This window comes from Pelecanus crispus, chromosome 7 (assembly GCF_030463565.1).
Source record: "Pelecanus crispus isolate bPelCri1 chromosome 7, bPelCri1.pri, whole genome shotgun sequence".
Taxonomy (NCBI): Eukaryota; Metazoa; Chordata; class Aves; order Pelecaniformes; family Pelecanidae; genus Pelecanus; species Pelecanus crispus.
Window position 1 is genome coordinate 28,363,792 of NC_134649.1, and position 60,948 is coordinate 28,424,739.

Here is a 60,948-nt window from a genome sequence, read left to right on the forward strand (position 1 = left end):
AGGAGGCCCCAAAATTCCCATTTCAAAAATGCTTTCAAAGTACGTCACACATACACCCAACGGATTCGGGTTTGGGTGCAGGGACAATCCACACCAAAGTCTCCGAGTGACAAGCCAGGGTAACAGTGCATCGATGTGTTCAGCAAACAGCGACACGGCGCTCAAAAAAGTGGGTGGGGGGGGAATGTCAGCTGGGGCTATAAACCATTGGTCTCTTGCGTAAGCGCGCAGGAAAGCTGAGTTTTGAAAGGAGTTTATTTTCAGGATGGGGGGGCCGCTGCAGCGAGGCGCGCTGGCGGCGCCGGGGAGCTGGGCGGTGTGGGCAGCGGGTGCACACCTGCTGTGCCCACCCGTGCCGAGCACGCTGCCCCCACCACCGGCCCCGCGGAGGGCCCACTGCTCGGCCACCGACCTGCTGCCGCCCGGAGCTCCTTACAGCAGGCTTCTCACACCAGGGAGCTGTTTTTTTATAAAGCTGCGCTGAAGCCGAATAAAGCCGTAGTGCACATGGATGTTCCCAAAGCTGGTGCGCAGCTGCTAACGCCAGCGGCATCCCGCTTGGGTACTTTGTCCTGGCAACTCCAGTGAAAACGTCTCGCCAGAGCATCCGCACCGCTCAGCGCTGACTCTTCACGTGCTCCAAGCAGCGTAGGCTTTCCTTGCCAATGCGCTTACACCTCCCTTTTCAGAGACTCTGGTTGCCTAAACTATAACCAACACTCATGCACAACTTACATAGCAACTTCCCTTTTCCTTAGACAGCAGCAAAACCATTACAGGATTAGTTCAACAATTATAAACCAAATGATAAATATTTTGTCTTCTTGCACAAACCACACATCATATGAACAGCTCAGTACTTAAGCCCACTTTAGTCCATTTAGTTTGCCAATATCTCACACAAGAGGGATGAAAAAGGGTGGGGTGATTCATTTTGCAGATTTCAATTCTCTTTGTTTTCCTGCACTACTGTGTCTCACAACCCATCATGAGGAACTCAGGCTGACATCTCAGTCATCTGCGAAAAAGCAGCTGAATGGAAATTAAAAAGCCAGTGGAATAAAACATGATTGTCATGAAACACTTTCCTGATGGATAAAAACTTCAACATTCCAGGGAGTATTCTGTGAGAGAAAAAATACACAGATTCCTGTACACCATTCCTGTATCTGCCACTGCCTTCATGCATGGGGTTTGGTAAATCTCTTTCAGACAAACCCAGTGACAGCACCTGAATTTTTCATATGAATCTGAAAAGCACATAAAGCCCAGAAGGATCCAAATCTTAAAATGATTCAACAGTTTGGTTCTCCTTTCACACTTGCACTAGATCAAGACCCAAATCCTAGATGCCAGTCTTCTACTTCAGCCCACAGCTCGAAAGTGCTGTAGATATATCTGCTGGGTACCTACCAGACTGGGCTACATCTAACCTGCAACACTTCCTTTTTAAATACAGCTGTGAGGAAATAAAAGGCTGTGGACAGTGTGTCATACCTTCCTCGGGACTGCCAGTTCCACAGCCTGCACGCTTACTCTGCAGGCAGGAGACCCATGTCAACTTCTTCCTTTCCCTGAGGCCTTGCTGCACCTGCGTCTTATGACCACCAAGACTGAGACCTAGCTAATCATCAGGGCTGTTCGTTAGGCAAAGCACAGGGATGTTTTCTGCTATTTCTGCTGAAGCTGTACCACTGTGAAAGACTTGCTGAGCTCAGTCAGAAAACATCTACAGTAGTTTATTTGAGAGTGTGTTCTTCACACAAGCAGAAAACAGGACACTTGCTGGCAGAGCCCCAACCATCAGGCCAGAAACTCAGAGTCACAACCCCTCTCAGGCAAAGGCTCAGGGCTGTGGATCCTCAGCAAAGCGCATAAAACCTCAGAATAACAAGGAACAGGGAACATTCACATTCTTTGTATCGTCTAACTCTATGCAGCGCTCTGGCCAGCATGCTATTTTGGGGGACTGTACACTAGATGTCCAACTTACCCACAAGGAAACTGATTCTGATGTTCCAGGGATTCCAGGTTCTAGATGACATGGGAATGGCCAGACGGACACATAATGGGTCTCAACACCAAGGCTGAAGCTTCCATCGCCCTCCTTGCATCTGCTCCTTACAGTCACCGTACCTCCATTCCCTCACCTGTACACACAGACTTTAGGGATATCCAGGAGAAAAGGGGCTCTGAAAAGTCTAAATCTAAATAATACATGTTTATCCTGAGAATCTACAGTCTAATTTACAGCAGAAATTAAGACGGCATCAATGTTTTTGAAAGAAAATACCTTTCTGGAGTAATTTAGATACACACTTTTAACAGGAGTCAAAATGTGGTAGCAGAGGTTCAGATCACGTCTGCTTCCTACAGCCTACACAGGAACTGCTGGCAAACTTACCAGCTAGAGAAACAGAAAGCCAGGAGTAATACTGACTGAAGTACTACAAGCCAAATTCTGGTCTCACTTACGCTATTGTGAATTTCCAATTTTCCCCCTCCATTTACTCCAAAATTTGGTCATAAAAAAGAAATATCTACCCTATGAGCACCACTAAATAAAAGTTGAAAGCACTAGGTTTCTCTTTTCTAATTACTGTAGAAGATCCTTAAAACTGTTCCAGATGCTGAATAGCTATGAGATGTCAAATACAACACCTGGTTATTTAGAGAGCTGCAGATGTTTCCTCTGCAGACTACGTAACACATCGTTTCTTCCCTTTAAATAGTTTACACCAAGAGAAAGACCACAATGTAATTAGTAATATCGCTCAGGATAAAAACCAAATTGCAGTTAGGTAAGGTCTTTTGTTAACCCCAGTGGTTTCCCATTAGCTCCACAGCAAGAGAGGCTCCAGATACCAGTTCTTGTCCATTTTTAACATAAACATTTTCCTTACGTTCAGAAGCTTACTGAGGTGCTCTATGTTAGTTACTGAAACTCTTTCCTGTATCCACCCAATATGCTCTCCATGCTGTTAAACATACAGAACATCTTTACAGCCTTTTGCACAGTTTATCAGAATTACCTACACACTTCCTGGATGCGTACATCTAAAATCTTGTCTGTGTAAGTATTAAATGAAAACATGCTGCAGGCAGGAGCAGAACTACATGACAGATAGGGATGTTCAGTTACATTTTTCCTTCTTTGTCTTACTGTATACACAGAGCCATCCCAATACACTGGACCTAACAAACAAAAAGACAACAGCCAACATTTCTGGAGTTGCAAGTAACCTCAAGAACATGCCAAGAACAACACTGCACCACAAATATTATTTTAACTCATCTCTGAAGTTCCTTATGAAAGCAACTACTTTAGAAACAAAAATTTTGAAAGTATCAGTAACATCACAGTATGACTTTGCTGGAAAGGGTTTGGAAAACAAATTTTAGGTACTTAGCACTACATTTTCACTTTTCTCCTTGGTAGTAGAAAGTCTGGGAGGAATAAAATACTTTTTTTTACTGTAATGAAGTGATCATTCGGCAAGATGAGCATCTTCCACAGCCCTGCAGTTCTGGCTGGCTCTCTGCACTGAACGACAACCCGCCACACAAATGAGACCAGATTACCGACATCCCAGAACGCCAGACAAATGCAAACTGTGCCGATCCTCAGTCCTGCAACACATACAAACTGTGAAATAAAACTATAGTTAACTTAAGCTCAAACCATTTTTTTCTATAAGCCTAGTTTACATGTGTTAACTAATCATGCTGCTACCCAATACAATTTAAATCAGTATTCCATCACTGATGCTGGCAAACAAGCTTAAGCCTGATCGTGGCACCTTTTGACCTCTTAAAATAAAAAAATCCAGTTAAGTAATTTCAAAAGCAGTATTTTAATACACTTCTGATTTCCAACTATTACCACCACACTGCAGAAACAGCCATTCCATTCAGATCCTGCTTTCCGATTAGCTCTTTCTTACAGTTGGGACTCTTTCAAGATACTTCCATGCTGGAGTACACTACCAGAACTGGGAACAACTTAGTAAAGAAAAAGTCCTTGAATACTTAATAAAACATTGACATCTCTCTAAGCAGGTTTAGAGAGTAAGTCAAGGAATAGGCAAATGTCGTCTGGGTCAGGAGTAAAATTTTAGTCTTGCTATAGTCAGGAATAAATACAAGAGTCACTGTAGTTACACTGTGACAGGCTTTTCTGTACCTCTGGTATCAGAAACACTGCACTGGAAAAAAGGTTAAGTGTGGAGCATTGCATGGTTTAAAGAAAAGCAGGCTGCAAAAGGAAAGTTTACTTCTACCAAATTCAACCCCCTTGTCACAGGGAGGCTACAGTGACATTTAAGATTTCACTGGTCTGACTGTTTTCACAGTTGTCTAGTGTTGAAAAGTCTTGGGTCGGGTGGTTATTTTTTAAGAAAACAGGATCCAAAACCCAACTGCCCAGCAGCTGGAGCTTTTCCTGAAAAAATCGAACAAAATTCAATGGGCAAAGGTTTGGGGTATTTTGCTGGTGTCAAGTATCTGCTTTCTTTCAGAGAAAAAACTTTGGTGAACATGAATTGACATCATTCTGACATTCTCATTTCCTTGTTACAGTGATAACACAGAAAGCCAAAGATTTATCATGCCATTTATGTCCTTCACTCTTTCAAACCAGAAGCCCAGCAGATGGGCAATGAGGAAGTCAACAGAGGCCTAGATGCTCCCCAGCGCTGTTAACGGTGCCTCTCTTCTACCCAGAGACAGCACTGAGAAACCCAGCTGGAAACTGTAGGTGCTGAAGTACAATTTACCCTGACAGGTTTATAGCCTGGTAAAGATTCTGTCAGCCTTTAAATCAATTATTTCCACTTGATAAATATTTTTACAATTGAAACTAGCTAGACAAAAACAAGTTTAGACTGTTGCATTTTCTAACTCCAGGGCCTTGATGCTTTAGTTGATGTTTGGGGTCAGTCGGTTTGATGTGTGTGGATAACAGATGTGGATTTACTTATATCTGCTAAAAACATTCTAGGTTTATGTTTTTGTCTTCCCTGTCTCTCTCTGGTGCTGCATTACAGGGACATTTTGACCCTAAGTCTAGTTCTTGCATTAATAACGTTATCAGACTAATAAAAACTAAAGTTTTATAAGTATACAGGGCTATGAGAATGAATAAGGAATATATATATGCATGTTACCCATGGAAAAAAGACTCCTCAAGTCAATAAAAAATGTTACATGTTATGTATCACTTCAAACAAGAGGCAAATGGGAGAAACGCTCTTTAAAGGTACAAGAATACTCCCCCAAACAAACAAAAACCAACAAAACCACACCCAAACCAAACATAAGTAGATCCATGAGCTGGACAGGAGATTCCTAGTGACTGCAAAATTACAAAACATGCTACTATTTTGGATAAAAAATAAACAGAAGATCACTGGTGGATAAAACTCAGCCCTTGAGAATAGGAAGGCTGATCCTGTGGAGCATTGAGTACCCTGCAGGAACCTGGATCTTTTAACATAAAAGCCAAAAGGAGATCTTCAGCAAACTAGCCTTGTATGTTGCCAGCCTACCATAGAAATAATCCGAAATCTGATTTTTAGTGAAGAGGAAGGTCAAAAGCCTTCCAAAAGATGCTTTTTCTTGATGATGCACAGCCCACAGAAGTCAGTCAACATTCCCATTCAACTGTGGGAAGTAAAAGCAGCATCCGCACCCTGAGCATACCAGCAGACCTTACCTGCCCTGCACAAGCTCACGTGGGACCCCCACCCACACCCCCGCCCAGGAGTGCCATCTGCACCCAGCACTGAGCCCCCTATCCTTCCCTGAGCGATGCTGTAGGCGTACCTACCTGGTCCTTGCCCAGTCTACTGGATGTACCTTGGACCTGCACTGTAGCCTTTCCACCAGCCCTGTCTCTGGCCTTATCTGCTGCTGCTCCTGACCGGACCCCTTGGATGGGCCCCAGACCTGGTTCACCACCTTGCCTCGTCTGGGGCTGTTAATGGAGCCTGTTATCACCATCCCAACTTTGCCACCCTATTCAGACCTTGGGCACAGCGGGTGCCACGATCGCCTCTGGCTCATGGCGTGTCCCTGCCAGAGGAACAGCCCTGCTCTTGCTGCTCCCTGACCGTAGCTGCGCTGGTCAGGTGCTGCACGCAGCCTCCCTCTGAAATGAGTGGGCTGCTAATGCAGGAGAGGTAGCCCGTGTTCACAGGAAAGGATTTTAAGCACTTGAGAACTGGTTAAGGCTGGGTACTCCTTTTGAATCACGCCTAATTTTCAAAGAGGTCCTACTCCATAGCCAAAAAGTGACAAAAATCACTGCTTTTGGAAAGCTCAGTCATTTGAACCAGTTTAACATTCACTCACGTCTCTACCACAGACAACAACTTGAGAAATACATACCGATACCACAGAGACACCGCATCGACAGAGGTGAAAAAGCCTGAGCCAACAGGAAGGTGATCAATGTGTAAGCACGGTAGTTTCATTAATTTGGCGTGACTGCTCACTCGTTCACAAGCGTTTACTTGTCAAACTGGATTCTACCACGCTGTCGTTTTGCTCACGTTAAAAAGGAACCAGAAAGTAGTTAGGAAGTTAGAAACCAACTTGGAGCTCGGGCTTGGCGCTCACCCTTTCCTGCTGAACACAGGGAGCGGGGTGGCACCCGCCTGCTTCGCCCGGCGAACCCCGCAGGGCCGGGGGCCCGCAGGCAGCGGAGGCCGCTTGGCCGCCGCCAGAAGCGGCCCCCCTTGAAGGGGAAGCTTCACACTGCGCGGCGGGCCGGTGGGGAAAGAGACCCCGCCACCCTCTCCGCCCCCGGACACCGCCCCGCCCCGCCCCGCCCGCGGGCGCCGAGGCCGAGCGGGGCGGGCTGCGAGGCGGGGCGGGGGCGCAGCCGGCGCGGCGGCCGCCCCGGGGGCAGGATGGTCGGGGAGCGCGGCCGGCGCGGCGGGGCAGGCGGGCGCGATGGAGCCGCCTGAGGGCTGGGACCCGTACGGGCGGCCGGCCCGGCGGACGCAGTGGCTGGTGAGCGCCCTGGCCTACCACTACGGGCTGGACCGCGGCGTGGAGAACGAGATCGTCGTCCTGGCCACCGGCCTGGACCAGTACCTGCAGGAGATCTTCCACCACCTGGACTGCGCCGGGGCGGGCAGGATCCCTGGCGAGGACTTCCGGACGCTCTGCCAGGTGCTGGGGCTGGAGGAGGCGGCGGAGGCGGCGGCCGACCCCGAGGAGTGCGCGGGGCTGTGGGAGGGCCTCTCCGCCGAGCTCACCTTCCGCCAGTTCCACGCCCGCCTCTGCGGCTACTTCAGCACCAAGGCGGGCAGCGCGCCGCGCCGCGCCGTGCCGCGCCTGCCGCTGGGCCGGGAGAGCGAGCACATCGAGACGCAGATCCGCCTGCGCAGCCCCCGCCGCCGCCGCAGGGAGCCGGCCGGGGCCGGGGCCGGGGCCGGCGCGGCGGGGCGGCCCGGCGGCGGCGCGGGGGAGGCGGCGGCGGGGCGGCGGCGGCCGGCGGGGCCCTGCTCGCGGGAGTGCTACGAGGAGATCGTGGCGCTGGAGCAGGCCGAGGACCGCATCGCCAAGCTGGAGGAGGAGAACGGCAGCCTGCGGGAGCTGGTGGAGGACATGCGGGCCGCCCTGCAGAGCAGCGACGCCCGCTGCCTGGCCCTGCAGGTGGGTGCGCTGCCCGGCGCGGCTGGCTCGCCCGGCGAGCGGCCGGCATCGCCCCTCGGCTTCTGCACGGGCCTTCAAAGCCCCCCTCCGGCTCGTGGCTGCGGCTTCCGTCGCCCCTGATGGAAGTGTAGTTTAGGAAAGATGCTGCTCTCGGGAAATCCAGTGTTAATAGCCTCTCCGGCCCCAGACTGATTTGGAAAAGGCGTACGGCACTGCTAAAATTGTAGCGTCAGTTTAACAGGCCTAAATGTGTAACGCTGCTTTTTCTACTGCACATGCAGGCAGTGGTAGGCCAGTTAGGCACCGTTGCGGGTTTTTTTCCAAAAAAAAAAGAACTTTTGGCTTCTTACCTGCACAAGCACATGCAAGTACTCAGTCATAAATGTGGAAACATTCTAACGTCAGAAACATTAGAAGTGTGTTTTCTTCAGAGGGTGCTCATGAGAGTTCAGAGTTAGAGCCAGTTCTGCAAACGGGCTGATGAATAGGCTCTGGCTCCTCCACAGAGCCCCATTAATTCTGCGGCTGTTTTCCGTTTCTGCTGTATTGGTCAAGCAAAACACAAACGTACGTAACAGCAGTTAAATTGCTCTGGCATGAAATAGCATAGAGCAGGCAAAGCACTGAAGGGCTGAGTTCACCGGCTGTTCTGGTGGGCCTGGTCAGGTTGGATTTAATACTAACACAGCGCTCAAAGAACTCTGCTCCATGCGTGACACTTCCATTTGGCATTAGCTGGCTGTCCCTCTTCGCCACATCCAGCCTGGCAGGTGAGAGCCACTTTTACCATTTTCATTTGAAAAGCGAAAGGAAGTCGGAAGGAAACACAAAGTCACCAACCAGTCAGAGGCCCCAGAAAGAATCAGGAGGAGGACAAAGTTTAGAAGTCCAGAACACCACCAGCTGCCCTCTGTTCACTTCTACTGAACATGACTTAAAAAACAACTGGAAATATTTTTTTCAGAATACTACTTGCCTTTTGAGGACAGACTAATGACATTAAAGCTACACAGAAACCTGTGAAAGAACCTAATTTTCCACTTTAATGAGTAGTTTTAAAATTAAACTTAGATACATATTTAAAAACTACTTTTCAGAGATGGTTTCCTTGTCTCTGTATTTCACAAAGGTAGGTAGCTTTTTAGTTGCTGATCAACTATATGCCATGAAAAAAAACCCAACAAAAAGCAATCCAGCTGTTTTCAGTCTTGATTAAAGTGTCAGTTGCTTTAAAAACGCATTAATTTATCCCTGCTTTCTGCGCCTGTTCATTATAGGTAGGACTGCGGAAAAGCCATGCTAACCGTAAGGAAGATGGGTCCTGTTTTGTAGGGAGTAAGAGACAGTTAACACAGAACCACTCCCAGACCAAGTGCCTTCAAAGTGTCCTGAAGGAAGTGGAAATCATCCGGAGCTCCAGGGATGGGCAAATTGAAGAAGCAATTAGGTTCAATCAAGAGTTGGAAAAAGAGCTGAAGAGCTCTCAGGAAGCTCTGGTCAATCTGGAAGACTGCAACCGTAATCTGAAGAGAGAACAAGCGGAAATGAGGAAGAAGGTTGAAGAGGCAAGACACGCCGTCCTTAACAGTCTTGGCAAAGTGAAGGAGCTAGAAGTGAAAGCTAACGAAGTGCCACATCTGCAAATGTACATTCAGCAGCTAGAATCGGAACTGCAGCACTATAGGTAAGTTTGAGTCTGTCAAAAATGCCTATAAAATCACAGTGTTTTGTGGTTGTAGCTTATTAAATGTCTCCAAATACATCTTCTAAAGTGTAGCCAGAGGGAAATTAGAAGCTACTTATCAATTTTCTTGGTAGGGATCCGTAACAGAACTGGGCCCGTTCAGTGGGAGGTAGGCCAAAATAAGGATGCTTGATCTACAGAGAGCTGCAGTTACTCCTCAGGCACACAGCAACAGGACGCAGCGTAGTAATATTTCAAGAAAGCCTCAAAAGAAATTGCTGACAGTCCATCAAAATCCATTTCCAACACACTTATTTTTTCACCTTAACTAACTAATATCAATTCAGACATTTCTTGCTAGTTAAGTCACACATACAAAGCCAGCTGTAATCAGATGTCTGATACTCCATTTCTTATGAAAGCCGTTCGACTTGTCATATGAATTGGAGAAAAACACACAAGGCCAACTTCTGGCCAGCAGTTTGAAACTCTTCTGTGACTTTATTACTTCTTCACTGACAGAATGTGTAATACTCCAGAAGAGAAAAGTTAAAACACTTTCCTAAAATCACACAATAATACAGTGCGAGTCTCAAACAAAAAATACATCATCCCACTAAACCCCGCTTTTGTAATAGCATAAATAAATATGTTTCCAAAACTCAGAAAGTTGGGCACAAATTTAATAGCTCACTGCCTTTGTTACCTTTTCTCTCAGACAAAACTTGGAGTCCTTGATGGTTACTAAGTGCCAGGCAATTCTGACCAAGTTTCAAGCTGACCTATGGAATTAAATGTTGTTTATATTTTTACTGATGCAAAGTAAAGATAATATTTAATATTTTTTTAACTGTACTAAAACTAGTATTTTAATATATTGTCTATTCTGAACTCCTTGTCTCTTCCTAAACTTATACTTCCTCTGTTTGCTTATAAGAAGAATTCATAGGGAGTTATTTGTAGCATCATAGCTATTGTACTGTTTTATGAAGTGAGGAAATCCTAAAAATAATCATTTTATCCGGTGTCTTTCTGTAAGCATTGTGTACGTTAATACCTGTGTGGTTGCAGAAGATAAAAGAATTTGTTTAAACATCTATAAGATTTTAAAAACACTGTGAGGGCACACAATGTCCAAGATGATTGTCATTTACAGGGGTATCTGCATGAGTGATACAACTCTTAGTGCTGAGATACATCACACTACTTGCCTAGTCTATCAAGTTCTCCCTGGCATGAGCACCAAAGACTTCAGATTAAGTTCTTGTCCTTGGAATTGCTTTTCCAAAGTATGATGAAGCATAAAAAAAATCACCTTTAAGCAGGTAGAGATGAACTAGTTAAAGACAATAAGAAATGTCAGCTGGGCCTTGCACAGCAGGAACTTTTATGGGTTACATCAAAACAAATAGTGTGAATTTAAAAACGTAAATTATATGTTCTTTGTAAGACAATCTTCATCAGTAGTATTTATTTTAAAATTGCATGCTAGTTTAAAGTGAGTGTAAAGCTCAGGAATAGTGCTGCACTGACCATTACACCGCTTTTTTAGCCCCATGGCAGATTTAGCACAGGACCAGGCCAGCTTCCACATGCAACACCCTTTAATGGGTCTTGATTCTATGCTAGCCATAAAGCACTTCCATCTCCCTGTCCATGTAATACGGCTGTTGGCTTAAACTGTTTAACAGCACAGCTGTTCAATGATGATTGTGACTTGCATGCCTGCGGTCGTATTCCACAGTTCCACAGTGTATGGAGTACTATAATTCCACATATTCCACAGTGTGGCAGAGATGCCCAAACTGGCAGAAAATTGCTAAGTTAAGCAGTGCAGAGCTCTGTGTTACTGTGATGAAAGAGCTTATCGCCAGCATGGCTGTCTGTACCCTGTGCAGCCATTGGCATCATAGCTTGTCCCACTCACTTTACTTGTTTACACTTGTGCTACAGATGGCAGAAACTCCTTCTGCTTATAGAGAATAATCTTACCCTGTTGTGCAGAAGTCCAAAACCCACGGGCATAGTTTTGGTGAGGTGCTAGGAAGTACATGTTGAGCGAAAGATGATGAGTTGGCCAGGCATAGGGAGGGACAGCTGCTATGTCCTGAAAGTTTCTCAGTCAATTGGCAAATGTAATGTTATTTAAGTTTACTTGTAATGTTATTTAAGTCAGTATGTATTTAAGTTAATACTCCAGTGAGCAGTTTTCTCCATTTCCAAGTACCACAGCAAGTTTATAAGTATGTAAGCAGGATCTACGTTTGGCAAGAATTAATGCTGCATGGTAGCAGTGAAAAGAAACGGGCGGGGATTTGAGTATACTGCAGAAAGCATTCAAGGTTGCAGATTTGTCTCCCGAGAATTCAACTTAACTAGCTTGGTATGACCACTATTTTACTTCAGCCAAAGTCTAATTTCTTCCAGACAGGATTGCATTCAAGAATGAGGCCGCTCTATGAGTTTTTCACACTGCTCCTATCTATACTTTGGCATTTCTAAAGTAAAGAAGAAACTGCTTTCTTCTTTTAGGTTTGGATTTTCAAAGCTCTTTAAGCATCTAAATCCCACTTCTAGACCTTCACCAACTTGCTATCAGTTGTGCCTAGAATCACAACAATTATCATAGAATGCTTTGGGTTGGAAGGGACCTTTAGAGGTCATCTAGCCCAACCCCCCTGCAGTGAGCAGGGACAGCTTTAACTACATCAGGTTGCTCAGAGCCCCGTCCAACCTGACCTTGAATGTTTCTAGGGATGGGGCCTCCACTACCTCCCTGGGCAACCCGGTCCAGTGCTTCACCACCCTCATTGTAAAAAATTCCTTCCTTATATATAGTCTAAATGTATTCTTCTTTAGTTTAAAACCATTACTCCTTGTCCTGTCACAACAGGCCTTGCTAAAAAGATTGTCCCCATCCTTCCTATAGGCCCCCTTTAAGTACTGAAAGGCCACAATAAGGTCTCCCTGGAGCCTTCTCTTCTCCAGGCTGAACAACCCCAACTCTTTCAGCCTGTCCTCATAGGAGAGGTGCTCCAGCCCTCGGATCATTTTTGTGGCCCTCCGCTGGACCTGCTCCAACATCTTGTGCTGAGGACTCCAGAGCTGGACGCAGTACTCCAGGTGAGGTCTCACCAGAGCAGAGTAGAGGGGCAGAATCACCTCCCTCGACCTGCTGGCCATGTTTCTTTTGATGCAGCCCAGGATGCGGTTGGCTTTCTGGGCTGCAAGCGCACAGTGTTGGCTCATGTCCAGCTTTTCATTTGCCAGTACCCCCAAGTCCTTCTTGGCAGGGCTGCTCTCAATCTCTTCATCCCCCAGCCTGTATTGATATCGGGGGTTGCCCTGACATAGGTGCAGGACCTCGCACTTGGCCTTGTTGAACCTCTCCAGCTTGTCCAGGTCCCTTTGGAAGACCTCTCATCCTTCTAGTGTGTCAACTGCACCACTCAGCTTGGTGTCGTTGCAAACTTGCTGAGGGTGCACTCAATCCCACTGTCTCTGTCATTGATGAAGATGTTAAATTATAATCCCTAACTCAGGACACAACATAGTTTGCTTCTATTCAGGAAAGCATGTAAGTACCTGCAAGTGATTAAAGGTTTTCCTGAATTGGGGTGCCCAATTACAATTGCCTTTTCTGCCCACAGATTGATATTCCTGCAAATTGAATGCAAAATGTTGCTATCAACATCTCTGGTAAATGTTTGGTAACTGAAGTTTATATGACTTGAACATGAACTTTTTCTGAGTACACAGGTTCCTGTCTCAGGGTTTAAAATGTCCATATCACGTTACTAGATTCCAAAGCCAGCCTAGCTGACCAAATAGTTTATAGATACTTCTTTGTCTCGAGGTGCATGCGCTATTCTTCCTACACTGGATGCATGTGTCAGGTTTTGGTTCCCTACTTTCTCCACTATTAGAAATTCGTACTATTTTTTATTCCCTGTCAATTTAATGAGTCAGCTCAGATACTTTAAAGGTAAATTTCAAGAAATTCCTTACTGAAAAGCATGAGTTAAATTCATTTCAGAGGAATACGACATGTCACAATAAATTGTGTACTTTATCATTGCTATTATGTCAAAAATGCATAATTCACAATGTCAGTATATGGAAGAGTTTAGGAAGTTATGCAAGCCCCATTTTTTATGCAGTGCTGCCCAGAGAGTTATTCTCATTTCGTACTGGTGCACTTGATTTCATTTTCCCAGGTATAGGACTTTTCATTTGTTATTAGTGAAGCTCAGCTTTGTGATTTTTGGACTACTCTTCCAGTTTCTCAAGATGATATTGGGGCTAATCTCCGAATTGCTGTTGTTCCCTCCCATCTTGGTGTCAATTGCACATTCGTAATTTCATTTCAAAAGTTGGAAGCCTAAATGAACATACTGGATAGGTCCCAGGACAGATTCTGGTGACCTCCACTTTATATGCTCTGAGACCGTATCATTAACAGCTATTCCTTAAACTAATTTTTTCAGTAAGTTTTGCTCCAGTCCTAGGTGACACCATCCACATATTCTAATATAGTCCTGTGATTTATAAGTATTGTTCATAAGAATGCCACATGTAAAAAATGTTACTACAATAAAAATGTCACATCTACTGCTTCTCTTTATCCATTCAGCCATTTTCCATGTCAGAGAAGGAAATTAGATGTGAATTGTTCTTGCCAAATATAAGCTGTCTCTGTTTTCTATACTACATTGTAGGTGGCTTAGAAATTGATTACTTAATAAAGTTTACAGATTTTTTTCTTTTTAGTAGCACTGGAGGGAATGACAGAATTTAACAATGATTTTTTTGATCCCCCTGTAACAAATAAAAAGAAAGATCATTTATAATTGAAATAGACTTCGTAATGGAGATGTTCACAGAGGTTTTATGTTGCTATGTTAGGCAGCAGCAGAGTAATTACATAGGTCAGTGGAAGGGGTCATAAAATACCAAAAATGCTTCCCATATGCATGGTCTGTCTCCCAGATTACTTAATTATCCATCAGCACTTATACGTGTTAATGAGTAGGAATCCTTTTTACATGGAATGCAGAGACGCTCATTTCATCCCCCCATATTCTCTTATAAATATGGAGGTGGAGGCCTACCATAATTTCCCCCATTTATTCCTTTCAAAAAGCCACTAGTGTTATTTTTTCTAAAAAGTTGTGCTTTAGGTTATCCTATATCAGAAGTAGTTCAATTTTTCTTTTCTTTTAGGAGGCAGTGTCCTGATCTTTTCAATAATTTCTCAGGTTATCATTTACTCTGTAAAATATAAAAAGATGGACCAAACCAATACCCAAATCAATAACCTAAGAGCAGGAGAGGAATATGGAAATATTGCTAACTGATACAAAGTCAAGTCTGTTAGGTGAAGAAACAAAAGCCCTAGAAAGGAAACACTAATCCACAAAAGAAGGTGTATATAGTAGGTTATTTCCAATCTGAATGATAGTACATGTTTATATTTAGGCATTCTAGAACTGTTCTTCTATTTAAAAAATCAGACATTAAATAAAGCAAATCTGGACAACTTTCTGCTTGTCTAGTGTCATCAATATCAACTACTTGCTGGTTGTAAGGTGAAGTGCATCTTGGCAATTTATTTCAGATGGCATAAAATTTTGATGGAGACTGTGGGTGTGTATGTGCTGGACTACACGAAAGACTGGATAGAACTGCAGATGATAAGTATGTCCTTGGACAAGAGCAACAGCAGGCAGGGAGCAGTGACTGATGGCAGTCAGTAAGAATGACAGGGAACTGAGCTCATGGAGGGTAAAATAAAATGTTACTTTGCAGAGTCTCATTGCTCTGGATGAACAGATGTCATCGTATTTTATTTTCTAATTCTGCTGTGCCTGATATTTTCTTCTACTTGAGACTGTAAGAAGTTATATATTACATAGAAGTCTGCCCAAAACCACAGAACTTTAAGTTCTTCAGGAAGTTAACAGTAACAGGTGAATATGATCCCATCATATGAAGCTTAGACTACTTGCACATCTCTAGTCATAGGATAATCATGAGCTAAGCAAGCAAATCAGATTAGTACTCATTTGAAACACTGTAAAGGAACATTTTGATTTCACAGAAAGGGATAATGGAAGGTATTGTTATATAGGGTAGAGAGAACTGTACAGAGCAATTTAAATACATTAACTTGACATTGAAGAAAATGTATAGCATCTCTTTCTATGCAAGGGCTAGTTTTAATTCAAATGCAATTAAGATTCTTTCAGTTCTTTTTAACATTAATAATGCTTGCTTCCCATAATAATAGCAAAAACCTTTACTTCAAATCCATTCAAATTAATGCAAGTGCATTTATCCACAAGGATGCTTGTACTTAGGTGCTAATTCTGATGTTGGAAATGTACCCAGTCCTCCGGCCTGTGTCAGTGCTGGACTCTTAGTTACATAGGGTTTATTCTTATGAGACTTTCCCTGGTTTCTCACCAGGTCATCCTTTTCATCTGGCTTGCCGTATTTGCTGTGTTGGGAGTAAATCACTATGAGCACAATAGCAATGCCAAGCATATGGACACTGCCCATTCACTGGGGTGGACGTGCTTTCACCGTGTCCCAGGCTTCTTTCCACAGCTCTGCAGAGGCACCATTTGTTGAACCTGCTGTAGCTGTCACGTAGCAGACCCCATCGCACCTACCTTCCTGGGGATGGAGAGATTAAAGCGTACTACAAGCCCTGCCGTAGTCAGCAGTAACAAAAAGCTAGTTCAAGCCAAAGGAGTTAGTTTTGTCATCTCATACACAGTATGATACATGGAGCTGCCTTTTAAAGCTGTCTCCTGACCTTCTGTGCATATTTTATAGAATCATGCTAACCCCTCCTATACCAGAGATTATTTTTTCCCCAGAAGGTGTGCAGTCATTGTTTCTGCAGCTACTCTCCCTTGAATTAGTGCCTGAAAATTCAGCCAGCAGCTTGGTGGACCCCCACAGTGACAGCCATGCACTTCTCTCTCTCCCTCATCTGACTGCCCTGACAAGCTGCATCACAAGTCTCTGGCTTTATAGTCTTTCCCCAAGAAAATGGACACCTTTTAGTGCCCAAACTTTCTAGGTGATGCAACATATTATCTATCTTGTCTTATGCCAGCAAAAATCAAAGATTAATTTCATACACAAAGATAACTTTAATTTAAAAAAAAAAACCTACTCCCCCCCACCCCTTTCAAATAATTTCGTAAATCTGGACTTCCTATTAGAGACTACGCCACTTTGAAAGCACGCCTCCCAGAACAAAGTCACTTTCTCGCTGTCATTGCAAGAATCAAAATCAAACAGAAATGGTCCTAGCTCATAAATAGCCCTCAGTTGCAACTCTCTGGATTACTTGGGTGAGCTCCTTCCGGTACAGCACCTTTCTATATCTAATATTAGCAGTATGCCACTTTCTGCCATAAAGGCTTCCTAGGTACCTTCTGCCTGGTGGGCCTAGCTGGCCAGTGACATATGACATCACCGCTGTATACTGCTGTCATGCTCAATTTATAGACTTTAGAATTGCACTAACCTTGATATCATCCATCTGACAGATCCTGACACTTCAGATCCCACTACATGCAGATACAGGCACAGAAAACTCAGTGCATTGAGGTTATTCTGGGAATGGAGTTACCAGCTTGACAAGACTGGGATCTATGCATCTCTCTTGACCTAAAAGCCAACTAGCATCAGCATAGGAGAGCTACATAAAAAGAACAATTATTTATCACCAAGAAAAATGCATCTGTAAGCCAAGAGTTTGTAGCCCCCTGTCACAGAGTGTTACAGCTCATTATGAACCGCACTGGGGAGCCAGGAGGACCATTACATGTTGCCTACACAGTCATGCACTTGGCCTCTCATTTGTTTCTTAAGCAAACCTGACAAGTTTGTAGCTGCTTCTATGCAAAACAGCACCTGCAGGAAAGGATGCTTGCTGGAGCACTCCAGTTTTCCCCACCTCACTAAAAGGTTGCTGTATGACCAGGTCCCACTGTGCTGCTCTCTGCTTGTACACTCATGTGATCAGACCTGTTGAATTCATTAGCAGCATTCCTTTGCTTATAGGAGTAACAAGAACATAACTGGGCAATAAATCTTTTACTGAATGGAAGTTTGCCAAATCTCCCTAATAGATGCTTTGAAGAGCCAGCAGTATTTTAAAAATTTACTTTTTCTTCAGGTCAGTTTTGTAAGACAAAGTAGTAACCTGTGGCTTAAACTTGGGGCTTCTATGTTTACCTCCCTGGATGTCAAAGACATTGGCAAAAATCTGAAGTAAAAACACCAGGGGTGAGATCCTGAGAGGACCATTGACAAGTGCTTCAGTCGGGCACTTAAACACACATATAAAGTATTCCACTCCACTGAGCCGCTCCAGAGATAAAATTAAAACAAATCAACCAACTGTATCTCAAGTGGGTTTATCACATGTTATTTTTGCTGTCAATTCACGTAAGTTACTTTGAAAATCAAACACTCCTAATCATCTACACTCAGGCACAAGCAGAGAATTCTGCATTCTGTTAAGCTTTTTATTCTGCTGGAGAAGTAAAAAGGGAAGAAATTTTATATTTTCTTCATAAAACTTGAAAATTACTTCATGAAAAGGAGGAGAGGAGGAGTTCTACTAAAGCAATAAGAAGTAATTATTTACTCTCTGCTCCTCATCTCACTTTCCTTCATGATACAAAATAGACAAGGTAGTTTGTAAGATAGATGCTGACAACACAAGTTTTTAAACAGATTGAACTAATTTGTTCTGCTAAAACAGTCTGCTCTTAGAATATGGAAGGATTAATGACCTGCAGGGGAGAAGGCCTTATCTCTTGAATACATCCCAAAACTGACAATGATATGACAAGATGAGTAAAGTCACCCTAGAATAATCCAAGGGAAATTTGTGTATGTTATGCTTAAAAAACAAAACTCAACAAAAAGCCTAATTTATGCACCAGAAAAAAATCATGGAATCATGAAATCTGGAAATGCTAGAGGGACCAGCCCACTCAACCCTGTCCTTTGATTTGCAAGAAGTATGTTCTATTTCAGCAGCTGTCTTTAACCAGTTGTTTGTTAGTTAGCCACCCAGAGGAAGAAATTAATCTAGCCTTTTAATAGATGCACATGTAACTATTCTATTTCATCATTAACTTTCAAAAAGCTCCTCTATGTAATATAAATACTAAGTTATCTGGAGACCCGGGGAAATACCTAGAAAGTAAAATCAGTTGACTCCATGACTTCACTGGGAACTTGCCATAATACAAATCCACAGCCAACCTAAGTGCTTAAATCCCATCCTTAGGATAGCACAGGCAAGATCAAAAGATTTTAAATACCATCACATTACTTAGGATGCTGCCATGGGTACTTGCATAGAGGTGTATGGTCAATCTGTATTTAAAACTGCCTAGAGTCAAAGCAGGTTGGGGGATGAGCTAATAAATGTCACTGATGTTAGGAAATACAATATAGGCAACTTCTGTATTTTCAATAACACAGGATTGTTATTTAGCTGTACTGCAAACTGTTCTGTTTACCCATGTTCTCACCATAGTCAGAATTCCTGTTGAATCTTTGGCCATGTTTACTGTACTGTTCTCTTCCCTTCATTCTCCAGTGCATTTTTTCAACTTTATCAGCATCTTGTCTGCCTGCTTAGCAGAATGATTAAAATCCAGACTGATATTCGCCTCTCTAATGCTTGGCTTACGGTATTCTATGTACTCAGCATATTTTCTTATATTTGCCAGATTTGCCTGGCAATCTGAATCTCAACTATTCAGAACTGTAGCCACTGAAACAACCTAAGAAAAACTGCAATCACAACCTAAGAAAAATGCTGCTTTTAAATTAAAGAAAAGCTAGAAGAGAATGCCCTGCACTATACATAAAACTTTGATTAAATACACCTTATCTTAAAGCTTGACATTCTGAGATTACTCCAAACTGGAAACTCAAACACAGACTGAGGTTTTGCGGGGGAGGGGGGAAGAGGGGAAGAAGAAGAGCAGGAGGATCAGCTGGTCAAAGTATTTGCTTTAAGTCCATTATAGAGAAATTTCCACAATTCCAGATGTGGAACCTATCTGTGTGCTCAAGTGAAGCAACCTGAAAGTTGTAAGATATATCAAGAGACTGGCTTGAGCTGTTATTTACAGAGATCATTATCTATGAAAAAAGGAATTTTTATACATTTCTATAGCTTTTTATAATGCCCATCTGAAAATCTGACAAATTCTGATAAAAATGAATAGATATGTGTGTCCTTAAAGGATCACAAAGTTGCAGCTCAACTTCAAAGACTGAAAACATAAAGCACGGAATGAAGCTTGATTGTTATTACAGATATCTGTATCACAGGATGCTAACTGTATTCTGTTCGCCAATGCCATTTCACATAGGAAGGTATGAAAAAAGAAAAGTGTTTGGACAATGTCAAATGTAAGCTTTAAGCATGACACATCTTTAGAAATTTACTTCTGTATAACAAGTAACTTCAGCCTACACAGCATCGTTCTTAAAACCACTAGAAAAACAAGGTGTAGAGGCTGTGATTGACTCTGTGTTGCGGTCCCTCCTTGTTTGCCGAAAAACATGTTCTTGGAAGAGCTCCTGAGCTTGAGGCAGTAATTGCCATCACATTGCACATCATCCATTTCAAGAAAAGAGGTGCCAAGTGTTAGGAATCAGATTACAGTGGAGAGACCCCAAACCTTTCAATAAGCCAACAGAATAAAATCAGGCACTGTGCTTTGTTTTGTGAAGTCTCTTTTCACAGCAGAATGTTTCAGGGAAGGTTCATGATGTCACATTAATCATAACACTGAAAAATCTGGTATTCACAGCACATCTGCTCTGCTTTTATTCTCTGTACTTGACCCCATCACGTGTCCTTGGCATTAGTTCACATAACACAAAAGTATCTGGAACTGCCTACGGTGACGTCAGCCAAGTTTAAAGCAGAATGCTGTCAGGTTCAAGCTGAGTTCCGAGTATAGTATTTTCACACTCCTGTAGCTGGTAGGTCTAAATAGCACTCTGCTTAGCAGAAAATTACACAAACAGAAATATGAGCAATCAAAGCAAAGCTGATGCTTATGAAAATTGCAGAAAAGTAGGTTATCCTACCCATCTCTGCGTCAGCAAATATCCGAAGGTGGGATTTCCAACAGTATGTGTGAAACTGGGGACACACCTGTATTTTGTGGTGCATCCATGTGTGTCTCCCAGTGAGCCCGCTCTGGAGCTGAGGGCAGTGTAGCTGCATCAGCATAACATCCTGAGCACCCCACGTCCGAGAGCCGCAGAGCTGCACAGCACAAACACCAGCTCTTTGGAATTAATTCAAGTGATTTTACACTGCACAATATAGGCATACCCTTAAAAGCACAGATCTCAGATACTCTCTACTGCAGAACAAAGAGACATCAAGGGGGCTGCTTATAGTGGTTTAGTTTGGTGGCCTGACAGATCTGGCATGAATGAGGTAAACAGATGGACCACTCTCACTTACAGTGACTGCTCTGATTTAATTTAGACCCAGGCAAACTACTGAGGCTGAGAAGCTCACCCCCCAAAAATATAGTTTGGAAACAGTTTAAACTAGTTACATATTTAGGTTATACTAAGCAAGATTTCACATGGACAAAAATAAAAGGAAAAGCAGAAAAATTGTGGTCTTTTGTTTGGATGTTTTCTTGCTGGAGTGTTTTGATTTTTTTCGTCTCTGAATGACTTTAAATCAGTGTAGCTAAATCAAATTTCAAAATACCATTTTAAGACATAAAAAAAGAAATTAAACCCAAATGAAATACTTCATGTTGAAGAGGCAATTTCCTTAGATGCAAAACACTTTTTCCTCAGATTCCTAATTCAACCGAACAAAAAAAATTTGAGCAGCTATAAGCAAAAGTTAGGGGAGAAGCTGGTCGTTAGTCTGAAAGATCTGTGTTTCCATTAATGAATGTATATAGCTCTGCTTAATTTCCAATACTATCGACAGTTCCCATGGACAATTCCTTTAGCAGAAGAAAAAGAATAAGAAAACCAAAGCAAGAACGCTCTTAGCTTATATTGTCAGAAAGACTGTATCTCCATGCTGCTGGAGCCTTGGCTGTGATGTGACTGGTTTTGCAGAAGGAGAAGTCTTCTGGCTGTGAAATATGAACACCACTGGCAGGATATTCCTGGGTGAATGCACTGACTTTGAATGAAAGACCTTTCAGTGTAGCCAGGGGGTTGGTATCTTTCCAAAAAGTTATGATTTATCTCTATACAGCAGAATTATATACTAGGTCTATTTTTGTGCTGTCAATCTTACACTTGCTACTTTTTGTCCCCTGCTGTTGTTATCTACCTGCTTTGCTCTCTTTGGCTTGGGGTTTTGTTCATCATGGTTTACAGTTTATGAATGATGCTTCAAATGCATTTAAAAATAGGAAACTTTAAAAAGTAAATAAAGCTAAACCTTTTAAGGTAAATACTATGCAGTATATGAATGATCTAAGCTCTGAATTCACATCAAATAATAGCATCATAGAATCATTTAGGTTGGAAAAGACCTTTAAGATCATCCAGTCCAACCATTAACCTTACACTACCAAGTCCACCACTAAACCAATTAAGGGTAGAGTAATCATGATTGAAGATCTAATCATGATTAAAGATCTAATACCCTGAGAGTTTTGAGGTGTTTAGACCTGTACTTTTATATAAGTCAGAGAAACTGACAATCCCTAAGGCTTGGCACTTGTGAAGTACTAAAAGTCATTTATACTTAAATTGCAGTTCTTGAACCTTATCCGTTAAGGCTCTGCTTCTGCAAACAGCACTGTCTTGCATCAAACAAATCTTTTCTGCTAGTTAGGATACAGGTGACATAGTTTAAATTACCTCTTTATTAAACGATGTTCTTTTTAGAACAGAAGATTATTAATGCTGGCAAGGTAGCAATTATTTCTTCCAAGTAAAGTGAGTTTTCTGTGGCAGGCTCCCATGGACTAGCTAAATTAATGGAGCTCTGTTTCATGAACAAGCATGACGCACAGTACAGAAGTCACCAGGAAGTAATTGATGCTTTGCTGCCTTGTGTACTCAAGTCAAAACTTTAATTCTATTAATCTGCATTTACCTGTCATGATATAGAGGAAGCAAACAGAAAATAACCCCTAAACAAAGCAATGACTCCATAGGCAGAGCCCACAAAAGACACACACAGCCCTCCAGTTTATCTAGTCAGTCCTTGGAAGGCAAAGCTGAACCAGCAATTTCTTCCCTTCATGTGGCTCTATAAAGAAAGAAAAGGCCATGGTGAACAGGAGCGGGGAAAGAAAGAGCAGTTCTGCTCATTACCGTGAAAAAGGAGCTGTCAAAGCATCACTTTCTTTCATCCTTCCTCCCTTGCCAGCCTTTTTTTGACCCAGGGAACAGAAGCTTAAATCAAACAGTCAGAATGAATGATGAAACTGCATAGTTTGTACAAAACAAAACAAGAGGCTGTTGAGAGCAGTAAAAGGGGGGCCCATCCGCAGGCAGCAGCCAACACTCAGCTGTCGGTTTCCTTGATTTCATTACGACAGAGGCTGGTGCTTGAACAGCCATGGTGGGAAGACAGACCCCCTTCCTTTTACATCTATAAACAGAGCCTGTAAGGTTCCTGCGTGCATAAAATGAACTGTAATGCGTGGATATTTCTCTTTGGTCAAAGGGAACAGGATTAGTAGGATGACCAGCGTCACAACGATCTGAACTGTCACCAGTCAGGCTTCAGAAAGAGTCAGAGTACTGGTTCAAAATAAAGTTTTAATACTGGCAACAGGAATGACTAATTTTAATTAAGTTCTATGTTGGAGGGAGAATGGTGGTAACAGCTCACAGTAGGTGAGATGAATGTGAACTGGGAGAGCTGTTGAAATACGGAAAGAAAACCATGTACTGTATTGTTTTTAAAAGCTTATGAATTATCCATCAGTTCAATATGCAGAGGCTTCAGTTCACTTTCAGGTATTTATTACTTTTCGTGAAGTTAAGCAAACTATTGCTTTTGAATGTTTGTTTTGTGTTTTAACCAAGCTTAAAATAAAACAACTTTTCAAAGACAAAAACCCTCCTGGGAACGTACACTTCTTTGACCATGCTTATGAAAACAACAGATTTTTTCCATCACTTACTAAATAGAACTGTAAAACTATGATCTGGCCCAGAATATAATACACAAAGTGCCAGGTCAGAGGTGAGAGCTATAAAACAGGTGTAAAAAGTTTATGTGGCTTAGACTGTGTATCCTTAAGTTTAAAGGGCTTTTTTCCCCTCAATTAAACAAATGCATACTGCATACCTCATTAATGTACTTAGTGGATGATATGCATTATAGATTTTATATTTTAAAAAGGTTAATTTGTGTTAAAAGAAAGGGTACCCTGTCGTACGTTAAAAAACATGATATATCAAGATGCTTCTATCATTAAAAATGCTGCAGAAGATACCATACTTCAGAGGTGAGTCTGAATTAATCCCTGGAATTAAAAGCAATAAAGTTCCACCTCACTAATTTGATTCGCATCTAACTAAAAGTGCGTTTGAATCACAAAGCTTAAATTTGGATCAGAATATCCACTATCTGAGGGGAGGCTGGGTACATAACTTCAATTTTATCCTAACCATGATTGGTAGTCTACCTTGGTTAGGTACTTGAAAACATGTTTTGTTTGGTCTGTAGTTTAGTTAGAAAAATATGCTTTATGTATCACATGGTGAGGAAAGCTACTATAATGTGATTATAATTTGATTTTTAGAGAAAATAATAATGAAAATAAAAAATTTTTAAAATGACTCAATTATTCAAGATGTTAGAAACAAGGACTGACTGTGAAGAATTGCAGAATGATCTTAGGATACCGAGTGACTAGATGATGGCAGGTGATACCTAGCATGTTAATGAAAACTGATGCACTTGGGGGGGGGGGGGGGGGGGGTCAGAAAACCAAACAAGCAATAGTTCCAACTTCAGTGGAACAGATAGAATGATAGACTCTGAGTTTATTATAACTGCTCAGGAATGATATCTTTGACCTTTATAACTCTATGGATGTATCTGTTGAGTTGCTGAGTTGCAGTAAGGAAAAAAAATACAATATTAAAATCTGTTAGGAAAGCAAAAGAGAACAAAACAAAGGAAACAGTTATGCACATTCATCGAGCACCTGTATCAGAAAAAGGAAATTATGATCCTTCCACCTAAACCAGAATAAAACTGGAAAAGACATAGAAAAGGCAACAAGCGTGAAAAAAAGGAATGGAAACTACTTTGGCCACTTGCAGATGTTGAAAAGAGATAGCTGAGGAAAGGTGTGAAACAGGTCTATAAAATTTTCGTCGAGATCAAGATGATGAATAGGGAAGAACTGTTCAGTCTCTTTCAATGCAAGAATTATGAGTCATCACATGAAAGCAGGAGGCAGGTTCAAAGCAGACAAAAAAAAAAGTGGTTCTTACCCAGCAGGTAAAGCAAGCTGTGGAATACCTTCCTGTAAGATGCTTAGCTTGATGAAAGGCTACATGGATTAAGAAAGCAACTAAAATACTGATTTAAATAAAAAAAAACCAAAACAAAACAAGACCCCTTAGCAGGTATTACATAGAAAAGTGACATCTCTACCTGAGTCACCAAGCAAATCTACACACATATTGCAGAAAGAAAGGCTAGGGAAGGACTAAGGATGCAATAGGGTATGTGCATATCAGGGGAAATGTATATGTAAATATTCTCTTTGAACATTTAATAGACAAAGTGATGAAACATAGTTTGATTTCAGGAGGTGTCATCACCTTGTCTTCATCTGCAGGAATCCTAGGTTATTGCTCTGAGAATCGAGCTTATCTCATGCGCCTACAATTTAATAGGACCCATGCTCTAAGCTTAGCCCTGACTCAGACTTAAGACCGTAGCTTTGGAAGAATCATTCATGTTTTTCCTTCACAGCAGATTCCCCATCTAAAAAATAAGATTATAATAGCCACAGAAGTAGGCAGCTATTACCCACATTAGTTAATGGTTCTATAATTACCTTTAAAATATGAAAAGATGAACTACAAGCTTACAGATGCTGTTTAATTCTTTGTGCATCTGAATGAGAGGTGGGTGCTACAAAATATCACTGATACCCAGAGATTAGCAGGATTTAAAATGGATCAACTATTACTCTGGTAAGAAGAATTTCTGAGTTACAGTGAAAAATACTAGCTAGAATTTTGGAAAAAAATCTCTGAATCCTCTATTTCAGCATGAGAGCCAAACTCTGACTCTCAGCTTCAGATGAAGCTTTCCCCTGTTAACAATGAATCACAGGATTTCTTGCACACTTCTCATAAGCATCTGCTTGTGGGACATAATGAGTAGGAGGCAGGATTAGATAGCTGAGTCGTCCAACCAAAATCTACTATGACAAAACCCTGCACAAGTCCCTGCCTTTAGGTCATGCTTTCACATTCTAGACTCTGCTTGACAGATGCCTATTGTCCAGTCTCAAATCACTTAATTAATTCCCATTCAAATCACAGAAGTTCCCTGCTGAGTTGGAAACCAGCGGACACTATTCAATGTAGATGTCAGTTTTTGTGTAAGAGACAGCCATACCAATATTGCAAAGATCCTTTTTATCCACTCATGCCTACAGCAAAATTTAATCTGAAAAGCTAGGCTTAGAGTTTCTGACATGCTGGCACAGCAAGTATTTTCCTACATAATTGAAAAAGATCATTTGTAAGAGTGTTGGCCCAGTGGTTACCAACACAGGCTGAGATCTGGGGGCAAGCAGAGCATTTTCAAAATACTGTATGCTTATCAGAAATAAAATACGTACTTTAACACTTACATTTATTTGGCCTTCATGCTGTTTGCAGCTGTCTGTCATGGACATATGCTGGGTATTTCTCTGTTCACATTTTCTCACTTCACCCCAAGCTGCTTGGTATGTGCATATATATGCAATATTAAAGATTCTGTTCAATAACTTAGAGCTGTGTGATAGCTTACATTCACCATGCATATGCAAGTGCCTCACCTATATCTGCCTATAAATGCATGTCTAACTTGGTTTCTCACACTGTTTCAGGGCTGTCAGGGAGAGAAAATGGTGTTCTATAACCCTGGAAAGAGGGATTTTTCTCATTTCTAGTCCAGGTAGTCCTGAGATAGAAATACAACATTTTATCTCATGTTCTAAAACATATCAATGGGGAATCCTCTTTTCCTTTAAAACCCCTACAAGGGTATAAGAATAGCCTGACTATGCAAATGGAAGAGAATCAGACTGAGATAGCTGTCCTGTAAAACACATCGCTTGGGTAGATTACATGAAACAAATTGTTAAATATATGGCACACATTCAGACCACTTGCATTATTCAAGTTCAATGCATTATTCAATGTTCAAAAACATTATTATGTTTTAAATGGTACGATGAGAAAGTAATTTTGCGTAATAGGTCTTACTACTTTGTTCTGTGCAAATGTGGCCAAGGACTTATGTATTTTTTGAACTCTGACATTAATGTTTGTTATTTCAGAAATCTATTATTATAGAGGCTTCTGTGTACTTGCCAAAGTACATAAAAGATATAAAATACAGGCTGCATCCTGAATATTTTAGTCCTAGATAAATGTATATGTGATAAAGGAGCATGATGAAATTACCTGCTTAGACCGTTAAGAAAAATCTCATTTAAAATCTGTTCACATCAATGTATGTCTTGGAGAAGACTGCGTGCTATGAATTCTAGAGAACTCCATCATGAATATCAAATACAGACAATTTAGAAAGCGAACAATAATTTAGAAGAGTTACACTTGGACTAGATGATCACTGTAGGTTCTTTCCAACTGAACTATTCTATTCTATTCTACAAGGAGAAGTCATCAGTTTTATAAACACTGCATTGTAGTTTCCCCCTTCAGGAAATTTAATTTTTAAAAATAACCCATGTTTTATCAGATTACAAAGTTGCACGTCTAATTCCCACGAAGTTTTCTGTTATGGATTGTTTTATGCTTTTAACTTAGGGAACTTTTTTCCATTGTTATAGGTGCTCTGCTGGCAAATAAGTATAAACACATAATATCATATGCAGCTCTACTAAAACTTATATATGCTTTTTGGTAGGTTTTATACATGATGCTAAAAATCGACCTCTAGAGCACTTCTCAGTTGGCCACAGACCCACAGGGAAAAGAAGCATTTAATTCAAATAATCTAAATTTGGATTCCAGAGTCATTACTCAGGAAATCATAGAATCATTTAGGTTGGAAAAGACCTTTAAGATCATCCAGTCCAACCATTAACCTAACATTACCAATGAACCCATGCACTAGATGAGATAGGTTTGATGGTAGTTTGAGATCTGTACTGGCATTACACTTGAACTTTGTAAGATTTTATTTTGTTTTATACATCTTGTATAAGAAAAGTCAAATATGTTGCCTCAAAATGACATTACTTTGATTTCAACATTTCTTATACAGGGTTAGAGAATCTCTTAGAGAACACCAGTTTGGAGAGGTGCTAATCATCCCCAGGTCCTGCTGATACTTGCAGTCCACTGACAGTAGAAAGAATGAGTAAATCTCACCTCTGTCAGCCATATCAGCCATATGAAGTGAGGCAATCCAAACTGTTCCGGCAGAAGATGTAGTTGCTAGAGACAGTACAATCATTGTGCTTATTATTTTAAAATAAATAAACAAAACATAAAAATTGTAAAGAATGACAGGCACTGAATCTTTGGGAGATTTTTAAGGAGTAGAAAGTTAATATCTTTCAAGCTGGCATCTCATGAATGTGTTAAGAATTTTCAACATACGTTTTCTTCTGTAACAACGTAGTGACATGAGAAGTCAGTAACAAGAGCAGCACTGAACAGGGCAACACCATAACTATAGTGCAAAATCCGTTTTTCCTCATAGAAACCAAAAAAACCTGTCAACTAATCCCACCCTTGGAAAAAACGCTATTCTGCAAGCAAAACTTTGTCTGCTCAGATGTAGTCTTTACAATTCATATGGGACCATAGCAATAGACAGAGCTTGGAAATAGTAAACATTCTTTCTTTCTTAAACGAGACCTTTGGGGCCTTCCAATGCACTGTATATAAGCATAGTCTGGTTTTATTATACTGCAAGAAGTGGAGATGTTCTGTCTACTCAGCATGGTCAGCTGTGTCTGCTGCTGTGGAGTCTTAAAGTAATAGGCTCTAACCCAAGCCAGGCTCATTTTTCAGCATGCAAAGAGAGCCAACATTGAGAGAAAATGGGCACTCCACACAATTTAACCATGACGATTCATTCTCAATTGGGAGGAATAACACTGTCAAAATTAAAGATATGGTTCTGTGAAATTGTGAAACTGTTTAAATACTCAGATAATCTTTTACATGTCTATAAGGATAAGCTTTTATATGTCCGTTAACACACCCCAGAAGTCCATATGCACCCTCTGTGTGTGGAAATTTCAAAATGCGGATTATTGGAACCTGGGAACAGATTGCTCTAGACTTCCTCTGTGCCTGTGTTTCTTTTTGAAGCATCCACTATAGCTCCCTGTCAGAGACAGACCAGTGGACAAGATGAAACTCTAAGCATAGTATGGTTGTTCCTAAGTTTTGTCTTCTTATATCCATTTAAAGATCAATACATTCTTGTAAGACTTACATTTTGTTTGGATTTCTGTAACTTGTTATTATATGAAATGGTGATGTAACATCATGAAACATACTCAAATCAGGCTCTGAGTGGCTCAGAGGTCTTAAATAAAAATAAATCAGGCTCTTAAATAAAGCCATTCATGATACCAGATTTGGGTTCTACATGATGAAGCTCCAACTTGTGAGCTTATCTCTGTTTAAGAAGGTATGGAAATTTGATTACCATTTTTATAACAGGAGCAACTGAAAATCCCAATAATTGGGTCCTCACTCAACTTTATTAAAAAAACCCTCTGCTTCAAGTCACTTCTAAAATTCAAATCAGTCCTTCAGAAAACTGTCTTTGCTATTTCAGAATGCAATAAAAAACAGACCAAGGTGAATGTCACATCACTCTGGGGTTCTCTGTAAACATTTGGTCACACAGTTTAACTTTCACACAAGCTTGTACCTGCTTAATGGATAGAACAGGGAGCAGACAAACAAGGGCACATTTGCTATGAATGTGTTCATGAATACTCTAAATGTACAAGTTTAGGGAGTGGTTACATCACATTACAGTCATGTCTCTGGATTTAGAATTGTACAGGGAAATCCTCAGTCCTCCTGCAACTTGGGCTAATTTTTGTTGGGTTTTTTTTTTTTTTTACATAGGCGATGTGAAATACAGGAAAACAATACATTTCTTTGAAGTAGTAGCACTAGCAGAATGGAGATAAAACCCTATTTGATCTCCCAAGTTTTGAGCCAAAAGAATAGGACAGCAGCAGAATTCAATCACAATTTCCTAAACACAGAGGTTCAGTTCCCCCGTTGGGTTATGAAGGAAGTCACACTGATGTTAGCATGAGTAAGTCACATAAATCCTGTCCACACCAGTAGCACACATCCCTCAGACTGGGAAGCGCTGGCACAACCTCGTTATTTCATGAGCAAGTGTCACTGTGGCCTCCCTTCCCTGGTTTCAAAACCACACACAGTTAGTTGCAGAAGTAACAGACCCCAAAGTTTCAAATGTGATGGGTACGGCTCTGCTGAGTTACCAGATATGTACTGGGAAGGTAAGATACAGTGAACAGTATTCCAATTGTCTCCGTCTATAAACATGGGGTAGTCACAATCAACAGTGCGACATGCACAAAGCAAACACATTAAACAAACAGCTCTTGTTTTCACAGCCCAGCTATCAGAGTCCTGCATCTAGGTATCATTTGCAACAGAAAAGTTTATAATATACATTCAACTGAATAAAAGCAGACCATCAATGTCAAATTGCACATGGCCAGAAAAAACTATTTCCTAGAATCTTGCAGTCTAGGTTGAAAGATACAGCAATTGAAACATTTCCACAGAATCAAATTGCTGATTAAAAGGCTGCCTACAAGAAACTCTTTTGAAATAAGGAAGGCATTGAAGCCCTGCCGTAGGTCAAGATTTTACTAAGCCTTTTACTAAACAGTAATGATAGGCTACTCTGAAGTAACCTTTGATCCTGCATGGCCTTTCTAAGAACTGAAGTAAACAGTGGTCTTAAGGGATACTGGGAACTTGTGTGCATGCCACCATGTCTCTCCTACACTGCGATGAACCCAAGAGCCTCAATTCCCATTATTCTGATAAGCGTATTTAAATAACAATTTTTAAAGCTGCTGCCAGAAATCTCACCACAAGATATTCTCTGTCATCACCAGTATGTGAAGGCTGCTTAAGGCAGCTGCACATGACACCGTTTTAAAGTCATCTGAAATAGATCTGCATGTGATATATCCTTTCTTTCTGTTACTAATGATGTGTTTGGGTTTTAACTAGAGATCTGGGAATGATCTGGCATTTTAAACAAATACTTCTGCTAGAAAATGAAATTTATGCACCAGTGTTTTTTTTTTTTTTACCAGATTAGACCCTTCATCAAATCTAGAGCCTGTCACTTCTCAAACAAGCATTAATGGTGGTCCTTACATCTGAAACTAAGGTCATTTCTATTCCCAGTAGGATGGGGACCTGAAAATAAGCAGTATTTATCCTAAATATCCCAGTTCTGGCCAGGATGAATGCAATTCAATGAGCCTTTGCTAATGCAAACCAGACTTCTGCATGCTCATGGGATGCTGTCATTTATCCTTCGAGGACATAAATGTACAGCTGGCTTAGTTTATTGCCAGCACCTTTTTTTAATGACCCTCCAGATATATGACCTTCGATGTACTCATGCCCTGTTTCAAGGAATTTACAATCAAAAATGCAGGCAGAGCGTGTTAAATCCTACCTTTAGCTGTTGTTGCCAGCCTAATCACTATAGTGTATAAAAATTCACTCATAGAGTGATTCACTCATTAGAGTCTCTCTCAGTTACTGAACAACATGGCACACTACAGAGCAGCAAACGATCATATAATAAAAGATTGTGGCAAGTAATAAGTACAATCAAGATCATTTTAAGAACCATAACATATGGTTTGGAGGGGGAAGGGGTCTCTACTGATAAATTTCAGGCTTAATGATACAACAGTGTTGCACTTTGCAGAGTTTATGTTGATTTTTTTTTTCCCCCCCATTTAGTTGTTTCAAGTATCTATAGAAAACAAAATCAAGAAAAATCTACATTCACTACAAAGACCTCCTACTGGTATTTTTTAGTCTATCATCTCAGATAAAACAGTATCTTTAGATTCTGTGTGAGATACACAGACAAACTCCAGTCTGTTCAATAGTTTTAATTCAAGCAACAAACAAAACCCATCAGGCTTTATTGTGGGACTAAGCCCAAAGAAACCCAGAAACACTGCAGCATATCAGTCCTGTTTCTGCTCTGATTTCAATGGGACTGTTTCAGACCTACAAAGCCTTTTACACTCGCTCTAATGGAAACTTTAAAATGTAGAATATGCCATGCCTGGAACGTTTCCAAGAAATTCTGGTATGTAGCTAGTATAGCTTTAAAAATTAAAATAGCATCATTGCCAGCTAAGTAGTATGGCTAAAAGGGGTTTTGGTTTAGATGCTTTTGGATTGTGACTATTTTGAATTTTTATTTCATATATTTCTTGAAACATACTGTTGCTAATTTCTAAAAACCTGGCAGTAAAACTCAGGAACATATTCTGCTTTCATTTTTTACCTGTTTTTGTATTAGTACAGAATATATTACCCCTAATATTCTCAAATACAAACAACATAATGTGAAGGCCAAATCCATCTTCTTCGTGACGTTTGGCTTTATTAAATATAGAAAGTGATGCTAAAATTAGGCTCAAATTTATTCTTAAGGATGCACAAATTTAAGGGTTTCTTCCTCAAAAATTGTCATCCCACATGCTATATCCCCATTTTCTAATGGGGCACCTCCACCTACCTAAGCCTACAGAGGCTAATAAGCTTCCTAACACAGCCAGCAGTCAAGTGAAACATTTCCCTAGTGTGACTGTACTTGCTTTTAAGGTGGACAGTTACAAACTCCCACACGCTTTTTCAGCACCTGCAGTAAAAGTTAGAACAACTTCTCCATGACATGTGGAACTTCATGGGAGTTTGAAGATGCAGCAGAAAGGAACTTCAGTGTGAAATTTCTAGAAGGTTTTCATTAACAAGTATTTCTGTGTGTCAAATTTTGTCAAATTTTATCCTAACCTGTCTTCCTTCTTCTAATACATAAATCTAAGGATTTGAAACTGTATTGTAAAATGTCAAAAAGCCAAGGGTAAAGATGAAGTCTCATATTGGATGCAAGAGCATTAGAAAGTTTTGGGATCTCATCCAAGGCTAAGGCAGATGAGAAGTTTTCCAAAAGAGTTGTCCAGGGCAATAAAGTAGAAATAGAAAATATGGTGTAAAAACCTGGTTGCAGAAGTTTAAATATTAGTCACCTACTGTGAACAAAAATGAAAGGCTAAATGTATTTTTATAAATACCTGAGGTTTTTAATTCTACTATAGCCCTATGATGTTAAATTTAATCCTTGTTTTTTACAGTAAGATAATACAACTGGTATCACCTACTGTTTCAAACAACTGCATTTATTTTAAGTCTTCCTCCTAGTGCTATGTTACAGAGAACTTCTGAGAACTGCTTCCTGTTTTTCATACAGATTTCCCTCTTTTCCTGTGGAAATCTATTGAGGAAACTCTATGAAAACAAAGGGACGTATCTGTTCCTAAATACCTGTAAGATTGTCCAAAAGAATCGTATTTACCAGCTGTTGAGAGTAGGGGCTGCATGCGATGCGAGTAGCGCTGTATCCAGTGGAGGTAGCTCAAACAAGCTGCATCCAGCTCAGATGCAGCAGGGCTGCTGCATGGAGGGGAGTCCTTTGTTAGAATAATTTAGAGTAATGTTGATTAAGAAAACATGTATCCTGGTTACCCAGCCTTCCTGTGCAGAATTTTCCTAGTAACAACTTCCATCTGCCCCCCTCTCCTTCACCTCATTTACTATTTCTCCTACTTCAGAGGAACCACAGGGTTCCTCGGTCTACTGGAAGTCATCCATAAAACCTGCAGTTTTTATATACATTCATACATTAACCTACATTTATGGCGTCTAGTTTTTCAAGAAGAGACAGAAACAAGTTAGTCATACCTTTTTTTCTCCACTAAACATTTGTATTAATTTATGTTGACTTTCTATAAATGTTCAATGATGTTGCATATGGCCACCCTGCAAATTCCAGGTGATTCTGATAGAAGAGAACAGGACTACCAAAGATTGCCTAAGCCCCATATGAATCACAATTTTATGCTATTGAACATCATGGAAATGAATACAGTATAATCATATTACAGAAACTGAAAAATGGCTTATAAAGCAAAAACTTGAGGAAAGCTGTTAAATGAACTTGTATAAAACATAACCTGAACTTGGATCAAGTCAGTTATTTGAAAACGGTAATACTGAAATATTTACTTAGTAAAACATTTAAGGAGGTGTGTAACTTTATGTAAGGATGGCAACTGATACAATGAAACTAAAATGTAATTAAACTGGTTTTATGTCAATGAGACTACATATTCAGTTAAAATTATGCACCTGCTTAAGCTTTCTGCTGTAGTAGGAAAGATGTTATGTAAAGTTTAAACTTTGGTGAAATTTAAGTAAATTTGGTGATAAATACAATGCAAACCTGCTTGGACTGAGGTTCATCAGATAAAGAAGTTGCAGGTACCGCTAAGACAAGCAGAGGGCCATCCATGGAGAAAGCAGATGAGCCAGAGTGCTAAACATACAGTGTTAGAAATCAGTTCTTACATGCAGGGACCAGCTATGTACAGTTATGTTACATTTCTGTCATTGGCTTTTCAACCTCCAAATAATGTTTCTTATTCAACCATATACCCAGTAAAAGACTAAACATAAGCTGCTGTATTTGCTGTCAAAATACGCCTAGGACCCTAACAAATGCGGGAATACTAGGCAATCTTTTCTGATCTCTATGAACTGGCAAATAACTTACAAACATTTGGGAAGGAAAGTAATTAATTTGGGATTAGTATAAAGGAAGTGTTATTTTTCACAAGTCACCTACCAGAACAATTAAGGCTTCAAGAAAGCAAAGGACAGGCAGCTAAGGAAACTTCCTTAAAACTATTTCAAAAAACCATCAGAATAGCAGGCACAGAGCTTAAATATGAAGGAGCTTGCAGGATTATACAGTATCAAATAGAGAAATAGCACTCTCTAAAGATCTAAGGATGTTTTTACAAACATCAGTGAAACAGAAAAACACAACAGTATGAGGTAATTGTTATTCTTGTTTCCTGATACAGGATCTGAGGAAGATGGAAGTTGTGACTTCCCCACATTCACAGCAGCCAGTTGCTGGCGCTGACACTTCAGGCTCAGGTCTCACAGTAACTACGTGCTCCCTTGGCACTCTGAGCGTCTGGGCTCAGCAGTAACCACAGGACAGCTGTCACGTGTGGAGCACTTGGGAACTTGCAGGGGACCAAACCACTAGGCAGGCCTTTATGCAGTTGTCCTGTGAGAGCTTAAGAAATATCTGACTTAGATGCAAAACTGATGGTTGCAGCCCCTCCTGTTAACAAACGTTAATGTCATACTTTCCCAAATGCTTAGTAAGAGCTGGTCAGAAATAACTTGCAGCCAGCTTAAGGCACAATGTTGCTTTAAGTGAGCCACCTTCCTTTTCCGTCTCTCCAAATCCATCTAAACCTATGAAGTTCTGAGATAAGTCCTGAAGGAATTTACATGCCAGTAAATAGGTACTTTGAGTTTATGCCACAATCGGCGATATCTGCAGTTTTGCGTACATCAAACAGAGAACGGAAAAGCAGTGTTTTGTCAGACATTTTAAGCTTTAGGAGTGGAATTCAGCAGGATCTCCACCCTGCTGATAAGTACTCCCTGACTCCGTTTAGGAAGAACACTTTTCTTTATCTAGGAGACATTAAAAGGATCACTGGACATTTGATCTTTACTGACATACACTCGAGCGTGCAGGAGATAACGGAAGGATTCCTTAGGATTAAATAGCACGCATCTACGTGAAGGAATACATGAGGGGGTTGGTTTGTTATACAAGCAATGACAGAAGAGAATTATCTACAGGACCACAGCTCTGCCGCTCTTTATCTGGCTTATATGCCTTATATCAAGTATCTTGGTTCTATGTGTCATTGTTTTAGAATTTCATGGTATTTTACTTACTAGGTTTTGGGTTTAGGCTTTCAAGCACCTTTCTGTAAAATGGAAGACAGGATACCAGGAGAGAGACAATTGCAAAAATAAAAGTTTAGAGATCAGGAAAGACAAAACAGTCTTAGGAGAATACATACACACAACTCATGCACATGTGGTTGGGAAGGTGGTGGTAGTGTTTGTCTTCACATGCCTCTGTTGTTTTTCCTTATGGGCTAGGCTGAAAGGAGATAAATAAAAAACTGTCTAGAGAGAGGTTTTGCCAGTGGGACTGTCCGCCTGACTAGAAGCAAGGAGGGCTGGGAATCTTGAGTGGGAACTTGTTCTTATATGAGCTTCAGCCTTATTTCAGACCCACACTTCCTGGTAAGCTGTAGAAGTACATTTTTTGCACTGCTTCTCAGAAATGGACTTGTAACATATTGCCAGTACAGAGTCTTCAGCAAACTCTGGGCAGAAGGATCTATGTCCTGTCTTAGAGCAGGATTGGAGGACATTGACCTGAGGAAGGGCACCCACAAGATGTAAAATATCTTGTGGAAAGCAGCCTGGCTTAGACTCAGCTGCCAAAGTGGCAACCGGCAGGCTGGATCCAGGCGACTGGCAATACCATCCATCCCTCTCTTCTGTTGTAGCTAGGAAAGAGCTGTTACGGAAAACAGCTGAAATGGCTGTTATGGCATGGTGTGAGGACTAACAGCAGAAGTCATCTTAACTCACCTGCACATAGCCAGGCACTCTGAATTACTGCTGCACCCACATGGCCTATTAGGAAGGCCCACCAAGGAGGATTTGGCTCTCTGGGCTGAAAAGATTTAGCCATATTGCTGTAACAGGGAAATGCTATTATTTAACCAACAGTTAATCAGTGAGTCAGTACAATATTGAACAAAGCCCTCCTCATCCTTCAGCTATTCCTCAGTATCATCTCTTAAGACACAGACTGCTGTGCTGCTTAACATTATTGTGGGGTCTAGCACCAGTCCCATGTCCACATACACTCTGTTGAGTCTTGTGGGCTTTTGGAACAATTCTGACATTGCCAGCTTAACACAAACTTCAGTTATACTAAATTAAAATAATTGTTCTAATGTGGAAGGAAGGGAAACTCAAGAGCAGAGCTGTGTAACAGATGAGATGAGGGATTAATGGACCTATGACTTCCATTTCCATGACTAGGAGGACAGCTGAATCCAGGTTTTTAATTCAGACTTCCAAGAAATCTTGGGCAAACTTTATCAAATAGCTTTTGTGCTAATAGTTCAATCAAGAACAAGTGATATGTAAATTTTTCTAGCTTTATTTAGGTCTGCATTGTGTGCATCCAAACTCCAGACTTTCAGTGCAAATATCTGAATTTCTAGCTAGCAGGGTGTGGCAATAGAGTTCTTTATTCCAGTGGAACAACATCTGGAAATAATTTCCATTATTTTGTCACAAAAGAATTCATGAAGGAGCAGAAATATCTGAATGACATAATTCCAAAGCGATGTATGTTTCTCCTGGATAGTGCAGTGACTATTAACTATGAAATACCTCACACAGAGCAAAAAGCAGTCTGATTCATGAAGTATGTATTCAAGAACTACCACCATACAATATAATCCCTTGCTAGGTACAGAATTTATAAAAGCACTATAATTATGTCATCTGTTTAGCCTAATTATCAAATTTTATCTTCCATGGAGCAGCCCAAATGACTAATAGTTTATTAATAATGATAAACCAAAGTTTCAAGGCCAAAAAAGATTAAGGAAAACACCAAACAGTGAGACTCTGAGATCTTAAGCTGCATTTTAGAGCTGAAAGGAACGTATTCTGTAAGTCACAGAATGAAACCTACCCATGCAGTTTAAATTCAGCTTCCTTATTCATTTATTTGTAATAAATTTATGTATGTATGAGTGTGTGGATCCATGCATAAGATCACCTATTTTGTACTTAGGTGGGTCTTGCCTGATGCACCAATATTTATCTTACCTGTAAACATGGCCTTAACTGTTACAGTGAAAATGAATTATTAGGTTTTTAGTATACTCTTCATCACAGTATAATATACCAGACTAAAAAGATTACCATCAAAATTTTCTGCTAATTATAGGTGCCCACTCTGACTTATCTAAATGTTCACAGTGCCTAGTATTTAAGAGCAAACCACATGTATCATAACTTCCATGATCCCATGCTTCAGCTGCAGTTCTCATACCCCACAGTCTCAAATTCCATGCAAAAAAAAAAAAATCAGGACCCAGTTACTACCTGCACACATGTAACACGGTAATTATGCATAGAAAGCCTAGCTAAAGTAATTTGCCTAGCATTATGCAGGGTCTCTGGCAGAGACAGGGGTAGAATCTACTTCCTCAAAGGAGCATTTAGTTGCTTTAACAAGGACACTATCCATTCTGTTCCTGTGTCTTACCTGCCTTGCTACTTATAGCTTCTGCAGTAGATGAGAAAGGAACCTCCTGGCAGAAGTTTCCTTCTCTCTAAAGTTGTTGTCCATCCACAGAAATCATTCATCCCCTGCCTTGAATGAGGCAAAGGTCACATAGGAAAAACAGACTGTGATTTTACAAATAATAACTATATTGTAATGCATGTGCTCCAGGGGTTAAGGCAATCCTGACATCTTGTAAGCCGAGAACCTTAAAAAAACAAATACACTTAAAACACAAGAATTTGTATCAGGTAGCATCATCATGACATCTGTGTTTTCTACTAAGAGGGTCAGATTCTCTACATTCTCTGCATAGATTTCTGCTCTGAATTAACTGAACAGCTGACAGCACAGTAAATTATCATCCTTCATGTGGACCTGCAGTGGGGGAGGGAGGAGAAATGAATTTGTGGATGTTTTTTTCTAAACATGTACTGATAGGAGAGTAATGGCAAGACTTCAAGAACTTGGATAGCATCCCCAATTTTATCAGGGAATCTGTTTGGCCCTTAAGCACTTTTTTATGCATATTTCATCTTCTGTCCCTTTATCTCTACCCCAATCCTGTCTCCTTTCTCCATGTTCAAGCCTGCTGTTTCTGTAATTCTCATTCACACTTTAACCACTGTACCTATTCAGGGTGTAATTCAATTGCATCAGCAGTAAAACCCGATTGCAAGGTCTGTCCACCTGCTCGATCCTGTCACAGCCCTGCATTTTGCCATCCCCTGAAAGATGCAACTCTTAGGGCTATGCACCAATCCAAATTTTAAACCTCCTCCAAAAATAAGAGAGGTATGAGATATGTTAAACACACCTCATTTCATAAATCCAGTTCATAGCAGCTCAAGCATTTGCACAACCCAGAGCATATAGGATCAGGTATGAGAAGATGCAGAATGGGAACAAGGTGTTAAAGGAGAGAGATAGTAAGAAAGAGTGGGGGGGTGTCTTCCAAATTTGTTTGGAACTACTCTTTCAGGCCTCAAAAGCTCCTCAGGCCTTTCCTATATGTCAAAGCCACCACTTCCTGCACTAGTGTTCTTGCCAGGGAGAGCACTGAGAGTGCAAAAGGGAAAATCTTCCTGACCCTATTCTTGGTTGTTAGTGCCAGCTTGCCTAGCATAAACAGAGAGATTCACAGTTGTTGGCAAAGTTTTATGTATTTCTTCATGGCCATGGACTGGAGCATGTTCAGTACTTCAGAGCTCTTAAAAAACAGTCAGTGCTCCAGACAAAGGAGGTACAAAGCCTTTTAGAAATGCACTTACTTCTGTCATTCTTGCTTACCTGAAACCTAAAAATCAGCCTAAGAAACATCCCAAATGGCATGGGAAAGCAATATGCAATGGAAGATCTTTGCATCTAAATCTTTGAGTCAAAAACGTCAGGAACATCAATGTACCACCCAGGAAATACACTTTCCTAATCTGATCTCAGATTTTAAGACAATGGGTAACAACAAAGCAGTTGACAAATGAGCAATAAAGACATGTACTAAGAGTAGGTAATTTCTGAAAAACAGTTTCCCCCAAACAGCCTGAGCTTACAGAAGTTGCTCTTTGGAATGGGACAGTGTGGACAATAAAAGGCACATTTCTATTCTGTAATTTCACTATGTCTGCACAAAGCTTTGTATTGTCTCAAAAATGCTTGAAATCATCATAGGAAGAGCACTGCATGACAGCAAGGCTTAACTCTGTTACTCTCTGCTGTGTGTGACAGTACCATTGCAAAATTTGCCTTTTTATATACAATGTGCAGAAAGATGAAAAGATTCTGCAAGAAAACACATTGCCATCAGCAAAATGATTTTTTTTCTAGAGGACTGTGGTTTTGGCAAGAAAATAAAAACCATCAGCCAATAACAGGAAACCTCCTAGAACTGTAACCAGTATTATAGAGGCTTTTTAGCTACACTTCTTATTTCAGTATAAATCCAGGATATGTAGTCATCTTTATCATAGCTACTAAAAAGTCATACTGTAAAAATTTGTCTTTAATGCTTTACAGATCAAGTAATTTAAAATCTGAGATAAAGGAATTTAAAATCTGAATTGATCATAGGAAGTTCATTCATACGATTTCTGTTGGAGAGGGGTTCACAGCTTACAGCACCAATCAAAGACAGATGTATTCAGAAAACCTACACAGACACTTAGCTCCAGTGTGAAAACATACTTGATCTGAATGTTAAATGAAAAGTCGTAAATAAAATAAAAAATATGCACACCTTCTAAACTCTGTAATTCCCTGTAGGGGATAAGCCAAAACTGAAACCATTCTGAGTTCCCCGACCTCTGACAGTTTGGGTAAAATAGTACAAAAATAAAAATCACACGTCATCTTGGCTAAAAAACACAAGTTATAAACTTTTAAAATAAAATATAGCTTAGTTTGTATAACTGTACTTAGGGCAATGTACATATTCACACAGCTGTTTGATCTGCTCCAAATACACTTCTAAAAGAGACCAGCTAAAGGTCTATGAATGTGGAGCTAAGTAATTTCTCAGAGTTATTTTAAGATTAGTCAGGAATTATTTAAGTTAAAGATTTGTTTAGTGCCAGAAGCAGGTGGTTTTTGCTGCAGTTAGATGTTTCCATAACAATAACAGGAGTGCCAATTAAAAGCCAATTAGTCATGGACATTACTTTAGGGTCCAGTACTTTGCAAACTCTTCCCTCTTCAATTTTCCTTCTCCTGAGCTGCCCATTATCCTCAGTACAAAGACTTTAAAATGAATGTGGACTGTTTGCCTGTCTCCATGGAAGCCTTGCCACACTGCACTGTACACAAACGCTTCCCAGGCATCTTCAGCACTACTCTCCCCTCTGATCTTTGCCCTAAACAAATGTGCTGTTTATTCACTCTTCTTCCCATTTATGAAGACCCATTTGATGCTGTATGAATACTAATAAGAAAAGAATTAAACCTATGCTTAAGAATGAGCGAAGATTCCTCCTTTTAGCATTTACCATGACCACGAAAGCATACCAGTTGGCTTCTTCCATTATGTTGTTCTTTAAACCCTGAAACCTCTGCCAGTTCAAAATTAAGAGTGTAGATTTGGCATTAAAGTCATTAAAAGATCCCCAATAAGAAAAAAATGACCTAGCGGTTAAATCACATGATGAGAAATCAGGAGATCATGGTGTTTCATTGTTCTGCTACCAGAGAGCACCACCATGAGTCCATTCATGCCTCCTTCACCTCACTTGAGAACGAGGATGAAATGCTGTGTACTCCAACAATGTGAACTAAGGAGCGTGAAGCAACCCTGTGAATTAACACCTTCCATACTGTTTGGTTGCATCTTCTTTAAAGTTCAAAAACCAGAGACAATCCAGTCAGAAATTTGAAATATTCTCCAAAGTCAATATAGGATCCTATATCGATGGCAAAATTAAAAGACGGAAACAGTCCCTTTATTCCAATAGACAGCAAAGATTCATTAGTATCCCTAATACTATTCTTCCAGTTCTGTGCAACATTTCTGATGAGAACCTTCTTCAACCCATCTCATGTTTAGTTTCTACTTATAGTTTAAAGGAATCGTAAGTTTGCCCTTGCAGCTACATGAAGAGTATTAGCAGCCCCCTTCCCCCCTGCCCCGCACAATTTCTGTATAGCCAAAAAGATCTCTAGCTCTGCCTCCTGATCTTTGGCACCAAACTTGGCAGATTATTGCCTTAAACTGGTTTTGGATGACGTGAATGAAAAATGAAAACCAACTGTGTTTGTACATCCCTTCTTTGGACCTCTGTTGCACAGGATATTCCCCCTCCCCCTTTATCTCTGTCACTAGGCTGTTGGTCCTGTCCTTTTCTGTCACCTTCCCTGGTCACTACTGTGACTAAACCACTGCCCAGCATCACCTTATTATACTGGACTCCTGGCAAGACATACCTAAACAACAAATTTATAGTTTTGTTATTTCCAGCAGATCCTTGACATTCTATATTAGCTGATCAGATATAATTTTTTTTTTTTTTTTTAAACTTGTGTATCTACTCATGATGCTGCTTTGCTTTCTTTTTTCTTCATTTTTATCTGGCATTGACAAGCTCTGAAATTCCAGCTTGTCTGGCCGCATGTTCCTTCACACACATTTAAAATCTACCCCTTTCCTAAACACCTTGAAATAATTTCCATGCATGGTTCTAGAAAACAAGGCTGTATATTAACCTGTGCTGCCTTTTTATTTAGCATGTAAGGTACACTAACTTTGCTATATTTCTTCTGTTGGAAAAACTAAGGCACAATCTGATTTGATGCAAATGATACAGCCTATGCCAGCACCAAGATTTAAATTCTGGAGCACCTGGATTTGAAAACCCTTGCTCAAAACTTGTATTTCTTTCTAGTTTCCCAGATGAACATCTCCAGAGAAGACAGACATGGCTGTCTTTAATCAATATATTGGGCAGAAAGACCTAACAAAACATGGTGTCTGTATGCCTCATTTAATTTCTCCACATCAACAGAGAGCTGATGAAGTCCTCTGAAGAAAAATACTACAGAATAATCAGAGTTTGTACTTTGTATTTCATCAACTAATTGCAAGTTCCCTTACAAGAACTACAGAGAAGTGAAAGCTATTATTTAGGTCTGTCTTGAATCTCATCCAGGGGAAGGGAGTCTGCTACTCGAAGTCCTGAATTTTATGGGAAGTATTGTTTTTTCCACCAAACTTCTTAATGTTCCTCGGTCTACAAGCTAAATTGAAAACAGGCTGCCAGATGCAAAAAGTTAATACCACCAGCAGATCTCCCATTAAACATCACAGCATTTACCCACTTTTGCTAGAAAATACTTTCATGATACTTGAATATTCTCAATATTTTATGGGTTAAGATCTTAACCAACTTTGAGACTACAACTATTGACTGAAATGTCAGCATCTCTGTATTATGTGAACTAACTCCAGAAATCTCTGAAATCCAAAACAGATCTAAATTATACTGCAGCTCAAAACTAAGAGAACAATCTGCACAATACCAGCTATAGTCCTCAAGAGATTGTAAAGGATTCTTATTGAGTACCAGACCCCAAAATATTTTTGTCTTAAAAATGAAGGAAATTAGCATATTTCAGAAAAACAAAATGTAACATTCTTGTGAAAGGAAATACTACTATATTCCACAGTAACTGTTCAGAACACTGAAGCTCTGTGATGCTTCCAGGAGCCTGTGTTCTGAATGCCCAAGCTTAATAGTGCTTGCTATTTGTGCACTACTTCATAATTATTTTTTCCAAAACTAATGAAGCTAAATGACTAGCCAGGCTCCATTCTGGAGACTGCTATTTCCTTTGACTTTACAGGAAAGCCAATTGTTGCTAAGCTAGATACCATAAATTGTAAATGAAATACGTCATTAGTTTTTATGCAGTCAGCTCTACTCGAGTGGGTAAAAGCAGTGCTGGTTTCTAAGCATGGTTTGCCTCATCTTCTGTCCCTACAGATATTTTGAAATACTGACTTTTGTTGTTGTCAAATTCATGATCTTATTTACTTAGTATACTTCACAAGCAACAAGGGAACTAATATTGGTGTAGTTCTTCAGGAACTGATAGCAGCTGTGTTAAACAAAAGCTCTCCGCGATACTCATCTCTAACTTGACATCAGCTTTTCTATTACTACATCTAAAGTCCTGTTTGTAGCAGTAGTTCAATTTATTGGCAGGAGGTATTTAGAAGATTTGTACAAAAAGATCGTGTTATACACCTTGTTTCAGTGGGACCAGTTTGCTAAGTGTTTTAACTCTCACTTTTCATTGATGAATATTTAATGTGTTAAGTACAAGGAATATTCAATATTCACCAGACCAAAACTAATCTGAGAAAGAATATGGAGGGAACTTAATTTACTGTAAAACTCCTGAATTTGGTTCGCTTTCTTCTGCATATAGATTCTTTGTGAACTACATGACAGCTCCTACAGGGAAAAGTATAACCAGGTTATTATACGGTCTAAATAGGAAAGTATCCTGATGCAACTATTGAAAGTAAACTGTTTTCTAAATAGTAAAAAAGGAAGCAATGGAAATGTGCTTTATAGGAAATGTATAATATTCCATTACACAACTTGCACGTGTAAGGTACACAAGCTTGTAATGGACTGGACTTGGTGTTTGTTTAGCTCCATACCTGAGAGGTAGTTTATTCCTACCTCAGAGAATGTTTGATATAAACCTTACATGTGTGGGTGGATATGCCAAATTTCCATTTATCCAATGCAACCGAGTTTCTTACTACATTATAAGAGTCCCCATGGTAAAAACAAAGCATGCTGTCAGTGGAGAAAGGAGAGTTTATGGCCAGAGTAGACTGTTTCTCTATATATTTTCTAGATGCCTTTGACCTAAACTAAAACCTGTAAGTACTATTTAGTTCTTATTACCTAAATCTAAGAATAGCTGAAATCCACCTTCGAATTCTTAGTGAAGCAATCGAACAAAGCCCTGAGGGGGTTGACTTTACAGGCGCTGAAGGCAGATACCCCTGTTCTTCTATAGCAAGTCTGAACAATTTCATTTGATCATTCATGTGCTACACTGTGCGCATTCACCTTGGTTTTTCACATTTCCTACAAGTCCACTTTATATTGCCCTTCTTTTCCAGGTCAAAAATTGCGAGATTTCAGCTTCCCACAAGAAGCAGCCCAGAGCAGAAAGAGGGAGCAGCCTTACCAGATGGAGGATACTGCCTGTCTGTTGTGCAACAAGATCGACGATCTCCCACTGGTGGAGCTGGGATTTCTGAGAACGGTATCAAACTCAGTACCAACCTACTTTATTTCCTCACTGATTTGTAAGATCCTCAGCAGAAAAACTAATACAGATATTAAACCACCAAAGCCACAAATCAATCCTAATGAATCTTGAAATCCTAGACCTAAAGAAAAGGTAATACCTCAGCTTTCTACTTCTCACTTCCCACATAATTTTATGTTTAATGAAAGACTGAATGTATCACTTACAGATACGATTTAAAACTGCTTTTTTCCCATCCAATTCACCTCACCAAAACCTTTTTCCTGGCTTAAAAGTATGAAATTTTCATCCTTTTGTAAATAAAAACTCAGAACTTCAGCTAAAATAATTTCCAAGGAAACCATCTGCAGTTACTATTCTGTATAATCACACTCTTTGGAAACGTCCCGGCCCCTTCAGTAACTCTGAAAAGGTCCACCCTGTTTAGCGCATGTAGTGCTAACTACTGCCATAACATTGCATACTTGCGATTTCTTATGGGACTGCATGAAGCATTCTTTGAAAGTCTTCTAAAATCACTGGGTTTGCCAAGGCTGGCTCTCGCTATCAATGACCTCAACTAGGCTTTTTTAGAGCAGACGGTTACAAGGACTCTCAAAGAGACAGCAATTTGGGGGGGTGGTGGGGGTGGTGGTGTCATTTAGCTACCGTAATGATGAGACACATTTACAATACCCATCTTAGAAGCCAAACATTTTCTTTTTTTTTCCTTCCTTGGGTAGCAGTTTACATGCCAAGTAGACAGCAAATGCAAAGGTTGGTAAGTTTGACTTACCTTCAGTGATTTTTTTTTTTTTTTTGACACACCTAGCTCAAAAAAGAAAAAAGCACTTCTCTGACATTAACTGTAAGTAACAAGGCATCTTTACTGCAGACTGGAAAGCTGTATGTAGTGACAAAAAAATAGATTTTAGGTATGTATTGAGCGGAGCTGGCAAGCAGCTGCTCAGGAACGTGAGAAATAATGACACGTAAATACAATTAACATTGTAGCATGTTCTCCATGTGGTTAAACTTGTAAAATAAACCTGCTTTTAGAGATATTTTTATTAAATCAGACACTCTGCCAGCTCACAGTTTCCATGTCTAACCTACATTATCCCTATTTCAAGTACAAACAGCTTTTTAGCAAAAGCCTTTCAAACAAATTAATTGTGGGTTTATAGATTTTTAAATGTGAAAAAGCATTCCATCAATTAAAAAAGGATTAGTTAGGCAGAAAAGAAAAATAACTCAGAAAGTTGAACAAATAAAAAAATTGTGTGAACATCTGGGATAAACCTAGATTTACTAGATAAAGAAATCTAGATGCAGAATTATTTCTATTTTTATATATACTTTAATAAATATATTAAAGCAGAAGAGCACTTGTATCAATGGAATTGGGTAAGTTATTCTACATCAGCTAATTTACAAATTAATGTCTAATTTTCATTATATTAAAGTGTTCTATGATTGTGACAGAATTTTTTTTTTTAAATATTAGCTTAGTAGAAGATTTCTAATAAAATACTGGCTTTATGTTAAAAGAGATGCATAAGAAGTTTTGCTTTTCCTCTCTGGTTTCCAGTCCTGCTAATCATAACCTACAAGGGGGATGTAAAAGATAGCCCCTTTTGCATACACATTGAGTCAGAGCAGAGGACATTCCCACTGTGGGAAAGCATTACAAGTGTCTTGGATATCCGAGTGTGAAGACAGCTTGAGATTCACATGCCTTTTCCTCCATTTTTAAAAACTGAATCTGAGTGTCTGCTATGCCAGATGCTGCCATTAATTTACTGGATAAAACATACCAGTTTGAAGCTCTTCAGGGGATCCACAGTGTTGGGCAATCGGGTCTCATTGCTGCCACAACAGTTGTAAACTCTGATCATTATCCCTTTGAACTCATATGGCAAGAAAATAAGTGATGATAGAAAAAGTTTACTACTAATGTATCACAGATTGAAAACAGAAAGGTTGGGGGTGGGGGGGTGGGGGTGTGTTTTGTTTTGGCCATGCACAGCTTCACGGAAAGAAAGCGCTTTAATAAATTAGTCTGCACAGGATTGCCATAAAAATACGGGCATTCATTCTCTAATTAAAGAGCAATACTGCATGCAGCTAAGCTTTGATCCTGCTTAGGCAATAAATTATTGAACATGATAACCTATAAATTAGGCACATTGAATGCTACTGGAATGAAAATTGCATTAACAAACATATGCCGAGTGTTAACCAAAAGAGGAAAAAAAAAAAAAAAAGAAAAGAAAAAACAGGCTATTTTCCCTTTGTTGCTGAAAATAGACCTGAGAGCAGATTAAACACACTGCAGGCTGGCAGTCCGGCAGTGAAGGACTTCTGCAGAGGTGTAACACGACTGCCCTCTGAAGGGGACCCTGCCAAACAACGCGGGCGTGAGCCACAGCTCGCTGCCTGCTGCAAGGGGCTGGGACTGCGTTGAAGTCCTCTAACGGTGACAACTGAAGTGGTGTTTTAGCTTGAACTGCAGGTGCTTGTGTCCTTGAAATGAGACAGAAAATCATTTCCTTGAGAGTCTCTGCTGGGTGACTCATCCCCTTGAACCCACCTTTCCCAGGCTGAATGAACGAAATAGGCACAACACTCGTCACGCTACCTCAGGTCAAATGTGTTCCAATATTTGAAGAAATAACAGCATTTGACTCGATCACTCTGTTAAAATTCATTAAACCTGTTTAATTAACTGACAATGATTAAGGTAAATAATTACAAAGTTTAAAAGTTGACGTTGACTTAACCTGATGTCAACTCAAAATAAATGTTCAGAAAAAAGATGTGACCAGGGCTTTTTATATACTCAATGTTTCAAAAGACTCCCAGTAAATTACAAGCATCATAACAATCCTCTAAGTCCCAGTAAATGCAATAGCTTTTATAAGATACAGCTAAAAAGTATTGAAATATTACTGTAATAGTACCTGTATATTTACATGTATTGTAGACAGTTAATTTATAATTTATTTGGCATGTGAGGAGACATTTGGTTTAGGTAATGGGTCTAATATTACATTTACATATTAAAATCACTGTCCCTACAAAACACAGTAAGGGAATGAATTAGAGAATGTTTATATCAAGTTCCTGCACTCTGAATATGTATTCAGCTGGTACAATGACTATGCAAAAAATTCTTACGCAGTACAATGGTCTCTCATTCCTCTTGAAAAGCGTATATTCACTTGTATATGTGAACAGTAATTGTTCCCCCTAATAACATGCTGCTCCTTCAGACTTATCCTTACATTATAGTTATTTAAAGGAAGGAAGAGAATGAAGCAAAACAGCTACAAGTTACCTGCAAGAGAGTGCTGAAGCATTCAAGATTCTTAAAATAATGATCTTTGCTGAAGTTCCCTTGCCTTAGCTTTAAAGCCCCTTTCCATGGATGCTGAAGGACTTTGCACTGTGTTTCACTGGGGTTTTTAAAATCTCACTTCTTTCTGTCTCAGTCTCAGGAGTTAAATTGCCACAGCTGCAGCACATTGTGGTCCTTGTTTTGTTGCTAAGTGGTTGTTGGTTTCTCCAGCAGAGGATCAGCTGTTCCGCTCCGTGGAGGGTCAGGCTGCCTCTGATGAAGAGGAGGAGAAGTGGGCAGGAGACCAGCCATCCCAGGTGGACCAAATGAAGAAAACACTGACCAAGCTCCCTTGCTGTGGCAGTGGGTAGGTTTCTGAGATTAATGCTATTTGAGCCCTTTGCAAAGATTGTTTCATGACCTGAAGGCAGCATAGCTTCAGTGAGAAGCAGTAATACTATATAGCAAAATCAGCAGGCCCCTTTGCCCATCCTTTGCAGCTCATGGGAAACAACATGCTAGATATTCCCACCTAACCCTAATCAGTGTCAACTAGGACACTAATTTGTGATCTGTGCTGCCAAGAGTCTTGCAGGAAAACTGCCTTTTACAAACATAGACCTTCATTGTGATGCTTCACTAACTTTTTTTTTTTTTAATGTATATATAGATGTGATGAAAAAATGTGGAAAAAGCTAATGTTTTACTTGGAGACCACCAATACTGATGGCTATGAAACAGCCCCTGTGGAGCTCGCAGAGAGAATCACACAGCTAACTGAACAGCTCGAGCTTAAAGGGCATGAAGTGAAAAAACTGGAAACAAATATGGAAGAGGTAACAGGTGCCAAGCAGACTGTAAAAGAGTTATTTATGTATCTTTAAGTAGCTACATTTATATACATATGCATTTATATTTTATTCTGGCCATTCCGCGCTCTGTTGCTGTTTCTCACTGTGCTGTGAGTTTGTCAGCTCGAACATCTCATGCTTTCCTGTAACACCCACATTTCTAGTCTGGTTCCTACCTGAAACTCCATTTGTTTGGAGGATGAGAGGTACACCAGCCACAGTCAGACACAGGCTCTTCAAATACTATCCTTTATTTAAATAGTTTAAGATGTTCGCTGATGCTATGTTTGGGACTGATGCCACTGCAGACCAAAGAGCTGCACATTAACCATAGGGTTACTATAGGCAGCTTTGAGTGGTTCCTAAGCTGCGGATGAAACGCTCCTCATGTCCTAGGACATCCAGCTCCTCTGGGAGCACAAGAGCTTTTCAAGAAATCCCTCCAGCTGAGTGAGATGCAGGGGCTTACCGTTTTGGAATCCTTTGGAGGAAATCATCCAGTTTACTCTGGCTGGTTCTCAGGCTTAGACCGATATATTTATAAATAAATAGTTCTCAGGTTTAGCAGCATGTTCATCTTTCCTTCAGCAGAGGCTATAACCACAGTTGTTAAAAGCACCAGTGCAGTACCCTAGTAGTCCATGTGATCTTACTATTTAATTATTGCAAACTTCAGCCATTGATGGGCATGGATTTAAATGCTAGCAATCTTTCTGTGAAACAAAAATAGTGCGTCACATGTGTTGCTTTGGTCTGCTTTGTCTTAAGGTTCAGTTAGTGCTTGTTCAGTATTTCATACCCCCTCTTTAAAAGGAGTGTAAAGATTTCAGTAGTTCTGGAAGGATTATACTAATCAGTAAACTATTTAGAGTGAAATATTCAATTTCTTTACATGTTGCCAACCTTTTGTTTTTATCAGTATTTCATATCATTTTTCCCTTGACTAAATTAAATAAAAGAGTTTACTTGTGAGGAAAAAACTTAAAAACAGAATAAAGTCATGCTTGTGTCTTACACAATTTGCAGTATTCAATGACAATTTATTCCTGTAATACTCCTTAGAGCAACACAAAGCTTCCTCCTATACTGCTTAACATCAGTCCACATAAAAAACTACATATATTCTTTTAATATTTGCCAGTTTTCTTCTCATTTTTTTTCCATTCAGAGGTACTCATCTTCTTCTGCAGGATCATATTGCCTTCTTTTTAATCTCTGCTGATGGATATTAGTTCTGTGCACCTTGTTCAGAAAAGTACCATTATCAATAGATCAATACAAAATTCCAGGACAAAAATGAAATCTGTTGCTCTTTAAATCTGTTGTCTTTAAATAGACAAGCAGGGAGGTGAATAATACATAGTGCCAACTCACTGTGACATGAGTTTAAAATCAGTAGGATTAATCCTTTTGAATCTGTTAGAAATTTATTCTTAAACCCTCTTACTTTTATTTAGCCAGAATTTATATCTTGTGTGCAGTTACAGCGGGGGGGGGGGGGGGGCGTTGATGCTACAAAACAGACCAGTAATAAGTAATTCCTTTCAAAAAGGTGACTGTTCCTGTAATCAACACAAAGCAAATTGGAAGACTGAGAAATACTCTCTCTCATCTAACTTGCAAATAAATATATTGGCTTAATAAATAAACCACCAAGAACACTTTCTCTGACCTGACAAAACTACCTTATACATTGCTCTATATACTTCTATTTGGACCTGCTCAATACTGAACATTAGACAAATAGCAACCAAGCTAACAAGTAACAAACTCAGCAGGCAAGTGAAGAGCAACACTCTCAAATACCAATTAATGGTTGCTTCAGTCTAAGACTTGTAAAACCAGTCGATAAAGAGTTCTGAAATTCGTCATGTCTAGAAAGTTCTGCTTTCCAACAACTGAACATTTAAATATAGTTTCTACTGAAGACAGGGTGATGAAGGTGTCAGGACCTGGGGATAATAGATGGAGAAACCATGAGCGAATTCTAAAAATAAAGTGATACGCTGCCAAGTGTAGTGTTGCAAAGAAATCCCAATTATTTTCTGTAACAGCTTGCATACAAACTGCCAGCTTAATTAAAAAGACAATTAGTTTATGACCTGCCATACGGGGTCAAATGAAAAGTTCATCCTAATATCACACACCTGATGGCAAGCAGCAGTTGCTTAGATAAAAGCAATGAGAAACAGGACAGAGGATTTTCCTCTTGGTATTACTCACCGGGTTCCCAATACACTAGGGACAGACACATCTTGAACTGGATGTTGCCTGGAGTATCATGTTTAATGGCCAGTATTGGAGCTATTTACCATGAATTTACCCTTCCTTTCTTTAAAGCTAGGGATGCTTTTGGTATCTCAGGGCAAGGACTCCCACATACTAGTTAGAAACAAACAGATTTTGAGGATTTGTTTTTGTTAGGTTTAAATCTGCTGCCTGGTCATCCACTGTCACCTTGTTTTTGTGCTTCGGAATCGGCAAATGATCTATTCCCGCACAATTTCACAGACTTTTACTACCAGAAATACCGCCTCAGTTATCACCGTTCCTAGTCTGCCTCAGTTCTCTTGGTATAGAAACCACTACTTACTTCTGTTATTCTATTTTATTCTTCCATGTACTTTTCAAGCTCTATTACCCTTTTTGAATGAGAAGAACTGAAAATGTGCTTAGTATTCAAATGCAAGCCCTTCATGGCATAATCATAGTTTCTGTCTTGTCCCTAGTTCCTTTCCTAATAGTTCCTAGCATGGATCCTTTCAATCTTTGCTGACCTCTGAGCTATGTTCAGGAGGTTATAGGTCTTCTAGATCTCCTTCTTGAGGGGCAGTCTTCATCACTGCATACGTATGACATTGTGTACCTTTCCTACATGCCTTACTTTGCATTATTGACACTGAATTTCTTCTGATCTTTTATTGCCCATAGCTGTTCAGTATCATGAACTCCTGCTGTAATTCTTCACAAGCAGCTTTAGTTTTGATTAGCCCCCCAAAATTATATTGAGAGTAAACTTTTACGTTCACCTTTTTTAAAAATCATATATGAATATACTGAACAGCTCAGGTCTTAACTCAGCTCCTTGTGAGACCCTAAGGATTATCTCCCTCCATTGTGAAACCTTCAATCCTGGTCTGTCACTCTGTGCCCTACCCCCATCTTTTAACCAGCTGTAAGTCCATAGCAGGATCTGTGCTACTGCCCTGTGGCAGTTACTTTTTTTTTTTTTTTGAGTTTTTGGTGATGAATCTTATCAAAAGCTTTTCGTAGATTTGAAATACAGTTTTGGTGATGAATCTTATCAAAAGCTTTTCGTAGATTTGAAATACAGTCTATTAACTGAATTAACTTTATTCATACATATTCATAGACCCTTTCAAAGAAATCTAATAGATTCTTCACTGTGTTCATCTATGTATTCACCAAGTCCCTCCTCCATTACAGTTCCTATCAATTTGCATGACAGAATTACGGATACTCTTGAGGTGATTTGCTGTTCCTCAGATCATCTCTGCAGCCTCTCTTAAAAACTGGTGCTCCATTTGCCACCCTCCAGTCCTTTGAGGGTGAAATGATTTAAAAGATAAATTGCACAGCACAGTTCAGCACTTCATTCAGCTGTTTTGTTACTGGTTTTTTCCCCATTTTGAAAATGTTTCTCAGGTTCATTGCTTGTAAAAATGGCTCTAATATGAGAGCCTCCTTAACTTCTGTGGAATATACAACAGAATTGTTTTCTCTTATATTCCTTAAGGGATTTTTGCATATCAATTATTCATTGTCCTTGATGTATTTGTGCACACTACTCCAGAGCTCAGGTTTTCCCCATGGCATTCTCCCCCTTTTATAAGAGGGTCAGATATCAGCAGCTGACTTCTCAAAACTGGTGTTTGGCAAGGTAGTATTTCCGTTTCACAAACAAGACACAGATCCAAAATCAGGCTCTGCTTTGCCTTTGACAGAGCCAAGAACAAAACCCACTCCTCTGAGCCCTGTTACTTAACCACTGACCATCCCTCCTCAGTATCTAGGTTTTAAAAATAGCTTATGCTTAACTATCGTCATTATCTTATTGCAAATGTTAAGGTAACAACAGGTGCCAGATGTAACCTAGCTAGGGAAAACAATTTGGGAAAATGCTTCAGTGGTACACCGAGCCACTGCCTTCAAGCACAATAAGACAAAAAATGCATACCCATACTTATAAATCAAACAAAGCTAATAGGAAACTAGCATCCTTATAGATGACAAGGTGGCTGTTAAGGTATAACTGCTGAGGAAAGCAGTTTACTAGATATAGCAAAAAGGGCTTTGTAGGAGCAGTCCAAATGAAGAGGAAAAAGAGGCAGCAGTAGCAACAAATGCTATGTCCAAATATCACTAGTGGCACTCTTGGCTAAGCACATTGCCTGTGCTGTCTATAGAAACTAAACAGCTGGTCATGGCACTAGACAACTATGGAGAACTCAAGTGGCATGCATACTAAAGAGAAAAGTTTGTACTTCTCCTATTCATGTCTGTATGTGAGACCCACTGCACAGCTACAGCCTTTCAGTAACACCCAGCAGAGGACAGAGGAGTCCCTGTGCAGCTTTCCAAGAACGGCAGTTCTGCCAGCATGACTAAAGCAGCAGCTTTTAAGCAGCAGATAAGTGATGTCAGGGGTGCAGGGGCCTGACAAGGTGCAGGACCAGGATAGATGGGCACCCATTATGAATTTCCATGAGCATCCGTCTAATTGCATATCGGGAAAATCTATTTTACACTTAAAAATAATGACCTTTTTACCTCTCTGTTATTTGATATGACACTGCTTCAGCTGCACAGGGGAACATAACTACTTCATGTGTTTAGTACATATCTATGCCAGGTGCTATTTACAATGCAGAGGCAATCTGCAATATAATTAAGGAAACCACATGTTTAATTCATTGAAGACCTCCCACAGCCTCTAGTGTATTTGTTATGTCTCAGTTGGACTGCTGCCACATTGATGGTAACAAAGTTGGCTCTTCATACAAGAAAATGTTAGTGTATTCATCTAAAAGGGGTGTTCAGACAGGGATGCCGAAATAATTGTTTGGCAGATGGACCAGATTAAGTGATCCAAACTTCTGTAGCTGTTGTATAGCTCAGAGGAGCTAGAGTGCCTCACAGGGCAAAGCTCATGGAGCTAATGGAACAGGCTGATTTCTATCTGATGGCGGAATAAGTGCCAACTAATACATACTACTAGCACTGTCAGAAACTAAAATGACCTTCTAGAAGGCTTGGTGTGGATCAGGGATTGTTTTCTTTTTTCCCCCCTACATGATTTTTTTTTTTCTCAGTGTAATATTAATAAACATATTTAGATAGTGTTTGCAACAAGAAATTGCAAAAAATTGTAATATTTCAGAATGCTGGGCACAGTAATGATTAAGAAATAAATTTACTTTTATTAATAAACCAGAAATCTGTCAGTGCTATCAAAGGTCCAAAATTAATACTTAACTGGCATATTTTCCAGGGAATGCTTTTCAGGCTCTTTTTAGCAATTTGGCCATGTCTCTGCAACAGGCCTGGGTCTGTGACAAACAGAGATATTTACTTTTGCAAATGGTGTGGCAGCTTTGTCACATAGATTTTGCATTGAAACAAAAGCAACATTTCAAATCCTGAACATTTTTTCACAGGGAGGACTGAGACAACTGACAGGTCAGCTCAGCTTTGGAAGGTCAAGGTCTGAGGAGATGTCTCCTGCCCAGGATTTCCGTAGTGTTCAAAAGTCTTGCTGAATCTGGACTTTTCTGTGCTTAGCTGCAAACCAATACTTCACCAAGCACACATGCCAGCGTTTCGCAGAACCAGAATCTTAAATTTTTTTCCTTAAGACACTTCTTTTTTTAACCAGAATACTTAAAAGACATTAGCTAACTACCTCCTTGTTTCACTGAATATACAGCTGATTGATATATAGGAGTTGCAAGACAAAGATATGATTACGTTGGTGAGGGCACACAAATTAGTTATGCTTTATAGAGGACGACAGGAATGCGAAAGATCAGAAAACTGAAATAGTAATGTTAGTATTTAAAATTTCTGAATTATCTGTTTGCACCCAGTGTTGAATGAACTGACATGCACAAGAGCAAGGCACGCATTTCCTAGCAACTACTAATTCTTCACTTTGTGTAGTACGTTAAAGAAATGTACTTCCTTTCAAGATAATCTTCTGGAGTGAACTGACATTTACCAGATAAGGGGGAAAACATAGCTTTGCAATTATTGGGCAAGAAAGTGAAAAGCTCCAGTGCTTTTAATTTCCTGTGTCATTGTCCAGATGAAGGGCCCATTGCTAGGTGAACTGCAGCAAAAGGTGGAGGAGACCGAATTGTTGAAGATGGAGCTGCAGATGTTGGAGACTGAGAGAGTTAGGCTGTCACTGGTGGAAGAAAAGCTCATGGATGTTTTACAGCTTCTTCAACAACTTCAAGACTTGGTATGGCAAGAAAGCAGTCCAGACTTAAAACTGGTTTTAATAGTGTCCTTTCCAAACTAAAAAGGATGTTCATACCTTCTATTAAGTACAAAGTCCTTTGCACCAGAGCAAATTTTTCCATGTGTTTGCCCTGGAAACTGGCTGGTGATTGCAGAAAACTTTCAGACCCCTTGGCTGACTTTCTAAAAGAAGCCTAGAGGTCTCCTTGGATCTAGATCTCCAAGCTCTCATTATCCTCTAAACAAAAATTTAGAGGAAACAAGGAAAACAAACATGCTAGTAATCAGAAAGATTCTAGAAGATTATTTTTCCTTCTAGAAAAGGACCTTTGTTTAACTGCATCCTAACATGACACTAAGTCAGTATTAAAGGAATAAACCCCCTTCCTATATACCACTAACACATTTTTTGTAGGAAGTTTCTTACCCAGTTAATAATCCAAACATGGACTTATAAAAGCTGATGCAATAACATCCCAGAAGTACATGGCCAGTATGGCAGTTCAGTCCTTTAGAAAGTTTAAATCTCCTGCTTAGGAATGACAATGGTAAGGGCTGGCCAAAAGACAGGCAAATTGGATAATCTGCAGAACACAGAGTATTTTGGGAGCCGCACTGGACTGCTAGGAACTAATTTCTTTGATAATGACTGAGGGTTATCCTCAATTTTCAGCAAAGCTCTGCCTAATCTGTGCGAGATGAGAATGCTTCCTCAGATGATCACTTCACTTTGTTTGAAGTACACTCATGTTCCACTGATGACTCTAGGGAACAAGTGCAGTATCTCATAATTTGCTAACTTATTTTAGCAGTTGACATGGAAATTCTACTTTCATACTGCAAGTCTGACACATGCATCAATAACAATCCAGTGAAGGATTAAACTAGTAAAGACTACAACTGGCAACAAGCATAATGACCTTTTGTGTCAAGACTTCAACATGTGATTCACTGGTCAGTTGTATTATTGCAAATCATTGCTGCTTAGGAGATGATCCATCACACAGTGTAGCATATCTCAGTGATAATAGCACTTAATGCTAATCATTGCTGGAAACATGCCACCGCAGGCTGCCAGCTCCCATAGCATCAATACAGGCAACGATGCTGTCAATGAACAAGATAATTTACAGTATTCCCAATAGAGTTTAGCAAGGATCCCCTAAATCCCTGATGGGATATACTTCAGACAAAAGAAGGCTGATTCACCAGAAACTGTGGGTTTAGGTGGCACTTCCCCAGCATATTCACATTCATGTTTTAAATACCCCAAGCATCTCATTTGCAACAGAATCTACTACAAAGCAATGACCATCCAAAGGCAAATGCATGCTCTGTTAGGACTATTAAAACCTCACACTGTGTTGCAGAGGTCATGGGTAATCCCAGCGCACTGCAAACTGCTTTCCACTACGCCCCAGTCCCCACTGGGGCAGACAAGCAGAAGGTGGGTGACCAGCATCAGGAAGCAAGGCCAGTAATGCCTAGGCTGCTGACAGGTACATAGTCTTTCTTCCAGAGGAGCTTCCATCTGTTTTCACTTCTTGAAGTTTTAACAAGGACAACCTGTCCCTGCAGATATGGGCGCTCTAAGTGCTAATTAAACTGATTGCAAAACCATCTCCCAGAAAGCATGCATTAGTGTCTCGACAGCAAATTAAGAGAGTTTGTTTTTCCAGACACATTATGTAATGTCCCAGCAGATTTCTAATATAAAACTATCACTGAAAAAGACCATCCAAATCCTAAGCAGTTTTTACAATCCTCTCACTTTGGCTAATGTTTATTACATCTCCATACATAACTAACAGTGGGCCTGCCATATGACACATACAATCTCTTCTAATTTGTTTATACCTAAAGTGGTTCCCAATGATTCCTAGAACAGCTGGTTCTGAGAAGCCTCCTTCTGAGATTACACCACAAAATCTCTCCATTCACCTTTCAACACAGGCCTAGCAGAGGACTGAACAAGCTTTTGTTGTGCATGCCTTGCCATCTAGATTTGTTTAGGCACGCACTCCGGAAAATTCTGGGTTTTTTCCACTGAATAAGCACTATTTGTCTTTCTACAGCCATATTAAGGAACTGGAGCCCTCCACAAACTGCTACTATTGGAGCAGTATCTAAGATAAAATGCTTGAAAATAAAGGCAATATCGGGTCTTGTGTTATCAGGATTCAGTTTCATTTTGTTTTAATGTTCAAATGCAAATACACCGTGCATGGATTTTGTTGCATACATGTAAACTGGTGAAGGACATACTTGTGCCATAATACTATTTTGTTTTTTAAAGAACATATCTAAGCGAGCCTTGGGGAAAATCTTGCTGAGCACTTTGGAATCCTGCCGTGACCCCCAACCTGGTAAGAAAATAAATCACGTATAAAGACCAAGAAGCATGAAAAGTGTCCTTTTGGGAAAAACACTAGATAATGAACAGATGAGTAGAAAAAAATATTTCAAATACTGGGGGACAGGCTAGGGAGAAAGAAGTACTATGCAAGAAGATTACTTACAGAAAGTGATGCTTTCTAGTCTGGGACACATCAGAAACAGGAACACATTGAGGGCTTTTTTTAGCCAAATTTTAATTAGAATTTGGCCTTAGGGGAACAATTCAGTATCCCACTAATGTCTGTAGGGCTTCATTGAAATGATAAAGTGGAAAACATGACCAAGTATGTAAGGCACCTATTTATCAGGTTTGCTATCCCACTGCGTATTGTATTCCTCTGCTGCAACACAACCCAATACGCAAAACAGAATATTTCTGTAAAGAAACAGGATGATCAAACCTGCACTCCTCTAATAATAGCCTTTTGCGTTCCTCTTACGAAAATTAAACTTGCAAATTCCTCTCTATTGACAATGGTCTAGTGTGCCAGAGCTTCCTTTGTAGGAGCCATACAGGGATCACAGCCTGGAGGTTTAGATTTGATTACTTTGTTCCTATTAGCGGAGCAGTTGTACTTCCCTTCAAGAAATGAACATCCTGTACCAGCCTAAGAACATGGCTTGGAGGTGCTTTTAATAGGCAGCCAGTAGTCAAAGACAAGATTATAGAAGACTAGATGTAGCCTGAGGGTTTAATTTTGGAGAATATTATTAACAGTGATTTAGGGAGGATAATACACAAACCATTCTGGGTTTTGCAGTTTCAAAGCCTTGTTGTTACTAGTGTCCAGCAATTCAGGGCACAGGCAGCCCAGAGCTAAGCTGTGCTGTTCCAGCGTGGCTGCAGAGGAAGCAGAGAAAAGAAGGCAAAGACAGACCTTTGTTGGCTCCAGAGCACCAACGCAGAGAGAAACCATACCTGAGCCATAAGTCAGGTATTATCCTGGTGAGAAAAAGAGGAGACACTTAGTATCCACAGCACGCAAGTGTCTAGAAGGTACTACTACTTATTCTGCACAGGAACACTGACTCCAAGTGATGCTGCTGAAACAAAGTACCTCCCTCTGTAATGGCAGCACAGCTCAGCTTCCTAAAATGACACCAAGTGAAGTAACCTTGTGAAGCTCTCTATCCATTCTGCATCACCATTGCCATAAACGGCTCATCTTCTCTCCTTTCGAATTTCTGACTGTCCACTTGATATGACTTAAGCATCTTTCCTAAGTCTTTGTAATCAAACATCATCTTCCTCTTTGACAAGACTAAGTGGATGGTTGGAATAGCAGCTCTTTATTGTGATATGAAATAGCCTTTGTTCACGCAAGTACGCAAAAACTCAGTAAATGGGCAGTGAATGAAGCAAGAGAACCAGCAGACAAAACAGTCCTTGAACCCAGTTCCAGTCTCATTTTTGTAGGGACAGGAATTCATTATTTGGTCTTAAAATTTAGACATTTAATGTTAATTACCTGAAATGGCACCTATGAAGAACAGAGTTTGTGTTATAATTGTTAAACTGCAACTTTGTGTCTTTGTTCAAATTATAATGTTTGAAATTTTCTTTTAAAAGGAAAAGCCCACCTATTTGAAGTCCTAGATACTCTTTACCACGAGCTGACAGCCTGTGAACTCTTGCAAAGCCAGCCTCTGGAGAAGGTGCAGAGTCGCCAGTCCTTGTCCAACCCACTCGTCATCTCGTGCTGAGTGGCAGTTCCAGCTACAACCCGCATGACCAGCTGAACAACAGCCCTTGTTCATTCAAACGTGATGAATGAACAAGATTTTTCCAATTCAATAGAGCTCAGTAATGGAGAAGAGTAATAGAATAATTCAGCCAGGAAATCAAAGGTATGCTGCTTCTGGGAAGAGCACCAGTTCCTCAGCAAACGTCAAAGCCCGCCCTTACGTGAATGAGCATTCACGTGATGTGAGGATTACGTAGCAATGTCTGTCTCTGATGGAAGCCTAACCATCCTTGTGTGACAGCCCTGTAACTGTACCAGTTAACCAAATAAAAACTATTCCAAATACACTGACCTGACCTATTTAGATTTATAGCCCTGGTTACACACTGGCTGGGCACAGTTTCTACCTTTTGTGATAGCTCAATTCAAAAGCAAGAGGCAGCCTATGTTATCACTGGCAAGTAAACCACTTCCTTAACAAGTAACAAAATTGCTGTATTATAAACATACACTTGAGTGTATGCCAGGAGTGCAACTTTTAAGGGCTAATGTATAAAATGTGTTTGTGTGTGGTTGTGATTCAATTATTCACCTTATTTAACTCTGAAGTTAGATTTGTTATTGCTCTACTGAATTTTATATTTGCAATTATAGAGATGCCTTAGAAATCTGCAACAGTCTTTCATGATGATAGTCTTAGATTTTACATGAAAAGTTACATTTAACTGCTTGAAAAAGGTACAAAGCAATCTTGTTCCCAGGCTCTCAGGGAAAGGAAGGGCTGAAAAATTCACTTTGCCACAGCTGCCATTATTACATTAGCAAACAACACGTGCAGTACACAACTTTGTTCTCTCATTTAATTTCCCTCAATGCAACTGTAGAGACACAAAACTAGGCCCCACTTGCAAACAAATTAATGTAAAATGCTGGGCCTAATCATGGTGCCATGTAACATTTTAATGAGCAATAAAATAATTCCTGGGGGCAAAAGTAAAAAAAATAGGTTGCTTCCAAGATGCTTTTGCTGTTTCATTCAACTGTCAAACACAGAAACTAAAGAAGCAGAGTTCTTAAATGATCCAACTGAATTTATGTTATTAAAAAATGCAGTGTAGATATTTTAAGATGTGAAATGATTTTCCTGAGGTAATGCCAGCAATGAAATAAGACGATTCAGTTCAGAACTGTGCACATATGAATTTTTCCCATGAAAATGGTTTTCATACAGAAATAAGGTCTGTATCACAATGCAATATGGGGAATAAGACGACTGCTATTCC

General features: G+C 40.1%; 1 protein-coding gene across 1 annotated transcript; it reads left to right on the forward strand.

Moving 5' to 3' along the window:
- Window positions 1-6,954: 6,954 nt before the first annotated feature.
- On the forward strand, window positions 6,955-59,684 carry EFCC1 (EF-hand and coiled-coil domain containing 1). Its single transcript, XM_075714523.1, has 8 exons — window positions 6,955-7,662; window positions 8,940-9,346; window positions 44,779-44,924; window positions 48,481-48,616; window positions 48,920-49,085; window positions 55,426-55,584; window positions 57,880-57,949; window positions 59,551-59,684. Exons 1-8 carry the CDS (start codon window positions 6,955-6,957, stop codon window positions 59,682-59,684), a joined length of 1,926 nt encoding a protein of 641 aa, XP_075570638.1.
- The last annotated feature ends 1,264 nt before the right edge of the window (window positions 59,685-60,948 follow it).

What these genes read in the sequence shown, in the direction of transcription:
- EFCC1 (XM_075714523.1), top strand. Translation starts at nt 6,955, where the DNA reads ATGGAGCCGCCTGAGGGCTGGGACCCGTACGGGCGGCCGGCCCGGCGG. An exon ending in AGCTGGGATTTCTGAGAACG is followed by an intron (nt 44,925 to 48,480) that starts GTATCAAACTCA and finishes TGGTTTCTCCAG; the next exon opens with CAGAGGATCAGCTGTTCCGC. An exon ending in TGGAAACAAATATGGAAGAG is followed by an intron (nt 49,086 to 55,425) that starts GTAACAGGTGCC and finishes GTCATTGTCCAG; the next exon opens with ATGAAGGGCCCATTGCTAGG.